The following is a 72,089-nucleotide window of genomic DNA, read 5'->3' as shown; positions in this document are numbered from 1 at the left end:
AGCAGGCCATCCACCGCTAACACTTGGGCTTAGGCGGCTTTCAAGTTCAGATCTTCCCACTGGGCAGTCCCGAACTGTCCCCTCAGTTGGCCCATGGCGGGTGTCTCGGCTGGTCCCTCGAAATCGATGAGGGTGAGGATGGACTCCTCCTCCAGTTGTTCACCAGGAGGGTCGGGTTCCGGCGCACCCTCGGACTTGGACTCCGGACCCGTCGATACAGGTTTGTCAACCGCTTGCTTCTGGGCCGCGCAGGAAACGGGTCGTCCTTGCTCTCGTCTCCCGCTGGCTCGTACCTTTTTCCTCAGCTGATGCCTCCAAAGTGCTGCAAACAGCTGACAATCACGTCCCATGAGGAGGGGTACCGGCAACTCCGGCACGGCACCCACCATCATCTGGCAGCTCCCTTGTGGCGTCACAATGTAGGCCTGTACAGTCGGATACTGCTTGGTGTCACCGTGCACACAGGAAACTGACATCTCCCCACCACGTTCGGTCCCCTGGGCTAGCAGGCTCGTGGCTACGAGCGCAACCACACTCCGGGAGTCCAATAGAGCTTCGGTGTTGTGTCCGTCGATATTCACCGGGACCGGTGGTTCGCGGTGCGCCCAACAGGAGGTGATGTAGTTCACTGCGTGGCCCACCTCGCCTCCGGGGCTTGCTGATGGCATCGACTCCTCTCGAGCCGAGCAATTCCATGTAAGGTGGCCCCGGGCGCCACAAAACACTTCCTTTGGTCTTCATCTACCTGGGGTCGGCGGCGGCGAGTCGGCTCTCCCCCGGCCGTCTCTCCGTGGATCTGCGGCCCTTTGGCCCCGTGGACTGTCAGTTCGGGGTATACAGCGGTGGGGGTGTCCTTCCGTCCTCTCGGACGGGTCCCCGACTCAGCCAGCTCCCTTTCAGCAGGGCCTCACTGTTCTGATGCATCTCCGCTGCTCCCAGGTGGTCCTCCAAGGTCTGGGGTGTGCGTAGACTCGCTGCCCTCTTCATGTTGTGGGGTAGCGCCCGTAAGAAGTGATCCATGGCCACTGACTATGATGGAGAGGGTGGATAGGTCGGTTAGGAGCCATGCCCTGGTGATGTGCAGTAGGTCGCTCATCTGGGCTCGGGGGGAGGCGTCGGCCACGAAACTCCAGTCGTGGACCAGTTGGGCCCGACGAGCCACACTGTACCCGTAGTGGCTGAGTATCTCCCGTTTGAGACCGTCGTAGTTAGCCGCCTGTTCGTTCTTGAACCGCCTGTTCCTGAACCGTGCTTGTTGGGTCTGGACGAACTGCGCTATCAACTCATCCATGCTGATGCTGTGTAAACGTCAACCCTGATCTGACTACGTTATCAGATTGCCTGCATTCTCCACCACTTGTGGCAGTCAGGGGGTTTGGTCAAGACATTTACACTGATCAGACATGGACACAAGTGTTTAGGTAGTGGTGACTATTCAGCAGCCTGATGGCCTGGGGGGAGAAATTATTGGCCATTCTTCCAGTTTTCGCCATAATGTTCCTGTGACACCCGCGTCTGAGTAATGGAAACGGGGAGAACAGGCCATGGCTGAAGTCCCTGATGATCTTCTTGGCCTTCCTGCGACACCTGGTGTTGTAGGTGTCCTGGAGGGCAGGCAGTGTGCACCCAATGGTGTGTTCGGCTGCGCGTATCACCCTCTGAAAGCGTCTTACGGTCCACTGCGGTGGAGTTGCCATACCAGGCTGTGATGCAGCCCGATCTATGATCAGAGGCAACTCTGTTTGGGGTAAGGGGGTCCAGAGGCGGTGAAACACACAACAGGACAGTTTGGGCATCCAGGAGAGAGAAGTCAGCGCAGCATCAGGTGTTCCTCATGGGGCTCTGTATTTAATTCTGATTTGTCAGCTCTTCTCACCCCTAGGACAACCTTAGAAAAAGAAAGAATGAGAGACAGAGAGCACCAGGGCTGTTACTCTGTGGGTAAAAGACAGGGGACAAAGGACATATCAAGGTGGTGTCATGTGTGTGTGTGTATGTGTACTTACCTCACTAGAGGTCTTCATTCAAACTCAGTGAGCTCTTGGAAGAATGGGGCAAGGTAGGGATTGAGAACAAACAGCTGGCTTCCTCTGGGCCACTTTGTCATGCACTTTGTCCAATCTTCAGAATTTATCATCTTGGGTTGATTCGAACCTACATCATATATCCAATATAATTTATGAAATCAATTGAGGCATTGAACAAATACAAATAAGACAGCTAGATACACCTACTTCAAACCCTAGCAAACTAATACAACATTGCCATAGCCTACACAATTTCACAGATTATTTTACCAGACTCACAACATTTTACTTTCTAGCTGTGCCAACAAATGTTTGCATACTGCTTGTAAAGTGAACAGGTTTAGCTAATACTGTAACATTATGGAACAATGTTTTTTAAATTAAACAAATGGTTAGCGGGAGAGGCTATATGGACACTCCTGGCCTACAAAACGATGATTTATGACGCGCAGATGAGAGCCAAGTGAACCGAGTCACACAGGATTGTGACAGCTAAGGAAGACACTCTGTCCCGGTGTTTTTGCCATTTATGCTCTCTCCATTGAGTAGAATATATCATGGTGACATCTAGATGGCTACCAATATTAGTTACTTTTTGCGTAGGCTGCTATCCTACTTCAAATACTGTATAATCCTGGGAAGGGAAAACATTTTGTCACGTTACTAGTTTCCGCCGCCGACACTGTGTTAGGCTACAAGGTGACCAGTGGCACTGCACCTTAGGTTGGCAGGCACCTCGATACAACATGGTGCACTGGTCATTCGCATCAGCTCTAGCGGTTCACGAGTACAGCCCACAACGTGGTTTATGTGTAAAATGCGGCCCGGCAAGCCGAAAAAATATGGGTCATCTTTTGAACTGCTAGAAACAAGCCATTTTCTCTGGAGTAATGGTGGAAACGAATCTGCGCTCAGTGTATACTTTATGGTACTCAGTGGCTGCGATACAGCCTATACTCACAATATTCTCTGGGTGATGTTTTTCTAGGTCGCACAACGAGATGTTTACGAGCAATTTAGAGATGTTTCCGAGCAATTTAGAGCACACCAAAATGGTTTTTGTCAACTTGACCTAGCTGGCTAGCTAGCGAACATTAGCCAGCTATCTAGATAGGTTAGCTAAGGAAACATGCAGTAATTCAACATTGGCTAGCAATAAATATACACTGCTCAAAAAAATATAGGGAACACTAAAATAACACATCCTAGATCTGAATGAATGAAATAATCTTATTAAATACTTTTTTCTTTACATAGTTGAATGTGCTGACAACAAAATCACACAAAAATTATCAATGGAAATCAAATTTATCAACCCATGGAGGTCTGGATTTGGAGTCACCCTCAAAATTAAAGTGGAACACCACACTACAGGCTGATCCAACTTTGATGTAATGTCCTTAAAACAAGTCAAAATGAGGCTCAGTAGTGTGTGTGGCCTCCACGTGCCTGTATGACCTCCCTACAACGCCTGGGCATGCTTCTGATGAGGTGGCGGATGGTCTCCTGAGGGATCTCCGCCCAGACCTGGACTAAAGCATCCGCCAACTCCTGGACAGTCTGTGGTGCATCGTGGCATTGGTGGATGGAGCGAGACATGATGTCCCAGATGTGCTCAATTGGATTCAGGTCTGGGGAACGGGCGGGCCAGTCCATAGCATTAATGCCTTCCTCTTGCAGGAACTGCTGACACACTCCAGCCACATGAGGTCTAGCATTGTCTTACATTAGGAGGAACCCAGGGCCAACCGCACCAGCATATGGTCTCACAAGGGGTCTGAGGATCTCATCTCGGTACCTAATGGCAGTCAGGCTACCTCTGGCGAGCACATGGAGGGCTGTGCGGCCCCCCAAAGAAATGCCACCCCACACCATGACTGACCCACCGCCAAACCGGTCATGCTGGAGGATGTTGTAGGCAATAGAACGTTCTCCACGGCGTCTCCAGACTCTGTCTTGTCTGTCACATGTGCTCAGTGTGAACCTGCTTTCATCTGTGAAGAGCACAGGGCGCCAGTGGCGAATTTGCCAATCTTGGTGTTCTCTGGCAAATGCCAAACGTCCTGCACGGTGTTGGGCTGTAAGCACAACCCCCATCTGTGGACGTTGGGCCCTCATACCACCCTCATGGAGTCTGTTTCTGACCGTTTGAGCAGACACATGTACATTTGTGGCCTGCTGGAGGTCATTTTGCAGGGCTCTGGCAGTGCTCCTCCTGCTCCTCCTTGCACAAAGGCGGAGGTAGCAGTCCTGCTGCTGGGTTGTTGCCCTCCTACGGCCTCCTCCACGTCTCCTGATGTACTGGCCTGTCTCCTGGTAGCGCCTCCATGCTCTGGACACTACGCTGACAGACACAGCAAACCTTCTTGCCACAGCTCACATTGATGTGCCGTCCTGGATGAGCTGCACTACCTGAGCCACTTGTGTGGGTTGTAGACTCCGTCTCATGAGTGAAAGCACCGCCAGCATTCAAAAGTGACCAAAACATCAGCCAGGAAGCATAGGAACTGAGAAGTGGTCTGTGGTCACCACCTGCAAAACCAGTCCTTTATTGGGGGTGTTTTGCTAATTGCCTATAATTTCCACCTGTTGTCTATTCCATTTGCACAACAGCATGTGAAATGTATTGTCAATCAGTGTTGCTTCCTAAGTGGACAGTTTGATTTCACAGAAGTGTGATTGACTTGGAGTTACATTGTGTTGTTTAAGTGTTCCCTTAATTTTTTTGAGCAGTGTACTTATAAACAAGGCAAGGTACCTACCCAGCAGCTGCTGAAAATATTATTCCACTTCACAGCTGCTTCAAGAAGATATTTACTAAAATAGTCTGAGCTTCATGTGTCTCACCCCACAGCATGAGGTTGGCGTATGAAACGGGTCATTTGAATCTACAGTAGCCATAAGCTATTACTGTAAAGAAATACATTATGTTAGAGTAATTTTTACAGGAGGCTTCCGAATTACAGTTAATAACAGTATTTTTCAGCATTTTACCAATAATGCAGTGCAATCTACAGCATGAATGCAGTGTTTTACTGTTGAAATTACAGAAAAGTCTTACAGTGTAGTTGTACTTTATCAAAAGCCTTTTCAAAATCTGGTATGAAGACCAGGCCTAGTATCTTTGATGTTTCATAATGTTCTATTGTTTCAACTAATTGTCGTATATATTATCTCCAATATATTGTCTATGTAAAAAACCTGTCTGATCAGGATGAACGATATCTGGTAAAACCTTCTTAATTCTATGTGCTATGCATTTCGCCAGGATTTTTGCATCATAACATTGAAGTGTTGTTTTTTAAATGGACTGGATCTTTATACTTACCACCTGGGTCCTGTTTCATATAGGAGTAGTTAAAACATGTTAATAATGGATCTTTGAGTACATAAAAAAAGGCCTGATATACCTCTACTGGTATACCATCAAGCCCTGGTGTCTTTCCAGACTGAAAATATTTAATTGGCTCAAGAAGTTCCTCCTCTGTATGTTGGTCTTCACATAGGTCTTTCTGTACATTTGTTAATTTTCCATTAATATTATTAGGAAAGAAATCCTTACAGGTAACATCATTCAGTGGGAGGAGACTGAGGTGAAAACATATGCTTAAAATATTTTGCTTCCTCTTTCAAAATATAATTTGGTCAATCATGGACGACTCCGTTATTTGTAATGTTTCTGTAAATTATTTTTGGTAGCATTTCTATGTTGAAGATTCAAGAAAAATGTAGTGCACCATTTTTCATCCAGTTCATTTAATTTTTGTAATATATTACACTTGATTTTTCTTGAATAAGTTCCTCCAGTTCTTTATGTTTTTCCTTTAACTTACTGTATTCTGTGCCTCTATGGTTTTTATTGCTGGCAGTTTTTATTGCTATAAATTTTAAATACATTTAAATAAAATAAATTTGTTTAAGAAATTGCTATCTACCTGTACTGTTAGTTCCTTATTTCCTTTATTAGTCTAATCTCTTTTGACTGAAACTGCTTTTAATGATGAGTATTTTATTGAATGGCCTCTAAAAGCACATTTGAAAATGTCACATACAATAAGGGGAACTGCTGTACCTATGTTGTGCAGAAACAAGTCAATTATGAATGATTTTGTCTTAGTTGGGAACACATTGTCATCCAGTAGGTTTTGATAACATTTCCAATATCCCCGTCCACTTGGAAATTCTGTAAGAGTTATGTGGAGGCCAATTAGATGGTGGTCCGATCGCATTCGGTCTCCTATCGATACTTTTAAAACGTTTGATACCAGCAAGAATGACACAACGAAGTAGTCAAGACAACTAGCTTGATTAAGCCTCCTCCATGTACAGCACCAGCCAAAAGTTTGGACACGCCTACTCATTCAAGGGTTTTTCTTTATTTTTACTATTTTCTACATAGTAGAATAATAGTGAAGACTTCAAAACCATGAAATAACACATATGGAATCATGTAGTAACCAAAAAAGTGTTAAACTAATCAAAATATATTTTATATTTGAGATTCTTCAAAATAGCCACCCTTTGCCTTGATGACAGGTTTGCACACTCTTGGCATTCTCTCAACCAGCTTCATGAGGTAGTCACCTGGAATGCATTTCAATTAACAGATCTGCCTTATCAAAAGTTAATTTGTGGAATTTCTTTCCTTCTTAATGTGTTTGAGCCAATCAGTTGTGTTGTGACAAGGTAGGGGTGGTATACAGAAGATAGCCCTATTTGGTAAAAGACCAAGTCCAATTTTTCATGCCAGTTATCTAGGTATGGTCTAAAGTTTAGAGGCATTATTTTGTTCCTATCTTGACTAATTGATTACCCCAGATAAATTCAGTTTAATAACATATCCTTGACCATTAATGCCCTATGTGCAATGATTGATTTGTATTTTCAATTAAGGGATAGTTAACTTTCTTATTTTTTTTTTTACAGTTTATAGCCTGTCAGACGGTTCCTTAACCTGAAAGTAGTCTATGGGCCTGGAGAAATTGTAATCCATGGTTTAGTGTTGTTTAAATAGCCACTATTAACCTGAGGGGATTTGGCCACAAACATTGAACTTTGTCTAATTGCCCCCATCACCCACACAGTTTTTTTTGTTAGTCATCTGACTATAAGGTGTAAAAAAAAAACTAGTCAACTATCCCTTTAACATCTTCAATTTATTACATTGAAATAGACCCCAACCCTGTTATGGGGTATTCATTTTTGAAGTGATACTGAAAGATTGAGATTATTGGTCGTTTTTCTACTTACTCAGAGCCAGATGAACTCATGAATACAATTTTTCTGTCTCTGTGTGCAGTTTGGAGATGATTGAAGTTAGCATGCCATGAGTCATAAGTCATTTTCTTTTTAAAATATTATGACAATACCCGCACACTGTCAAATGGTCATTTGCAATTAATGAAAGAAAACCTACTCACCAGTTATTGCAGTCTTTTTTCTCCCCATCTTCTCTCCTTTTAGCTTTGCTACCTAGAATTGTTCAAATTAAATAAGTTCAATGTGTCATAAATAATTATCCAAAGTCATGACACAGATATAAAAAAAAATGTTAGGTCTGAAGATAATGACTGTCTTATACAACGATACAAATAATACATACATACTGTACGTAAACAGTACATACTGTACCACAGCCATTGTTGCATAGAATTAGAATGAGTAGAACGGACATTCCCATCCGAAACAGTGTTGGTTTGGGTGAACAGCAAGTAGCCTCTTTTCACAGGCAATGTATTACTGACACAACGGCTGTTATTCTTACAGTTGAAGTCGGAAGTTTACATACACTTAGGTTGGAGTCATTAAAACACGTTTTTCAACCACTCCACATATTTCTTGTTAACAAACTATAGTTTTGGCAAGTTGGTTAGGACATCTACTTTGTGCATGACACAAGTAATTTTTCCAACAATTGTTTACAGACAGATTATTTCACTTATAATTCACTGTATCACAATTCCAGTGGGTCAGAAGTTTACATACACTAAGTTGATAGTGCCTTTAAACAGCTTGGAAAATTCCAGAAAATGATGTCATGGCTTTAGAAGCTTCTGATAGGCTAATTGACATAATTTGAGTCAATTGGAGGTGTACCTGTGGATGTATTTCAAGGCCTACCTTCAAACTCAGTGCCTCTTTACATTTTTCATGATGTAAATACATATCCATATTATTATTTTTTGTATGGGGGGTGTGAGATTTATATATGTTATTAAAATACATGATCATATATTTTAAAATGTATTTCACGTTTATAAATGGGTTTTTAATATATGGTCATATAATTTAAAATATAGGTCACACTTTTTGATATACAGTGGGGGAAAAAAGTATTTAGTCAGCCACCAATTGTGCAAGTTCTCCCACTTAAAAAGATGAGAGAGGCCTGTAATTTTCATCATAGGTACACGTCAACTTTGACTGACAAAATGAGATTTTTTTCTCCAGAAAATCACATTGTAGGATTTTTAATGAATTTATTTGCAAATTATGGTGGAAAATAAGTATTTGGTCAATAACAAAAGTTTCTCAATACTTTGTTATATACCCTTTGTTGGCATGACACAGGTCAAATGTTTTCTGTAAGTCTTCACAAGGTTTTCACACACTGTTGCTGGTATTTTGGCCCATTCCTCCATGCAGATCTCCTCTAGAGCAGTGATGTTTTGGGGCTGTCGCTGGGCAACACGGACTTTCAACTCCCTCCAAAGATTTTCTATGGGGTTGAGATCTGGAGACTGGCTAGGCCACTCCAGGACCTTGAAATGCTTCTTACGAAGCCACTCCTTCGTTGCCCGGGCGGTGTGTTTGGGATCATTGTCATGCTGAAAGACCCAGCCACGTTTCATCTTCAATGCCCTTGCTGATGGAAGGAGGTTTTCACTCAAAATCTCACGATACATGGCCCCATTCATTCTTTCCTTTACACGGATCAGTCGTCCTGGTCCCTTTACAGAAAAACAGCCCCAAAGCATGATGTTTCCACTCCCATGCTTCACAGTAGGTATGGTGTTCTTTGGATGCAACTCAGCATTCTTTGTCCTCCAAACACGACGAGTTGAGTTTTTACCAAAAAGTTCTATTTTGGTTTCATCTGACCATATGACATTCTCCCAATCCTCTTCTGGATCATCCAAATGCACTCTAGCAAACTTCAGACGGGCCTGGACATGTACTGGCTTAAGCAGGGGGACACGTCTGGCACTGCAGGATTTGAGTCCCTGGCGGCGTAGTGTGTTACTGATGGTAGGCTTTGTTACTTTGGTCCCAGCTCTCTGCAGGTCATTCACTAGGTCCCCCCATGTGGTTCTGGGATTTTTGCTCACCGTTCTTGTGATCATTTTGACCCCACGGGGTGAGATCTTGCGTGGAGCCCCAGATCGAGGGAGATTATCAGTGGTCTTGTATGTCTTCCATTTCCTATTAATTGCTCCCACAGTTGATTTCTTCAAACCAAGCTGCTTAACTATTGCAGATTCAGTCTTCCCAGCCTGGTGTAGGTCTACAATTTTGTTTCTGGTGTCCTTTGACAGCTCTTTGGTCTTGGCCATAGTGGAGTTTGGAGTGTGACTGTTTGAGGTTGTGGACAGGTGTCTTTTATACTGATAACAAGTTCAAACAGGTGCCATTAATACAGGAAACGAGTGGAGGACAGAGGAGCCTCTTAAAGAATAAGTTACAGGTCTGTGAGAGCCAGAAATCTTGCTTGTTTGTAAATGACCAAATACTTATTTTCCACCATAATTTGCAAATAAATTCAATAAAAATCCTACAATGTGATTTGTTTTTCTCAATTTGTCTGTCATAGTTGACGTGTACCTATGATGAAAATTACAGGCCTCTCTCATCTTTTTAAGTGGGAGAACTTGCACAATTGGTGGCTGACTAAATACGTTTTTCCCCCACTGTACATATAGGTAGGGTTAAAGTGACTAGGCAACAGGATAGATAATAGACAGTAGCAGCAGCATATGTGATAAGTGTGGAAGTGTGTGTGTGGCGAATGTGTGTGTGTGTGTGTGTGTGTGTGTGTTGGAGTGTCAGTGTAAGTACAGTGCATTCGGAAAGTATTCAGACCCCTTGACTTTTCCCAAATTTTGTTACGTTACGGCCTTGTTTTTCCCCCCTTATCAATGAACACACAATACCCCACAATGACAATGCAAAAACTGGTTTTTAGACATTTTTGCAAATTTATAACAATTGAAATATCAAATTTACATAAGTATTCAGACCCTTTACTCAGTACTTTGTTGAAGCACCTTTGGCAGTGATTACAGCCACGGACAAGCTTAGCACACCTGTATTTGGGAAGTTTCTCCCATTCTTCTCTGCAGATCCTCTCAAGCTCTGTCAGGTTGGATGGGGAGCGTTGCTGCACAGCTATTTTCAGGTCTCTCCAGAGATGTTCGATCAGGTTCAAGTCCAGGCTCTGGCTGGGCCACTCAAGGACATTCAGAGACTTGTCCCAAAGCCACCCCTACGCTGTCTTGGCTGTGTGCTTAGGTTCGTTGTCCTGTTGGAAGGTGAACCTTCTCCCCAGTCTGAAGTCCTGAGCGCTCTGGAGCAGGTTTTCATCAAGGATCTCTCTGTATCTCATGATCTGAGAGTCTTTTAGGTGCCTTTTGGCAAACTCCAAGTGGGCTGTCATGTGCCTTTTACTGAGGAGGGGCTTCCGTCTGGCCACTCTACCATAAAGGCCTGATTGGTGGAGTGCTGCAGAGATGGTTGTCCTTCTGGAAGGTCTCCCATCTCCACAGAGGGACTCTGGAGCTCTATCAGAGTGACCATCGGGTTCTTGGTCACCTCCCTGACCAAGGCCCTTCTCCCCCGATTGCTCAGTTTGGTCAGCTGGACAGCCCTAGGAAGAGTCTTGGTGGTTCCAAACTTCTTTCATTTAAGAATGATAGAGGCCACGGTGTTCTTGCGGACCTTTAATGCAGCAGACATTATTTGGTACCCTTCCCCAGATCTGTGCCTTGCCTACTGACAATTCCTTCGACCTCATTGCTTGGTTTTTGCTCTGACATTCAATGTCAACTGTGGGATCTTATATAGACAGGTGTGTGCCTTTCCAAATCATGTCCAATCAATTGAATTTACCACAGGTGGACTCCAATCAAGTTGTAGAAACATCTCAAGGATGGTTAATGGAAACAGGATGCACCTGAGCTCAATTTCGAGTCTCGTAGCAAAGGGTCTGAATACTTATGTAAATAAGGTATTTCTGTATTTTATTTTAAATAAATGAACCAAAAAATATTTAATACATTTTAGAATAAGGCTGTAACGTCACAAAATATGGAAAAAGGGGAGGGGTCTGAATACTTTCCGAATGCACTGTATGTGTGTGTGTGTGGGTAGAGTCCAGTGTGTGTGCATGTGTGAGTCAAAAATAGTTGGTGCAAAAAGGGTAAATGCGGATAGTTCGGGTAGCTATTTGGTTAGCTATTTAGCAGTCTTATGGTTTGGGGGTATAGCTAGAGGACTCCTGATATCTCAAGGATATCACCAGGAGTGATGAGTATATATTTTTTTATTAATCTGTTGTAGTCTAGTACTGTCTTTTTGCTAGCCAGGGCTATCTACTTTAAGTGCTGTCTGTCTTCCGAGTAGACTACTTGGTGTGTAAACTGCTGACTGCTCATAACTTGCAGCTGATTGTTGACACATCAACCAGGATTAAGGGGCAGTGCAATTTGTGACTGTTGTTGTTTTGGTAATCAGTGACTGTATTGGACGGGTAGTGGTTTCTCCTCTCCTAGGCAAGGAGGTGCGTTCTTTACCTCTGCTAGGCAATTAATAATTAGTGTTAGTACTTCAGTCTCCCCTGTTTTCTCAGGGCGGCCGTGTCAGCGGCAGTCGAGTCAGAGGCGGTATCATCGCTGAAACAAAGACGGTTGTGCCGAGTTGTTCTGCAGAGTTGTTTGAGGAAGGAAAGAGAGAGAATCCACACCACTCTCTCACTAGAGCATCTTATCTAGTTATTTTCAGATGATCTAATTTTGCTCTTTTGTAGCTTTGTCAACAATGTGTGTGTGTTTTCGATACCTGTTTGCTCCTCTCCCTGTAGGCTTTACAGATGCTCCCCACCCCTTTGCTGCAACTCTTTTAATTTAGTGTACCCTGCGCACACAACCCATGTGGAATTCCTGGTCTCCGGCAGCGTTTGGAATTGACTATCTGCGTCAAGAACGCCGAGTTCATCTCAGCCTATGCTGCCCTTCAGTCCTTTGACTTTTTGGCCCTGACGGAGACATGGATCACCACAGATCACCACTTCTACTCCAGCTGCTCTCTCATCTGATGAGAGCATCTAGTTGCCGTGGTGGCGGCACTGGGCTACTCATTTCTCCTAAGTGGAAATCTCCTCATTTGAATCCCATACTGTAACTGTGACTTGTCCACTTAAGCTTACCATTGTTGTCATCTATCGCCGACCAGGTGCCCTTAGAGAGTTCCTCAATGAGCTGGACACCTTGACGATGGCTCACCGCTCATCGTACTGGGCCACTTCAACCTCCCGATGTCTGCCTTCGATTAATTTCTTTCCACTTCTTTCTTTCCCCTCCTTGTCTCTTTTGACCTCACAATTTCCCAGTCCCCTCCCACTCACAAGGCAGGCAATATGCTTTAACTCATATTTACTAGAGGCTGTTTGCCTACTAATCTCACTGCAACCCCCCTCCAGGTCTCTGATCACAACTTTATTTCCTTTTCTGTCTCCCTCTCCTCCAACCCTACCCACTCAGCCCTTACCCAGATGGTTGTGCGCTCTCTCTCTCCCACTACTATCTCTCTTTCTATCCTATCATCTCTCCCTTCTGCAAATCCTTCTCCCTCCTGTCTCTTGATTCTACCTCTGACCCTACTCTCCTTACCTTCCGGAACCTATGACTCACACTGTCCCCTTTACTCCTGGCTGGCTAGGCCCTCCCCTCCTGCTCCATGGCTGAGTGACTCATTGCGAGCTTACAGAACTTCTCTTCCTCTGTATTCGCTACTAAAGCCACTTTCTATCACTCTAAATGTCAAGCTTCTGTCTCTAACCCTAGGAAACTATTTTCCACCTTCTCCTCCCTCCTTAATTCTCCACCCTCTCCTGCGATTAGTGAGGTCCAGAGACCTTCACCCATTCCTCATATCCCTGACCACTGGTTGTGTCCCCTCTGATTTCAAAATTGCCAGAGTCGCTCCCCTCCTCAAGAAACCAACACTTGACCTCTCTGACGTCAAACTACAGACCAGTATCCCTTCTTTATTTTCTTTCCAAGACACTTGAGCGTGCTGTCTCTGACCAACTCTCTCACTATATCTCTCGGAACGATCAATCAGTCAAGACTGCTCTCCTCTGTGTCTCGGAGGCTCTCCGCACTGCCAAAGCTGACTCTCTCTCCTATGTTCTCAACCTCCTAGATCTATCCGCTGCCTTCGACACTGTGAACCATCAGATCCTCCTCTCCACCCTGTCAGGCCTGGGCGTCTCAGGCTCTGCACACTCTTGGATTGCACCCTACCTGGCAGGCCGCTCCTACCAGGTGACGTGGAGAGGATCTGTGTCTGCACCATGTACTCTCACTACTGGTGTCCCCAAGGGGTCGGTTCTAGGCCCTCTTCTCTTCTCTCTATACACCAAGTCACTCAGCTCTGTCATATCCTCACATGGTCATTCCTATCATTGCTACGTGGATGACACTCAACTACTTTTCTCCTTCCCCCCTTCTGACACCCAGGTGGCGACACGCATCTCTGCATGCCTGGCAGATAGCTCAGCTTGGATGTCAGGCCACCCCCTCAAGCTCAACCACGACAAGACGGAGCTGCTCTTCCTCCCAAGGAAGGCCTGCCAGCTCCAAGACCTCTCCATCACGGTTGACAATTTAGAACAGCATCGAAATAATGTACATAGAACATATCTTCTGCTTCTTTGACTTGCTTTTAATGAAAATGACAGATCTATAACTCACATTTCTATGTGAATTTGGTCAGGTCACCCAAAAAGTGACATATTGCAGCTTTAAAAAAGATGCTGCTTTGCAGTGACTAGGGTAGCTGTCCCTACAGAGCCTCTCACTACCACATTGCTAACTTCCCAGGTCTCGCCTTGAAAGGCTCCTTTGAAATGGGCTCCTGTTATTGAAGCTCATGAAACTGTAGACTTTTCAACTGAAATTTAAATGGGAAAGGAAACTATTTCTCAACCTTCTTACACTATTTATGGACCTAACTTGCCCCTAATTGGACTACTTTAAGGGAGGTTACACTACTTTAAGGGTTTACAAGTAGGCTAGTTAGACAGTAACTAATTTGTAGTTTGTGAATTATTAGTAAACAGTTATAATTCATTGATTCAAATTGTATGAAATTGTATGTTGTTTCCCAAATAGTGATCTTATACGGTGTTGGCTGTACCGTGACTATAGGCTTATACCGGTAATAATCCATTACAGTGCAGCTACAGTGAGGGAAAAAAGTATTTGATCCCCTGCTGATTTTGTACGTTTTCCCACTGACAAAGACATGATCAGTCTATAATTTTAATGGTAGGTTTATTTGAACAGTGAGAGACAGAATAACAACAAAAAAATCCAGAAAAACGCATGTAAAAATGTTATAAATTGATTTGCATGTTAATGAGGGAAATAAGTATTTGACCCCTCTGCAAAACATGACTTAGTACTTGGTGGCAAAACCCTTGTTGGCAATCACAGAGGTCAGACATTTCTTGTAGTTGGCCACCAGGTTTGCACACATCTCAGGAGGGATTTTGTCCCACTCCTCTTTGCAGATCTTCTCCAAGTCATTAAGGTTTCGAGCCTGACGTTTGGCAACTCGAACCTTCAGCTCCCTCCACAGATGTTCTATGGGATTAAGGTCTGGAGACTGGCTAGGCCACTCCAGGACCTTAATGTGCTTCTTCTTTTGCCACTCCTTTGTTGCCTTGGCCGTGTGTTTTGGGTCATTGTCATGCTGGAATACCCATCCACGACCCATTTTCAATGCCCTGGCTGAGGGAAGGAGGTTCTCACCCAAGATTTGACGGTACATGGCCCCGTCCATCGTCCCTTTGATGCGGTGAAGTTGTCCTGTCCCCTTAGCAGAAAAACACCCCCAAAGCATAATGTTTCCACCTCCGTGTTTGACGGTGGGGATGGTGTTCTTGGGGTCATAGGCAGCATTCCTCCTCCTCCAAACACGGCGAGTTGAGTTGATGCCAAAGAGCTCGATTTTGGTCTCATCTGACCACAACACTTTCACCCAGTTCTCCTCTGAATCATTCAGATGTTCATTGGCAAACTTCAGACGACCCTGTATATGTGCTTTCTTGAGCAGGGATACCTTGCGGGCGCTGCAGGATTTCAGTCCTTCACGGCGTAGTGTGTTACCTATTATTTTCTTGGTGACTATGGTCCCAGCTGCCTTGAGATCATTGACAAGATCCTCCCGTGTAGTTCTGGGCTGATTCCTTACCGTTCTCATGATCATTGCAACTCCACGAGGTGAGATCTTGCATGGAGCCCCAGGCAGAGGGAGATTGACAGTTATTTTGTGTTTCTTCCATTTGCGAATAATCGCACCAACTGTTGTCACCTTCTCACCAAGCTGCTTGGCGATGGTCTTGTAGCCCATTCCAGCCTTGTGTAGGTCTACAATCTTGTCCCTGACATCTTTGGAGAGCTCTTTGGTCTTGGCCATGGTGGAGAGTTTGAAATCTGATTGATTGATTGCTTCTGTGGACAGGTGTCTTTTATACAGGTAACAAGCTGAGATTAGGAGCACTTCCTTTAAGAGTGTGCTCCTAATCTCAGCTCGTTACCTGTATAAAAGACACCTGGGAGCCAGAAATCTTTCTGATTGAGAGGGGGTCAAATACTTATTTCCCTCATTAAAATGCAAATCAATTTATAACATTTTTTACATGCGTTTTTCTGGATTTTTTTGTTGTTATTCTGTCTCTCACTGTTCAAATAAACCTACCATTAAAATTATAGACTGATAATTTCTTTGTCAGTGGGCAAACGTACAAAATCAGCAGGGGATCAAATACTTTTTCCCCCTCACTGTATATAAACCCATCATTTAGCATACACAAAACTGACTCATACATTTTTACACAATGAGTTGTAAAAAAAAAACCACAAACTAAGAATTCAATCACCTTTTATAACCTCACTTAGACTACTCTACAACATTTAGGTAGGTCATGACTGTGCACTTCTACCCCTAATAGTGTACACTGCTAGGCCTACTACTAAATCTTTCCCCCTCACGATCCCTTTCTGGGGAATGCAATGTTACCACAATATCACCTGCCCTAACCTCTTTTGGTTCATGAAGGAAAGGAGATAAGGAAAGGAAACTTTTAAAGATGTTTGGAACCTAGACAATGTCATGCAGTGAAGCAAGGCAAGGGCACCCCTCCGCACTGTTGCTATCAATAGCTAACCATATCAATCTATCTTCACTTTCTGAGAACCTAACATTCAGGCTTGAGAACAAACCTTGTGCAAGACATGGAGCATGTGCACAGATGGACTTATGAATAGTTTTGTGCAGTTTCCTTATTAGTTATATGCAGTTGGTTGGACTCTGACCCTCACCGATGTTGGTGGGGAGTGGATAGTTGGTATGAATAGAGCTTATTCTTCTTCCTCCTCCTAGTTTGGCGCTCTCAGAGAAGGGCCTGAGAACAGTGAAGTATGATGATGATATAGCCTACTATGATGTAAACATGATGCACTCATAAACTATAGGGTAATACAATAGCTGTTTGATTTTGGTTGTGGGTTTCTCAAATAGCTGCAAGTGTCATAGGCCTATAGAAAATCCCCCCCTTCCCCCCCATCAAACTCAAACCGTTTTGAGTGACTTTCTGACTGAGGCGGGACGTGGGCGACTCTATTTGGCTGTTGGAGTCAATCGGCCCTATCTGCCACTCCCCATTCAGGCCTTCACGGGAGCGCGCCGGCTGGCTGTGTCACGCAAGCCTACCACGGACAGGCGAGCCACAGGCACGGAATTCCGAGGAGGAAGTTACTGGGATTGGAAAAACAACCTCAAAACTAACTGCATGAATAAAGGTGTAGGGGCGCTCCTCTCTAGAAATACAGAAGTGTTGGGTACTATGGACTAGTGGTGGTCGCAATCGATGGAGTCGGCGAGAAGTTTTCTGTTTCTCCGGTTACTGCTGGTCGGACTATCGGGCGCATTGGGCAGAGAAGGTGGGTCTCACGTTGGATCCTCTTCTCTTTTACACAGTGTCTGAATAATTAAGTTAGTCAAATGTGATAGGCCTATGTAAAACCTTGGAATAATTGAAAATAATTAATTCCCGAAACTGTGGGGAGTTCAACTCGACCCCGAGAGCATGACTTTGTGCTCCGACAATAGACCGCATTCCTATGTGAATCCAACCACCCCCTCGCACTGACTTCAATGTTGTGGCTCGAGATTTATTAGCTACTATTGATAAAGACACAAACGGTTAAAATAGAAGCGGGGTAAAGAGCTGGAGTTCGCGCTTCATTTGGCAACGCTCTTACAATGTAACATTTGTTGTGTTAAAGTGTGTCAGTGATAGTGACACAGAGTAGCATTCAGTAGCCTATAGTAACCTAATAAATTGGAGTGAAACAAGTAGGCCTTAAGTAGCCTACGCCGCCAAGAAATATGAGAACCTGCTTAGCAACTTTGTGTGACAATGGCACTTGTACGAATAGTTGAGAAGAGTTCACTTTAGTGGTAAACAAAATCAAAACAACAACAGTGATTGCATTGTGTGCTCCAAGGGCTCATGACGAGGTCAATTATTCACTGCTTGCGCTAAAGAGGACATTGTCTCATAGAACAGACCACTTGTCTGCAGCACATCAAATATTAACCAGTGAAAACTGAAAATGGAAGAGCAAAACTTTCTGCAAACACACAGGCCTACACACAGGCCTACATGTAGGCTACCTCTTTCCAAAGGGCACCTTGCATTCATCCACAACAACCAAGCTATTACTGTACAATTTTATTGATGAAATTGATGTTGCATCTCCAACTTTCTCATATCAAATTCAGTCTTTGTCAGAAGACTAAAAATAATCACAGACAAACATTCTCAATGTAGGCCTATATCTAGCCTACATTACCTGTTGTAGCCTATTCTTTGACATGGATGCATAACTGACTTAAAGTATTTTGTGATCTAAAGTTCAGTCGATTTAACAGCTACCACCACTTTCACTTAGTCACCAGCTGCAGAGAGAGCATATTGAGATTCAAAACTGCCAGGGGACATGATACACAATAACATTGGTCCACGACTGAATGCAATCACAAGTCTGGTCAGCATTTGTTGACAATATGCAACCAAAAAAAATGGTTTATGGAAGAGTCAAAGTAGTGCCAAGCTCTGTGCAAAAACTGAGATTGGAATTGAACCAGAAATCAATTCTGTGTGTGTTTCATTATTTGTTTTGGTTCAAAAACATGTACACACACACGTAACTACTAGTCACAGGTGACGTGCTTGCCAAATACAATTGCATTGTTGTCTGTAACAGGTCTGTACAGTTTTTGTACCAATCACAGCCTCTTTCTTCTTTGTAAGCAAATCATTACCACATTGGTTTGCATTGTAATGTTTTCATTGCACTCAAAGCACCATATTCGAGTCACGTAAATATATGCACATTTTCACTGAAACACTTCAAAACACTTATAGAAACTGATTCATACTGATCTAAAGCTGGAAGACTTATGGATACACACACACACACACCCTTGTTTTTGAAAGGCAGATATTCCAAAGGTCAGCTGCAGTTGACTCGCTAGTCTGGACACCATGCAACTGAACTGATTAATGATTAGTTTATCCTCTTATCTGTAGCGTAGCGTCATCCCCAGCTTTCCCAGCCTCAGAATGAATTGTAAAAAAACATCGCTAACACTGCAGCCTAATAATACAGTGAGCTCCAGAAGTATTGGGACACATTTTTTGTTGTTTTGGCTCTGTACTCCAGCACTTTGGATTTGAAATGATACAATGACTACGAGGCAAAAGTGCACACTGTCAGCTTTAATTTGAGGGTATTTTCATCCATATCGGCTGAACAGTTTAGAAATTAGAACACTTTCTGGTACATAGTCCCCCCATTTTAGGGGACCAAAAGTATTGGGTCAAATTTACTTACTTATATGTGTATTAAAGTAGTCAAAAGTTAAGTATTTGGTCCCATATTCATAGCACGCAATGGCTACATCAAGCTTGTGATTCTACACATTTATTGGGTAAATTTGCTGTTTGTTTTGGATGTGTTTCAGATAATTTTGTGCCCAATAGAGATGAATTCTAAATAATGTATTGTCATTTTGGAGTCACTTTTATTGTAAATAAGAATAGAATATGTTTCTAAACACTTCTACATTAATATGGATGCTACCATGATTGTGAATGAATCGTGAATAATTATGAGTGAGAAAGTTAGAGGCATAAATATCATACCCCCCCCCCCCCTCAAAAAATGCTAACCTCCCCTGTAATTGTAATGGTGAGAGGTTAGCATGTCTTGGGGGGGGGTGATATTTGTGTATCTGTAACTGCTTTATAACTTGTTATAAGTATGTATTGGCCTTCAGAATGCCTTATTATAAGTAGAGCCATGCTTTTTAGGCACTTTTTGAGGCAGTTTGCTTTTACCGATATTTACAACATTATCCGCTAGTGTTACAGCAGGTAGAAAATCCTAGGAAATACACTATATATACAAAAGTATGTGGACACCCCTTCAAATTAGTGGATTCTGCTTTTTTTAGCCACACCCATTGCTGACAGGTGTATAAAATCGAACATTGGCAGTAGAATGGCGTTACTGAAGAGCTCAGTGACTTTCAACGTGGAAAGGATGCCACCTTTCCAACAAGTCAGTTCGTCAAATTTCTGCCCTGCTAGAGCTGCCCGGTCAACTGTAAGTGCTGTTATTGTGAAGTGGAAACGTCTAGGAGCAACGACAGCTCAGCCGCGAAGTGGTAGGCCACACAAGCTCACAGAACGGGACTGCCAAGTGCTGAAGCGCGTAAAAATCGTCTGTCCTTGGTTGCAGAACTTACTACCGAGTTCCAAACTGCCTCTGGAGGCAACATCAGCACAAGAACTGTTCGTCGGGAGCTTCATGAAATGGGTCTCCATGGCCGAGCAGCTGCACACAAGCCTAAAATCACCATGCACAATGCCAAGCATCAGCTAGAGTGGTTTAAATCTCGCCGCTATTGGACTCTAGAGCAGTGGAAACGTGTTCTCTGGTGTGATGAATCACACTTCACCATCTGGCAGTCCGACAGACGAATCTGGGTTTGGCGGATGCCAGGAGAACACTACCTGCCCGAATGCATAGTGCCAACTGTAAAGTTTGGTGGAGGAGGAATAATGGTATGGGGCTGTTTTTAATGGTTCAGGCTAGGCCCCTTAGTTCCAGTGAAGGGAAATCTTAACGCTACAGCGATTCTGTGCTTTCAACTTTGTGGCAACAGTTTGGGGAAGGCCCTTTCCTGTTTCAGCATGACAATGCCCCCATGCACAAAGCGAGGTCCATACAGAAATGGTTTGTCGAAATTGGTGTGGAAGAACTTGACTGGCCTGCACCCCTAACCTCAACCCCATCGAACACCTTTGGGATGAATTGGAACGCCGACTGCGAGCCAGGCCTAATCGCCCAACATCAGTGCCCGACCTCACTAATGCTCTTGTAGCTGAATGGAAGTAGGTCCACGCAGCAATGTTCCAACAGCTAGTGGAAAGCCTTCCCAGAAGAATGGAGGCTGTTATAGCAGCAAAGGGAGGACCAACTCCATATTAATGCCCATGATTTTGGAATGAGATGTTCGACGAGCAGGTGTCCACATACTTTTGGTTTTGTAGTGTATGTCTCCAATCAATCAATCAATCAATGTCTGGTTGTGCATGTGCGCTTGGTGGGGGGATGGCCTGAGCCAGGGGAAGCGTAGCTCTGGGAATCTTAATTGCACAAAACCTATTCTTTGGGAGGGAAAACTATTTGTAGATCAGTGATTCTACACCTCACTTTGCTGAAGCTGATCCTCTCCAACGGACTCGGAAGTTGTAGCTAAAAATAGATACATTAGGGGCAGTTAAAGGGGAGAGTCAAACCAACACCTTAATCGTTATGCTAAGAGGTCCGAACCTCTTGGCTTAATGGTTAAGGTGTTGGCTTGACACTCGCTGGATCAGGATTCAAGTCCCAGTCGGGGCTAACCCCTCCCCAAATTCGCTACATTGGTGTCAGAAGTGGGATGGCGCCCATGAGGCCATCTGATAGGCGTGTACATGTGAGGGACTTGGTATAGAGAAGCGAAGGAAGGGGGTAGTGTAGCGACCTTAACCCAACACCTAGCGAGCTTAACAAGAGGTTAGGACCTCTTGTTATAATGGTTAAGGTGTTGGCTTGACAGTCGCTGGAGCCAGGTTCGAGTCCCGTTCGGGGCTATAACCGAATTCACTGCAAAACACTTCCATCGTTGGTTTCATCGACTCTCCCCTTTAACTGCCCCTAGTTGACCCATTTTTAGCTACAACTTCTGAGTCCGTTGGAGAGGAAAGTCAGCTTGAGCAAAGTGAATGTAGAATAATTTACCTACAAATAGTATTCCCTACCAAATAATAGGTTTTATGTGCAGAGCTACGCCTCCCCTGGCTCAGGCCATCACCCCGCCAAACACACATGCACAACCAGACATTGATTGACTGATTGGAGACAGTTTGTGCCAATTAAATAACATTTCCTAGGATTTTCTACCAACAGCAACTCTAGTGGTTATTGCTGGAAATACCGGTAAAAGCAAAGTGCCTCAAAAAGTGCCTAAAAAGCATGGCCTTAATTATAAGCTTAATATATGTTATTTCATAACACAGCAAAAAAGGACACATTATTTATTATTTATTGAGTATTTCTTTCTATGCCTATGAGCATTGAAATGATAAAACATATTGGAAACACATTACTTAAAGCCTTCAGGTATAATGCTTTACAACTTGTTATAAGCATATATGAGCCTTTATAATGTCTTATTTAAAAGTTTCATAAGACATTATAAGGCAGTCAGTCATACATGCTTATATGACAAGTTTTACAATGCATTATAACTGCTGGCTTAATGTTTGATTGGACTACAGTAAAATACATCCACGTTTTACCTGTGGATAAAGCTTGATACCTGTTGATAGAGACAGAGTGAAAAAAGGATATGACTGGACTGTTGGATGGATACTACTACTGCATTCAATTTCACTTTTGTTTTTGAAGCAGATGCGTTTGCTGCAATGTTTCCATCCTAGGACCTTCCACAGGCTGCTACTGCGTGCAAAAATAAAATGAACAATCAAATGCAATAGAGCTAACTTTTGCGTATTGAGATTCTCAGAGCAAGGGATGTCTACAGTGAAAAGTTGTATGTGCAAGAGACTCTTTTTCTTATACCGGTTCTCAGATTGGTTTGGAGGAGTAATCATGCATGTATTGTGTGTGTTGCACTCTGCCTGCCATTGTATTGACGTGTGTGTGCGCTTGTGTGTGTGTGTGATAGAGTGAATGTTCATGCGCATAGAGTATGCTCTGCACTGCAGCAACAGGTACAGATCCTGTTCTTCCTGTCGGTTGAGCAATACCTGTTTGTACTTGGCAAGTGAAAGAAGGAGGAATGCTTTTGGGGGGAGTTAGAATAGAAATGTATGTTTATCCAAGGCAAGTTGCTAGGATTAGGGTTGTTGGGGAGGCAAAGCCCACCTGAAGGTGCAATCTGTAATTGAGTTTCTGTTATTGAGTGGACTATATACAGGACTGAGTGGGAGGGTCTTTGCGTGCGGGTGTACTGATTGGCTGAAATGGAACTATGTTTGTTTTTGTGCTTTTTTTACTAACTTTGATTGTGCATTTGTCCTGTGGCCATCAGAGTACAAAGTAATTCCAGATTTCCCCTTTAATGGATGTCTGTTTATCTGTCAGACAATACTAGGTTTGAAAGGAAGATGTTGAAGTAGTTGAGTATCTTGGGGTAGGAGAAGATTAGGGTTGAAGAGGAGGAAGTTGAAGTGGAAGGGGCGGTACAGCAAAGGGAATTGTCTCAGTGGTGGCAGCTTTTCCGGGTTGAACCAACCAACACCTGCGGCAGCATTGCTGGCAGCCGTGAACGTTGTTCTTGTTAGTCAGTGCACACAACACACACACACCCAGGCTGCCCATGTAGGTTTGGTTGTGTTAGCTTTCGAAGGCTCCTGCAGTACAGGTATAGGTCACATTCAATTTACATTTAGTAGGTACTCTACTCAAGCTGCCCCAATTAATCTATCAGTCATGGTTAATGCTTGAAAGACATTGGTATACTCCAACAATGACAAAACTGAAAGCAGTCGACTTTAGAGCTTATAGCAAGCAAAGTATTTCCAAGTTTTATGGGGGAAGAAAAATGTTTTGATTTGAAAATGTAATCCAATCAAAATATTTGTCTTGGATGACTAGCAATCACAGTTCATTAGAAGTTGATGGTTCCCAAAGATATAGCTGCCAATGTTTGAATCTTGAAGTATGCTTTACAAGAAGTAGAAGGACACATTAACTTGCAACATTTATTTTTCCATTCAAAACCTCAATGGCATTCCATCCTCACTTTCATAAAGACAAATGTAATACAGAAAGTATACCCAAACACTAATAATTACTCTCAAAACTAACGTGCTGTTTCATTTTCAAGCGAATATGTTTGACAATTGCATTCAACTGTCATGATAGACATGGAATGGAGAATAGACGTGGGCTATGTAGTTTTCATGAGGTTCTCAATGCTGACCGAACTGTTTGGTGTCATTTTTTAATCTTCTTTTTCCCAGAACCCTCCACCTCCTGGGTGGTTACCGCAGAAACCATTTGGCAAATGGACGTTTCCAAGTGAAGTTGCTAGGATATGGTGTAGAGAAGCGCTATCTAGCCAGCATTAGCCAGCATTAGCGATTAGCGAGCACCTCGGTGCATGTGTGAATGTGTATGTGGTGTGTGTGTTTATATAGGTGTCAGTGGCAGTCCTTTGTTGGGCACTGACACATGCATAACGCTGGCACTTGTGCCCGTCTGAGAAAGAGGCGAAGGGATGGATGGATGGATGAAGGGAAGGAGATCTGAAAAGAGAAGGAGAGCGGGATTAGATAAGAAGAAAGGGCTGGAGCAGGAGAGAGAGAAAGAGTGAGAGTATTTACAGTAATTGGTTGGATAGGGAAAGGAAGGGGTGGGTTTCTACTCAACGTCAAGGCCAAAGCCGGACAGTGAACAAAACACGTGTGTGTGTGGGTGCGTGTCCATGCGAGTGGGAGTGAGTTTCGGCTTGATTTAGTGGGTCATTAAAAAAATGAAAGCAGTTTGGAAATAAATATCAAACAAACTCCTCTTTTAGCTCCCTACGAAATATTTTACATGACTAAGTCAGTATAACGAAGTCATCTGATCAACACTGTAGAAAATTATTTGTTGTTTCAACTTATTATTTCCAGTCATGAAGTTGCATGGCCTTTTCAAGCTCTATCAACTTTAAATTTCAAGCTATCCTTACTTAAACAAAATGTACCTTGACTAATAAAAGATAGTTAAGTCAACTTCAACAGTTGTCAGTAAAACCTACTATTCCTAGTTGAATCAATTTCAACTTTAGTTATATCAACTTTTAAATGTAAAGTTATCCTAACTAACACCAAATTTACTTTGACTAATAAAGCGAAGTCAAGTCAATTTTACAGTTTGTCAGTATAATCTACTATTTATAGTTGAATCAATTGAGGTTTTAGTAGAGATTACTAACCTTAATATTTTCAATTAATCTAACTTACTATCCAGTTAAGTAGACTATATATACATTGACTAAACAACCATAACCCTAACAATTATATAATAGAGATTTCAGTAGGGAACATTATACCCCCATCTCTCTTACTCATCTGTGAGCTTTTTCACCAATTTCAAAACTGGCAGTGCACATAGTAATGTCAACCAACCAACAAACCACTTTAACTACAATGACATTATCAGTAACGTTGTACTTGTTACTTTTTACATGTGGTTGTTTATCTACCTTCATTGAATGCACTAACTGTAGTCTCTCTGGATAAAAGCATCTGCTAAATGAGCTCTGGTCAAAAGTAGTGCACTAAATATAGCTGAATGATGCGTCTTGCCATAGAGATCCGGCATTTACAATAGGGGCGCTATAGTAATCAACTGAAATTGCAAACTTTGAACAAGCATATCTCCTGTCCCGTTTTAGCTACAGTCATGACATTTTGTACATAAATGCATCTCCTCATGAGAATCAAGTTTACCATAAGGATCTAAAAGCTCTGCCCATTCACAAAACTGCAGATCGATTTGAATATTTCACAGTCAATTCATTGACATCGACCATTCTGTTACTATAAGTATAGTCTAGCGAGACTACTATCAGTATAACTGTCCGTTGTCTGCCCATAAAAATAGATCATGTTTTATATCAATGTATTTCCCCATCAAGCAGTGGAGTCTGTTCTCTGACATCCCATCCATTGTGAGCTATCATAGTTTTGATTTCCAGCTAGGGAAAAAATACTTAATTGTTTTTTTTCTCTCTCTCATCAATCCATGCAACATACTTTTGAATAACAGCATGTTTACTGTTGCCTTTTATAGCATCTAGCGTCTGCTACAGTCACACACACAGTCTTTAGACTAACAAACATGTCCCTTTTTACAACCCCCTTGTCTGCGCTAGCTTGTTAAGGTGCAGCTAGGGCTGTGGCGGTCATGACATTTTGTCAGCCGGTGATTGTCAAGCAAATAACTGCTGGTCTCACGGCAATTGACAGTTAATTAACATAAACACATTTAGCATCTCCTGTCTTCCATGCATAGCCTACAAGCCACTGATGCAGACCTTTGGAACATCTACATTTAAAAAAAGTCTAATAAAAACATGTAATATAGCCTACACCATTACAATAAATCCATTATTTATTTTAGACAGATCTAAAGAAACATGATATGAAGAAAATGTAGTCTATTTGAGAAGAACAGAATAGCATACTCTGCGTTGTCCTTATGTTTAGGCCCTGATCTGGCTATGCCAAATGGCTGTGGGCTACACTAGTTCATTTAGCAGACAAGATTTGCTTAGAATTCCGTAGCATTATTTTATATTATTTTATAGTATGAAGAATACAATTGAACATAGCTGAATTAAATAGAAAGGATATTTTCTCCAAACGATTTGAGGGAGTGCGCACATGCGGCTATTCTGTGTTGAGCGGTTAACAAAGAAACAGGTACTCCTATATGCTTAATTTTAATATATTCTAAGGCTGCATGATGCGACTAATGATGATTTGAAAAAAGTTGCATGAAAGGCATGAGCTCTGCTTAGTTTTTTTTGCGCAGGCTGTACACACTTCATCAGTCTCTCATTCACAATTTGACAAGCACTTGATAATGCGTCAAATTTCCCGGCTGCATCCCCTTTGTGTGGCCATAATCCCCTTTAAAAAATCCATGCCTTTTGCGGCCAGCAGCCGTTATGCCTTTGGGCTGAATATAATAATTATAATTCCCTTCTCCCCGCTGCGTGCCGAAGGCCCTCTCACTCACATGGCTCTCAGTCACGTGATCGGGTCTTTCTCACAACCTACAAGTGAAGACAGACACATCTTATCCAATTCCGAGGCGCATATTGAAGATATTGGAAGAACTGTCCACATTTATTTTTCGTCAGCCAACAAGATGAGTAGGCCTAACGAACAGCAAAAGCACTAGCATATGTCAATCTACTATCCCCCATAGTACAAAAGTTGACCTATTCTGTGCAATAAATAAATGTTCCAAACATAGTCCGGGACAGTTGTGGGATGCGATAGATCCCAAATTAATACAACCACTAGCATAATAAAAAACTGTTTTAAGCAATGAGCCTTACGCAACAGATGAGAGAACATTTAGGCCTATGGGCTAGGCTACATGAAGTGTGTGACTATGATTAGAAAAAGTAGCAAAATAAAAGCATGCACTGTTTGCCTTAAGCTGGGCATCATTCACAAGTGAAAATATATCATTCACAAGTGATAGGCTAATATTGTCACCCATCACACTATTCTTGATTTAATCTTGTCTTTACATATATTAAATAATATATGTGTGAAATTTGTTTTGATTTAGAATTGACCATTAACATGCACCTGTCTTGAAACAGGAGCAGTGGGAAAATAATACATTACACAATAATGTCATCTATGCACTTAAATAGTGAATGGAGGACGCTTTTCTCATGGTTCATTTTCATGCCAGCCAGGTAGGCTATACATCTGTTTTAAAGAGAAGCAATGTGCTTAATATTAGGAAGGTTGAGAAATATATATAGATATAGTAGGCCTAGCCTATAGAAAGCTGATGGGATCATGCTCTTTTTAATATAGGCCATCACTCTGTTTTCTCACGCATAGCCTATAGAAATGTTGCACAACATGAGCTCATGGGCTCTCATGAAGTGTTTGATTATATTTTTGATTATATTTGCATTGATGTCAGAGTGATTAGAGGGACAATAGAGTGCGGAGTACCAGGCAGTTAGCAAGTTTGGTAGGCTACTAATGACCATCAGCAGCATCAGAGCTTGGAGAAGCCTAATTACTGTGACTAAACGGTCACATGGAATTTGACTGCCATCATGACTCGTGACCGCCGGTGTGGCGGTAATACGGTCACCGTAACAGCCCTAAGTGCAGCTGATACTATATTGGTCAGTGTGAGAACACTGGGCTGCGTTTAGAACACACTACACGTCACATAGCATGTGATAAGAACTCGTACACGGTGCAGTAATACAGGCGCGATAACGACTCGTATGTCCTTGGCTGCGTCTCACTACATTCCCTATATAGTGCACTACTTTTGACCAGAGCCCTATCGGCGTCTTCTCAGACATCTTCAACCTGTCCCTGTCCCAGGCTGTAGACCCACCTGCTTTAAGGAGACCATCGTCCCAGTGCCCAAGAAAAACAAGGTGACATGCCAAAAGACTATTGCCCCATTGCGCTCACCTCAGTCATCATAAAGTGCTTTGAGAGCCTGGTCATGGCCCACATCAAGGCCAGCACACTGGACCCACTCCAATTGCTCCAACAGATCCAGGGAAGATACCATTTCCATCACTATTCACACGGCCGTAACACATCTGTACAAGAGGAACACCTATGTGAGAATGCTGTTCATTGACTTCAGTTTAGCATTCAACACTAGTGTTCTCTCCAAGCTCGACACCAAGCTCAGAGCCCTGGGTCTGGACACCACTCTCTGCAACTGGATCCTGGACTTCCTGAAGGGCAAACCACAGGCTGTGAGGATTGGCAACAACACCTCCTCCATTCTGACTCTTAACACAGGGGGCCCCCTGGGGTGTTTCCTCAGTCCTCTGCTGTACTCCCTGTTCACCCACGACTGCGTGGCTTTGCACAACACTAACTCTATCATCAATTTTGGTGACGGCACCACGGTTGTAGGCCTGATAACCAACAACGATGAGTCAGCCTATTGGGAGGTAGTAAGTGAACTGCCATTGTGGTGTCATGACAACAACTCCCTCAATGTCAGCAAAACAAAGGATTTGATTGTTGACCTCAGGAAGCAGAGGAGGGAACATGCCCCAATCCACATAAACCGGACTGCAGTAGAGAGAGTCACGGGTTTTAAGTTCCTCGGCATTCACATCAACAAGGACTTGTCATGGACCAACAATACCACCACTCTTGTCAAGAGGGCGCAACAGCGTCTCTACTTTCTAAGGCAGCTGAAGAAATGCGGCATGCTGCCCCGTATCCTCTCAAAATACTACCGCTGCACCATCGAGAGTGTCCTGACCGGTTGCATCACGGCCTGGTACGGGAATTGCTCCTTCCACAACCGCAAGGCCCTCCAGTGGGTGGTGAAGACGGCCCAGTATATCACTGGGACCATGCTCTCACCCTTCCAGGACATCTACTCGACACGGTGCCTGAGGAAGGCACGCAGCATCATCAAGGACACCACACACCCCAGCCATAAGCTGTTCTCTCCATTACTGTCGGGCATGAGGTCTGATACCAACAGGCTCAGAGACTGTTTCTATCCACAAGCCATCAGACTGCTGAACACTTGAACAGGACTGACCACCTGCTCTGATTCTCCGCACCTTAGCACACATGGACTCAATCATGCACACACCCACACACACACACATGTATATATATATATATATATATATATATATATATATATATATATACACACATTCAAGCTACACACACATCCCAACTGCTGCTACCAGACTCTTATTATACTGCTCAATTTATACACTTGCCCCCCATCCTCCCCTTCCCCAATACACAGGTAAATATTGGACTATAAATTGTGCCTTCCTGTATTAAACTTAAGCTAATATGTTTATTCTATTCTACTGCCATTTTACATTTACTTGTTCTTAAGTAATTTATTATTATTGTTTGCATTGTCGAAAAGGAACCTGCAAGTGAGCATTTCGTTGGACGATGTATACCATGCGTATCCCGTACGTACAACTAATGTGCACTATGTAAGGAAAAGGGTGCCATTTGAGACAAAGCCACACATTTTGGAGGCCGTTGGCAGAGGCTCAGCGATTGGCCAAATCCTCTTCCTCTCTCTCTGCATTTGCTGTGTCCCTGTATCCTGTGTCACCCTGTGTCCGGCTTGCTCTCTCCAAAAAGAGGGAAAGTGATAGCCCTGGAGGAGGGAGGGGGAGGATGGAGAATGAGAGGGAGGAGGGAGAGAGGGGGTGGAAGTGAACTTCCGGAAGGAGGGTTGAAAGAAATGTTATGGGAGTCTTCCAGGGATCTGGGGAGGAAGTAATTTAATTGTGTGTGTGTGTGTGTGTGGAAGACAAGCAATGGGAGGTTGTTCTTATGTCAAGGCTCTCTTCTTTCCTTCCTGTCTTTCTCTTTAGGAAAAAATTACGTCAGTGTGCACACTATACAGACAATATGCATATGACTGTATTCATCATGCCATGGCAGAGGGATGAAAAAACCTATAGTGAATCTTAAAGTGAAAAAAGACATGTACTACATGGTGTACAGTATATTGTCAATGAATAAAATTGTTGATGCACCTGCAGTGTGTAAAAAAAAAATATATTTTTTGCTGCACATGCAACACAAATGGCACACCTGATTACCAACTTACTCAAATGCGTCATCAAAGGCGTCAAGACGTGCGGAAACACTGGTTGACACAAAGCCCTGCTTCAACTCAGGATCCTGTTCTTTAAATTAAATGTAAACATGTATTAACGTATCTATTTGTGCGTGTGTGTTGTCAGTATGCCTGGGCACAGACATGAAGCTGGCCCTTCCCTCCAGTCTGGAGAACCACTATGAGACCCTGCGGCTGCTCTACACTGACTGCCAGGTGGTGCACGGCAACCTAGAGATCACACACCTTCGGGGCAAGCCGGACCTCTCCTTCCTACAAGTATGTGTGTGTGTTCTTTGCAGGACTTTTTTCCCCACCTGTTATCAATGCTAACATCCCTCCCTTTCCCTATTTTTTCCCCTCTCTCCCCTTCTTTCCTCCCTCACCCTCTCCTTCTCTCTCCAGGGTATCGTGGAGGTGCAGGGCTACGTCTTGATTGCCCGTGTGTCTGTGAGCGTGGTGCCACTGGACAATCTGCGCATCATCCGGGGCAGCCAGCTGTACAACTCCAGCTATGCTCTGGCTGTCCTGGACAACACCCTCCCTCAAGGGGGGGCGGGCCTAAGGGTGCTCCGCCTCCGCAGTCTCACAGGTGAAGGAGGGGCCAGAGAGTGAGAGGGAAGTCTTTTTGGGATACAGGAGGGATGTAATCGTAACGCAATGAAGGGATTGATTGGATACTCATAGGCCCTTTTTTAATTCTTTAAAAGTACATCCTTCCTTCCTTTGTCATAACCACTAATTAGACATGATTGAATAGGTGAATGCAAGGGCTTTACCACATGGCTTTTTCCTGTCCAGTCATTTCTCATCAGTGATTACTTCAATGAACGTAATCTCTTGTTAGGTTTTTTTTGTCAGTTCCTCTGTGAACATTTTTAACTGAGCCTTCCCTCCCTGTCCTGTTAACCCAATAGAGATCCTGCTGGGTGGGGTGCATATTTGGGGAAACCCCCAGCTCTGTTTCCCAGACCCCCAGCACATGGAGTGGAGGGACACACTAGATGAAAAGAACACACATGCCAAGCAGCTCCGCCTTCAGGCCCGGTCCCCCAACTGTGAGTGTTCCTGTTATGGGAGTGGACACGCGCGCGCACACACACACACACACACACACACACACACACACACACACACACAGTGCCTTCGGAAAGTATTCAGACCCCTTGACGTTTTGCAGATTCAATTGTTTTTTTACTCAGTACTTTCTTGAAGCACCTTTGGCAGCAATTACAGCCTCAAGTCTGCTTGGGTATGACGCTACAAGCTTGGCATGGCTGTATTTGGGGAATTTCTCCCATTCTTCTCTGCAGATCCTCTCAAGCTCTGTCAGGTTGCTGCACAGCTATTTTCAAGTCTCTCCAGACATGTTCGATCGGGTTCAAATCCGGGCTCTGGCTGGGCCACTCAAGGACATTCAGAGACTTGTCCCGAAGCCACTCCTGGGTTGTCTTGGCTGTGTGCTTAGGGTCGTTGTCCTGTTGGAAGGTGAACCTTCGCCCCAGTCTGAGGTCCTGAGCACTCTGGAGCAGGTTTTCATCAAGGAACTCTCTGTACTTTGTTCCATTCATTTTTGCCACGATCCTGACTAGTCTCCCAGTCCCTGCCGCTGAAAAACACCCCCACAGCATGATGCTGCCACCACCATGCTTCTCTGTAGGGATGGTTCCAGGTTTCCACCAGACGTGACACTTGGCATTCAGGCCGAAGAGTTGAATCTTGGTTTCATTAGACCAGAGAATCTTGTTTCTCATAGTAAAGGGTCTGAATACTTATGTAAATAATTTGCTAAAATGTCTAAAAACCTGTTTTCGCTTCGTCATTATGGTGTAGATTGCTGAGGATTTTATTTATTTACACCATTTTAGAACAAGGCTGTAACGTAACAAAATGTGGAAAAAGTCAAAGGGTCTGAATACTTTCCGAAGGCACTGTACATCCCAATGGTCAGTCAACTATCCCTATGATTGAAGTGTGGTCAGTCTGTCTCCAGAGGTCAATGTTCGGTCAGCATAGGTGACCGTCTGTCAAGGCGTTGTTGACCGTCTTATGTCTTTTGTCCCAGGTCCAAAGTGCTCCCCTGCCTGTGGAAAGAGAGGCTGCTGGGGAGAGACGGAGCAAGACTGCCAGACCCGTGAGTCTGTCTGTCTGTCCATCCCTTCTTCTCTCAATCTGTTTATTTATGTCTTTATGTATCCATTCTGTCTATGCCATTTCTCGCCCATCTCTTCTTTTCTGTGTATCTCTTTTTCATCACATTTCTGGATTATAGAGATTAAATGGCAGCACAATTTCTCATCACAATCCCATCCCCCCTCTCTTTCTCTCTCCCTCTATAGTGACCCATGTGCACTGTGCGTCGGGGTGTCTGCGCTGTAAGGGACCCAAGCCCAATGACTGCTGCCACATGCAGTGTGCTGCCGGCTGCACTGGGCCCAAAGACTCAGACTGCCTGGTGAGAATACTACCATACCACACACATACACACACACACACAGCAACTCCCTGTCTTAGTTCAAACAATGTGTCTTGACTCTTGCCTCGAATGTGTCAATTTTCCTCTGTATTGGTTCCTACAGTTGCGCCAGGAGAAAATAGGGTGGTGTGTTACACACGCATTGCAGCAATTGTTTTGCCAATACTGCAGCACAACCAAACTTTTTCATTTCCTACGGACAAACTTCTAAAGAACTGCCTCTGTTTTACAGTCGTGCCGTCACTTCAACGACAGCGGGACATGTAAAGACAACTGTCCGCCCCCCACCATCTACGACCCAGTCACCTTCGTGTCCAAACCCAACCCCAACAGGAAGTTCAGCTTCGGGGCCACCTGCGTCAAGACATGCCCCTGTAAGCTTGGCTTACTTTCCTGTATATATAAATGTCCCATTTACTCTGTCTGTCTCTCTGTTTCTCTCGCTCTCTTTTTCTCTCCGGTTTTCTCTCTCTCTCTCTCTGTCTGTCTGTCTCTCTAAGGAATTATATTGTCTCTCCATCTCTATCCCTCTCACCTATTTCTTCTTAACACACTCTCTCTCAATTAAATTTAGGTCAATTAAATTCAAAAGGCTTTATTGGCATGAAGAGTGTAGCGACACAAACTGTACATTGCCAAAGAAAACATATAGAAACATAGAAATATGTCAATGATATCTTAAAATCAACATCTCTCTGTAGATAACTACCTAGCCATGGAGGTGGCCTGTACCATGGTGTGTCCTAAAGCTAACCAGGAAGTGATTATCACCCAGCCTGACGGCAAGGAGACACAGACACAGAAGTGTGAGAAGTGTGAAGGGGAATGTCCAAAAGGTTTGTGTGTGTTTTATGTTTGAGTTCGTATGTGTTATGATGGTGGTGGTGTGTGTGTGTGTGTGTGTGTGTGTGTTAACATTTGCATGTGTGCGTATTCACCCTGACTGTATCTATGTGTGTTCCAGTGTGCTATGGGCTGGGCATGGGTGATCTCCAGGGCTCCTCCTGGGTGAGCTCCTCCAACGTGGCCCAGTTCACTGGCTGCAATAAGATCTATGGCAGTCTGGCTTTCCTACCTCAGAGCTTCACAGGGTAACTGCTTTACGTCTCTTTTTTACCTTATATATGGCCCACTAAGAGAGGGGGATTTGTCTGTTACCAGCAGCCACTAAAAACCTGGGTTCAACCTGGGCGAGGTTTTCAGTTTACAGGCAAGCTCAATCCAGAAATCAGGTCCGAGCCTCTTGCCCATTATTGTGCCATCTCCATGCAAGCCATTGCGTGCTAACACCAGAAAGACTCAACAAGGGACTTCTTCCTGTAAATAACTAGTATGGAAGAACTTGCCACATTCACGCTTCCTCACGGGAAGCAATCGCTTGCTGAATCTCTCGGTTTCAAACCTTTCTGGCACTAGCACGCACTGCCTAGCTCTTAGGAAACTTTGCGGTATTTTGTTTTTTTTATGTATTATTTTTTACATTATTAGTTCAGAAAGTGTTTTGTATCATTACATACAGCCGGGAAAAACTATTGGATATCAGAGCGGCGGTAACTCACCAGCATTACGACCAGGAATACGACATTCCCGAAGCAGATCCTTTGTTTGCTCTCCCCAGGGCAATTGAACTGATTCCAGCGGCTGACCCAAAACATCACCGGCGGAGGAGAGGCACTCGGAGCGGCCTGCTGGTTCGACTTAGGAGGCGCGCACACCACCCACCGCTTCCAAGTATATTACTCGCTAATGTTCAGTCTTTGGATAAGGTCGACGAGCTCAGGGCAAGGATTTCTTTCCAGAGAGACATCAGGGCCTGTAACATACTTTGTTTCACGGAAACTTGGCTCTCTCGGGATATTCTGTCGAAATCGGTCCAGCCAGATGGGTTCATAGTGCAGAAATAAATAAATATCTCTCTTGGAAGCAGAAGGACGGAGATGTGTGTTTCATGATTAACGACTCATGGTGTAATTGTAGTAACATACAGGAACTCAAGTCCTTTTGTTAACCCGACATAGAATACCTCACAATCAAATGCCGACCGTATTATCTCCCAAGAGAATTTTCTTCGGTTATAGTCACGCATATCCCCCCTCAAGCTGATACCACGACGGCCCTCAAATAACTTCACTGGACTTTATTCAAACTGGAAACCACATATCCTGAGGCTGCATTTATTGTAGCTGGGGATTTTAACAAAGCAAATTTGAGAACTAGGCTGCAGAAGTTCTATCAACATATCGACTGTTGTACACGGGCTGCAAAAATTCTCGACCATTGCTATTCGATCTTCCGGGATGGTTATAAGGCCCTCCCCCACCCTCCTTTTGGCAAATCTGACAATGTCTCCATTTTGCTCCTCCCTTCCTATAGGCAGAAACTCAAACAGGAAGTACCCGTGCGTGAATCCACGCTTAAAGATTGTTTTGATCACGCGGACTGGGAAATGTTCCGGGTAGCTTGCGAAAATAATTTAGACTAATACACTGAATCGGTGACTGAGTTTATCAGGAAGTGTATAGGAGATGTTGTGCCCAATGTAACTATTAAAACCTACCCTAACGAGAAACCGTGGATAGATGGCAGCATTTGCGCAAAACTGAAAGCGCGAACCACCGCATTTAACCATGGCAAGGTGACTGGGAATATGGCAGAATACAAACAGTGTAGCTACTCACTCCGCAAGGCAATTAAACAGGCAAAACATCAGTATAGAGACAAAGTGGAGTCGCAATTCAATGGCTCAGACACGAGACGTATGTGGCAGGGTCTACAGACAATCATGGAATACAAAAGGAAAACCAGCCACGTCGCCGACACAGACGTCTTGCTTCCGGACAAGCTAAACACCTTCTTTGCCCGCTTTGAGGATAACACAGTGCCACCGACCCGGCTCACTACCAAGGACTCTGGGCTCTCCTCCGTGGCCAACGTGAGTAAGACATTTAAGCATGTCAACCCCCACAAGGCTGCCGTCCCAGACGGCATCCCTAGCCGCATCCTCAGAGCATGCGCAGACCAGCTGGCTGGTGTGTTTACGGACATATTCAATCTCTCCCTATCCCAGTCTGCTGTCCCCACATGCTTCAAGATGGTCACCATTGTTCTTGTACCCAAGAAAGCAAAGGTAACTGAACTAAGTGACTATCGCCCCGAAGCACTCACGTCTGTCATCATGAAGTGCTTTGAGAGACTAGTCAAGGATCACCTCTACCTTACCTGTCACCCTAGACACACTTCAATTATCTTACCGCCCAAATAGATCCACAGACGATGCAATTGCCATCACTCTGCACACTGCCCTATCCCATCTGGACAAGAGGAATACCTATGTAAGAATGCTGTTCATTGACTATAGCTCAGCATTCAACACCATAGTACCCTCCAAGCTCATCATTAAGCTCGAGGTCCTGGGTCTGAACCCCGCCCTGTGCAACTGGGTCCTGGACTTCCTGACAGGCCGCCCCCCAGGTGGTGAATGTAGGAAACAACATCTCCACTTCGCTGATTCTCAACACTGGGGTCCCTCAAGGGTGCGTGCTCAGCCCCCTCCTGTACTCCCTGTTCACCCATGACTGCGTGGCCAGGCACGCCTCCAACTCAATCATCAAGTTTGCAGACGACACAACAGTAGTAGGCTTGATTACCAACAATGACGAGACAGCCTACAGGGAGGAGGTGAGGGCTCTGGGAGTGTGGTGCCAGGAAAATAACCTCTCACTCAACGTCAACAAAACAAAGGAGATGATCGTGGACTTCAGGAAATAGCAGAGGGTGCACCCCCCTATCTACATCGACGGGACCGCAGTGGAGAAGGTGGAAAGCTTCAAGTTCCTTGGCGTACACATCACTGACGAACTGAAATGATCCACCCACGCAGACAGTGTGGTGAAGAAGGCGCAACAGAGCCTCTTCAACCTCAGGAGGCTGAAGAAATGTGGCTTGGCACCTAAAACTTTTACAGATGCACAATTGAGAGCATCCTGTCGGGCTGTATCACCGCCTGGTACGGCAACTGCACCGCCCGCAACCGCGGGGCTCTCCAGAGGGTGGTGCGGTCTGCCGAACGCATTACCGGGGGCAAACTACCCGCCCTCCAGGACACCTACAGCACCCGATGTCACAGGAAGGCCAAAAAGATCATCAAGAACATCAACCACCCGAGCCCCTGCCTGTTCACCTCGCTATCATCCAGAAGGCGAGGTCAGTACAGGTGCATCAAAGCTGGGACTGAGAGACTGAAAAACAGCTTCTATCTCAAGGCCATCAGACTGTTAAAAGCCATCACTAGCACATTAGAGGCTGCTGCTGCCTATTGAAATCACTGGCCACTTTAAGAAATGGAACACTAGTCACTTTAATAATGTTTACATATCTTGCATTACTCATCTCATATTTATATACTGTATTCTATAATATTCTACTGTATCTTAGTCCATGCCGCTCTGTCATTGCTCGTCCATATATGTATATATTCTTCGTTTTTTTCAATTGCTTACACACTAAAATTAAAACTTTCCCACAATTAGCAAAACCTTACACTCAAAGAGCAAAACACTGGCCTAGATTTGCACAACTGTAAGCACATTGTCAGCTTCACACTTTTTGAAAAATATTAAACACACTTGTATGCATTTGACACAGAAATGTATCATGATGTCATTTCCGTGCAATTTCAAAGCAAAGGCTTTCAAATGAACACACCCATGAACCAATTGGTTAAACACAGCCACCAGGTGTGCACACACACTGGTGCTTAATTGTAGACACACCGATCAGGTTTAAGCACTATAAAAAGGCAACAGGTAAGTTCACCTGTCTTCAAAAAAAATTGACGGTGTCAGAGGAAGATGAAGGCGAGAGGAAGACCTGGAGGAGGGGTAGGACATACACAAAGAAGAAGACAACCAAATCTGTGTAACGAAATTTTTGCTACAATTGTGGACCATGTAATAAACCACGGACTAACACTGAGGGAGGCTGGACTGAGAGTACAGCCTAACCTAAGCAGGTACACGGTGGCATCAATAGTTCGGACATTTCGTCAAGAGCACAGGTGAGAAACGTATATTCTGTCAACAGAAAATCCATTGCTTACTGCATGTACTATATCAACAGTTTTGGTATCTATTCCTGTATCATTTTACAGTAAGCTACATGTATTTTGTTTGGCCAACATAGGATTGAATGTCGAGAACACCAAGGAGGGAAGGGCCCCATATTCACACAGGAGCGAGAGAGAGATCATAAACCTCATTTTGGCCAATAATGCAATCACACTTAGAGAAATTCAAGCCCATATTGTCAATGATCACCGAATTTTCAATAATGTCCAACTGGTCTCTCTGTCAACAATAGCCCGTATCCTTAAAAAACATCAAATTCTGATGAAACAACTGTACAAAGTGCCATTTGAAAGAAATTCAGACAGGGTGAAAGGCCTGCGGCGTGAATATGTGGTGGTACGTTTTGTTCATTGACTGTAGTATTGTGTACTGCACACACAACCTTTTTACTGTACACTGTACATAGCAGACCTACAGTAAATTGATCTACACAATGTGATCTTTTGCTGTATTTCAGAGAGTTTTGCAAATGGATGCGTAGGAAGTCCCGCATGAGTTTATATACATTGATGAGGCTGGATTTAACCTTACAACAGTGAGAAGAAGGGGAAGAAACATAATTGGCCACAGGGCTATTGTCAATGTACCAGGGTAACGTGGGGGTAACATTACCCTTTGTGCTGCCATTACACAGAATGGGGTCCTCCACCGCCATGCCAACTTGGGTCCTTACAACACTGACCTCATTCTTACATTTTTAGACAGATTACACAATATTATCACAGCAGCAAACCAAAAGGACCAGATGCAATACATTGTCGTCTGGGACAATGTAGCTTTCCATAGTTCTGCTCTGGTCCAAAACTGGTTTCATCAACACCCACAATTTACAGTTCAATACCTTCCACCAAACTCCCCCTTCCTAAACCCCATCAAGGAGTTATTCTCAGCATGGCGGTGGAAGGTTTATGATCTCCGGCCCATGTCCAGATGGCCCTCATTCAAGCTACGGTGGAAGCATGTGATCAAATTGAAGCAGCATCCATACAAGGGTGGATTTGTCAATCCAAAAGATTCTTCCCACGTTACCTTGCAAATGAAAATATAGCCTGTGACGTTGACGAGGCCCTGTGGCCAGATCGAGCTAGGCGGAGAGATGTTTAGATTATTTTTATTTTTTATTCGGTACTGAACTGGATATGTAATTTTATGTTACAGTATTACTGTAAGCTTACAGTACAATGGTACGTTCAGTAATACTGTATGAAAACTGGAAAAGGTTTTGTTATGAATGTTTTGTTGAAATGTTCAGTATTGACTGACTTAAGTACATGAAAATAAATACATATTTTCATTAGTCTGCACAATTGGTGTCATGTGGTGTTGGTGAATTTATTTTTACACTTTCTCTATGTAAATGCTAAAAGTGTTTTAGGTTGAGCACAGGAGTGTTTAACTGATTCAAACAGAATCAGACCATATGATGGTTGGGTTTATGTTATGACGACAAAATAAGGTTTTTATAAGACATTGTATAGTTTTGACAAAAGTGTTGAATTTTGCAAATGATCTGAGGTGTTGTGCTACTTTGGTGTAGTGTTGTGCTAATTGTGTGAAGGGGTTTGAAAAACCGGGCCCTGTTTTCAAAATTGTGCTTAAGCAATTGAAAAAAACTGTGATTCCATTCCTTACTTAGATTTGTGTGTATTAGGTATATGTTGTGAAATTGTTAGATATTACTTGTTAGATATTACTGCACTGTCGGAGCTAGAAGCACAAGCATTTCGCTACACCTGCAATAACATCTGCTAAACACGTGTATGTAACAAATACAATTTGATTTGATTTGATAATGGGCAAGTGGCTATTGTGTAGCAGTATCACCCTCCTGGGTGATGTCATGGCAGCTATTTTATGCCTGAAAGCTCACATCACATTAGCTGTCACATGTTGAGTTGTTATGATGGTGTTAATGTCCATATTGACCACACGCATGTGTGATCTCTGTGTTCCTTTGTCCAGGGACCCATTGGCTAACATGACAGGCCTGACCCTCAGTGAGCTGGATGCATTTAAGAATTTGGAGGAGATCACAGGTACTGAACACACGCATACACATGCATGTACATGTAAACACACATACACACACATGCGCGCACACGCATATATACGTACATGCATGCATGTGCATATAAACGGAATGCACACACACTCGCACAAATGCACACACGTACCCGCACACATGCACTCACACGCACAAACATGCACAGCCATTTACACACACAAACTTTACTTTTTTGGGGGACAGCATTGATTCTGTATGCGTGTGTGGTGTGTGTTTCTGTTCCCTACAGGATATCTGTACATTGATGCGTGGCCAGCCAACTGGACTAACCTGAGTGTGTTTGAGAACCTGAAAGTGATCCGAGGAAGGATGCTCTATAAGTAAGTCTGTAAAACCATCCATCTGTCTGTTTGTCTCCGCCATGTCATTACAGTATTATGTCTGTTTGTCAGTCCGCCGGCCAGTCCGTCTGTCCACTAGTTTCAGTCTACTAATGTTTCATGAAGTCTGTCTTATATAATACTTTTTGTCTGTCTGTTTGTCTTGCCAGTCAATGTCAATTATGTCTATCTACCTGTCTCGCTGTCTCTTTATCTGTCTGCCTGCCTGCCTGTCTAGGTTTGTCCTCATTATATGTGTCCATGTTATATGTATGTCTGTCTGGTCAAGGATCCCATGAACTTTGGGTTCAAAAAGCTAATGATTACCTAGCACAGCTGCCTGAGGCTGCAGGGTGATATTGTAAATATTGCAGGTTAGAGTGGATGGAAGTCTGTACAATTGCTACTGGAGCATGCTGTGTTGATCTGAGAATGTTCTTGTACTTTATGGCGTTTTTTGCTTTCAGTTTTCTGTCAAGCTATCTACTCTTTCACTCCTCCCCTTACCCTTCTTCTACCATCGTTCTCTCTCCTCTTAACCCCATTTTCTCCTCCAACATTTTTCACTCCCAAAAATAGCTCTAAATGTTCTAAATAACGGGAGCTCCGATACTAAACCTCCGATACTATACCGATTGCATTGTGTGTGGTGCGTGTATTGTGCTGTAACTAAATCTGCTGTTAAACTAAAGTCACTCATCACGGAAATTGTAAAACAAAAAAAATTACAACATAAGTCGCTCTGCAGATTATAACTTTACTTACAGTGTGTTAGCTCACAGCGCAGGTGTCTTTGCCCATACTACTAAATTAATAAATGTACTACCTCCTCTCCTCTCTTTCCTTTAGGGGTGTGTTCTCTCTGGGGGTCCAGTCAATACAGATCCGTTCTCTGGGTCTGCGTTCGCTCAGGAGCATCAGTGGGGGTCTGGTCCTGCTCCACAACAACCCCCAACTCTGCTACACCCAGGACCTGCCCTGGGGGACCCTGCTGCACCCCACCCAGGGGCCCCACCGAATCGTCAATGCCAACCAGGACCCCCAGGAGTGTGGTATGCATAACACACACACATTCATGAATGAAAACAAGCAGCACACGTGCATGCTAATATGCAAATTTTGTGGATGGTTATGCCTGTGTGTGTATGGTGGTTGTGTGTTGAGAGGGAAGAAACATCAGCATGTGTGTGTGTTCGTGTGTGTGTGTGCATTCATGTGTGTGAATATGTTAGTACTTTCCATGTGGCACCAAAAGCTGTGTCCTTGGTGATCAGTAAAGTTTATTTAATCTAATTTAATTATTTTGGTCTTCTCCTCCTAGTGGTGGAGGGCCGTGTGTGTCACCTGCTGTGTGCTAAGGGCTGCTGGGGGCCAGGGCCCAGTCAGTGTGTGGCCTGTGTGAAATTCCAGCGCGGGAAGGAGTGCGTGGAGGAGTGCGACATCTATCAGGGGTGAGAGACGGTCAAACAACCTGTCACACACACATAAGTGCATACACACACGTTCTCCCGGCTTCTATGGCTGGAGAATAAGTAGGAGTGTGTGGAGGAGTGCGATATCTTTCAGGGATGAGAGACAAATGGGGTGCCGTTTGTAACAGCTGTATGTTATGAAAAAGGTGCATTTTGTGCCATGAAATGCAAATATTGCCATCTTTTGCATCCACAAAATGGAGATGGTCAAAAATGAACGGGCAGTGTACTGTATGTCAGAGCAAATCAATTCAAATGCAGAAATGACAAGTGGACCAAATTATAAAGCATTTAGCCAATCAATCGAAAAGCTTTTATTGTTGAATCTGCCCTCTGGTTCCTTTGGTTGATCCAGACCAAAGCAGCTTGTACGCGCATGCGCCATCGCGCACATGCAGGTTAAAATATCTAAACCAACTGTGAACCAAGTATATTAATTTGGGGGCATGTCGGAAACACACATGAAACATTCATGGACTTTTAGCTAGCTTGCTATGGCTAGCCAATTTGATTTGTCCTGGGAGATGAACATTGGGGGGGGGGGACCACACTTGTGGTGGTCGTAGAGCAAAACAGAGAACATCATCTTCGTGAGAGTCTCATGGTCTGACAAACACCGCTCTAGCTCTGTCACCTTTCACCGCAGATGCGTAAGTGTTACATAGGCGGATGCGGTGGATTGAGACGGACATCAACCTTAGGGGGTTAAACAACTAATTAATTCCATTTCAAAAGAACAGAATATCATATTTTGGGTTTTATTAAAAAGGTCAAATAGGGGGTGCTTATATTTGGCCTGTTCCACACATGTACAATTGTGTGGTGTGAAATGGAAATGTGTTTTTTATGCATATCCCACTCCCCCTGAAACGCCTTCGGAGAGTCGGGTCACGGCTAAGGATCAGCCATTATTGACGGCGACCCTGGAGCAATTAGTGTTAAGTGCAGATTTTTCACCTAGTCGGCTCGGGGATTCGAACTAGTATCCTTTCGGTTACTGGCCAAAAGCTCTAACCGCTAGGCTACCCTATGGCTATGCTGCTGCAAGTGCTGATGTGTAGAATGCATGGAATAGCGGTTATTCTACAAAAAAAAGTTATATTTTGAAATAGAGCCCATGCCTTAATTTTAAAGAGTTGTTTGGCAAATGTATGTGTTTTAGGAACCTTAGAACCTTCTCTTTCCAATAGGTTATGAAATCAAAACGTCTTACCTGTATGAAGCATGATTTAAAACATTTGCTTTTTGGCAAGCTGAGTTCCCTTCTTTGTCAATTAGGCTACCCACGCTGCGCTGCAGTCTCTTCATTCACAAGGCAATTTATAATATTGTCATCCATCAGACTATTGTCATCTTGCCTTTAGCCTACATTTATTATTATAGGCCTGTGTGAAATTAGTTTTCGATATACTTTAGGTGTAGTTTTGATGGGCCATTGTCAGGTGGCAGCCTACTGTTAGGTGAAGGAAGGGGGGAAAATTACATGTCCTCCTAAAACTGCTTATAACACAAACTCTGTTTGTGATAGCGAAATTCAAATGAATAGACTTATTTAGGAAAAGTCAAGGATGGGGGGACATGACCATAAATGGCAGAGTAATTAAATTGTTAAATTCATGTGACCTTAAAATGATGCTCTCGGCCCTTCTAGTGTTAATCGACAGATAAAAGGGGAAACCTAGTTAGTTTTTAGTTAGTTATCTATGATTAACCTTTTGACGTGTACGATCACATATTCCTGATTGTTGAGTGGTCCCTGTAGCATACCATCGCAATTATGTGATTGGAATAGTAGCAACAGAACGTATGATGCAACAAACGTGTCTACACAGCAGTGTTGTCTGAAAAGCATCTAAACAATGTTTTGTACTGATGGAAAATAAAGGTCTTCAAAACGTAATTCCTCAATTTCACCTTTTATTGTAAAAGATAAATGCAAACTTCATCATCTAAGCATCACACGGAACACATCCTCAGCCAAACTCATTCCATAAACCAGTCTAAATAACAGGTTGCGCTGACAAAAAACTAAAACAAAAGTTAGTGACCTAACAGCTAGACTTGTTTACAATGTACCACATCTCTGGTGAGCACAAGGGAGAAATGTAATATTGTTTAGAAAAGAGATATGTGTCAGCTAAGCTAACAGTGGCTAAATTCTTTATGATGGCAGCCATGTTTGTTTATGTTTGACAAGCCATTCACTATAAGACGCAAATAAACAAAGTCAAAGATGGCTGCGCCCATTGCCCGAATAAGATCAATTTAGTTTGGCCACTTTTCAGCATATTTCAAATATTTGATGTGCTCGTTACAGTGTATACAAGAACCGGAACACATGACTAGACAAGTCGTTTACTGTTTTTGACAAATCACAAAGCAAATAAAATATTATCACCTCACAGATTATCACCTCAAATACAAGCCTACTGCCTAGCCTAGCCATAGTGCAAAAGCTAAACAGGGTTGCCTGATTTGGGTGAAACCATTTTAGGGAGGGTTGTAGTCAGTAATACTTGAAGTTTATACAAATGTAACCACGTTTTGGAAGGAGATCGATAACTGGTCCACCCATGTAACATTCAGACGGTAAATCACACCAAAGCATAAACCTAGATACTCCTGTCTAGCTCCATAGTTTACGATAACCCATTATATCTACAACCTCGCCTCACTCATGCCACGGTCTGTGCACACAATATAGCTGACTACTCGCACTGTAACGGTTTTGACTTGAGGTTATTGTTTGTTAGGGGTGCCAGGTAGGTTGTGCATACCAGAGAAAATATTGATTTCTCCTTTTTGTTTGTGAGGAAATTAGTCCCTTCCGTTCCGTCAAGTTTACACCAATACAAAGGACTCATGTAAAAGTCAGTATGGAAATACACTTTTCATAAACCCTTAAAACATTGTAAATAACTTCAAAACAACTGTGTACTTTTGTGTTGGTTGTATTACCAAAATAAATGATATCACACATAATAATGTCACAACACAATGATCTCTGATTCCTCAAGAAAAGTCTCGTACCTCAGGCCTTAAAAGAGTCCAGCCCGGTAAATGAGTTAAAGTGAACTCAAGTAACCTCAGTCACGCAATTGTCCTTCCTTAAAGTGATGCGTAAAACCAGTTTAATTCATACAATCAGATTGCAATAAACTCCCATTTCACACACAATAAAGAGTATCAGAAATCTCAGTAGTCTTCAACTACAACTGAACACATAAATCAACACGGTATACAGTGAGGGAAAAAAGGATTTGATCCCCTGCTGATTTTGTACGTTTGCCCACTGACAAAGAAATGATCAGTCTATAATTTTAATGGTAGGTTTATTTGAACAGTGAGAAACAGAATAACAACAAAAAAATCCAGAAAACGCATGTCAAAAATGTTATAAATTGATTTGCATTTTAATGAGGGAAATAAGTATTTGACCCCCTCTCAATCAGAAAGATTTCTGGCTCCCAGGTGTCTTTTATACAGGTAACGAGCTGAGATTAGGAGCACACTCTTAAAGGGAGTGCTCCTAATCTCAGTTTGTTACCTGTATAAAAGACACCTGTCCACAGAAACAATCAATCAATCAGATTTCAAACTCTCCACCATGGCCAAGACCAAAGAGCTCTCCAAGGATGTCAAGGACAAGATTGTAGACCTACACAAGGCTGGAATGGGCTACAAGACCATCGCCAAGCAGCCTGGTGAGAAGGTAACAACAGTTGGTGCGATTATTCGCAAATGGAAGAAACACAAAATAACTGTCAATTTCCCTCGGTCTGGGGCTCCATGCAAGATCTCACCTCGTGGAGTTGCAATGATCATGAGAACGGTGAGGAATCAGCCCAGAACTACACGGGAGGATCTTGTCAATGATCTCAAGGCAGTTGGGACCATAGTCACCAAGAAAACAATTGGTAACACACTACGCCGTGAAGGACTGAAATCCTGCAGCGCCCGCAAGGTCCCCCTGCTCAAGAAAGCACATATACAGGGCCGTCTGAAGTTTGCCAATGAACATCTGAATGATTCAGAGGAGAACTGGGTGAAAGTGTTGTGGTCAGATGAGACCAAAATCGAGCTCTTTGGCATCAACTCAACTCGCCGTGTTTGGAGGAGGAGGAATGCTGTCTATGACCCCAAGAACACCATCCCCACCATCAAACATGGAGGTGGAAACATTATGCTTTGGGGGTGTTTTTCTGCTAAGGGGACAGGACAACTTCACCGCATCAAAGGGACGATGGACGGGGCCATGTACCGTCAAATCTTGGGTGAGAACCTCCTTCCCTCAGCCAGGGCATTGAAAATGGGTCATGGATGGGTATTTCAGCATGACAATGACCCAAAACACACGGCCAAGGCAACAAAGGAGTGGCTCAAGAAGAAGCACATTAAGGTCCTGGAGTGGCCTAGCCAGTCTCCAGACCTTAATCCCATAGAACATCTGTGGAGGGAGCTGAATGTTCGAGTTGCCAAACGTCAGCCTCGAAACCTTAATGACTTGGATTTTTTTGTTGTTATTCTGTCTCTCACTGTTCAAATAAACCTACCATTAAAATTATAGACTGATCATGTCTTTGTCAGTGGGCAAACGTACAAAATCAGCAGGGGATCAAATACTTTTTTTCCCTCACTGTAAATCACCCCAAAACAAATGATATACCGTATGCAAAAAAGTTGTAGTCAGATCGGTAGTTCAACAATAGACATAAGTAGAGCTGATACTGATTGATCCTGCGACACAGCTACAGTACACACTTTTAAATACAGCAAAACAATCAGGGTATCAACGAGCTTCCAAGCTGGGGGTTGAACACTTCCTGACTTGATCCACCCTGTTCTCACTCTCTTCCGCCTCGACCAGGCTAAAACCTATCCAAGTCATAATGTTCACCGCATTTGATGATTGCAAAATATCTTCCTCGCTTGGTGATGAGGCAGGCATCTGTAGACTACATGTCCAGTGGTGATAATACGTTGACATGATGATAAAATATACGCACCGCTGTAGCCTAGTTTTTCCAGGGGAGAACAAATTAAATGAATTTAAAAAATGAATAACAAGTATTTAGGATGCCAGCATTTCCCTTAGCTATGGTCGACATATGTATTATATGCTCTCACTTTGTTTGTTCGCCACTATTGTATCAAACACACCGGACATAACACCTGAGCTACAGGGGGTTATGAAATAACATATGGAATCATGTAGTAACCAAAAAAGACAAATCAAAATATGTTCTATATTTGAGATTCTTCAAATAGCCACCCTTTGCCTTGATGACAGCTTTGCACATACTTGGCATTCTCTCAACCAGCTTCACCTGGAATGCTTTTCCAACAGTCTTGAAGGAGTTCCCACATATGCTGAGCATGATAGTCCCACTAAGCCCAAACCAGATGGGATGGCGTATCGCTGCAGAATGCTGTGGTAGCCATGCTGGTTAAGTGTGCCTTGTATTTTAAATAAATCACAGTGTCACCAGCAAAGCACCCCCACACCATAACACCTCCTCCTCCATGCTTTATGGTGGGAAATACACATGCGGAGATCATCCATTCACCCACTCCGCGTCTCAGAAAGACACAGCGGTTGGAACCAAAATCTCCAATTTGGACTCCAGACCAAAGGACACATTTCCAGCGGTCTAATGTCCATTGCTCGTGTTTCTTGGCCCAAGCAAGTCTCTTCTTCTTATTGGTGTCCTTTAGTAGTGGTTTCTTTGCAGCAATTCGACCATGAAGGCCTGATTCACATAGTCTCCTCTGAACAGTTGATGTTGAGATGTGTCTGTTACTTGAACTCTGTGAAGCATTTATTTGAGCTGCAATTTCTGAGGCTGGTAACTCTAATGAACTTATTCTCTGCAGCAGAGGTAACTCTGGGTCTTCCATTCCTGTGGCGGTCCTCGTGAGAGCCAGTTTCATCATAGCGCTTGATGGTTTTTGCAACTGCACTTGAAGAAACTTTCAAAGTTCTTGAGATTTTCCATATTGACCTTCATGTCTTAAAGCAATGATGGACTGTCGTTTCTCTTTGCCTATTTGAGCTGTTCTTGCCATAATATGGACTTGGTCTTTTACCAAATAGGGCTATCTTCTGTATACCACCCCTACGTTGTCACAACACTACTGATTGGCTCAAACGCATTAAGAAGGAAAGAAATTCCACAAATGAACTTTTAAGAAGGCACACCTGTTAATTGAAATGCAATCCAGGTGACTACCTCATGAAGCTAGTTGAGAGAATGCCAAGCGTGTGCAAAGCTGTCATCAAGGCAAAGGGTGGCTATTTGAAGAATCTCAAATATAAAATATATTTTGATTTGTTTAACACTTTTTTGGTTTTGATGTCTTCACTATTATTCTACAATGTAAAAATAAAGAAAAACCCTTGAATGAGTAGGTGTGTCCAAACTTTTGACTGGTAGTGTACATGTAGTTGGGGTAAAAGTGACAAGGCAATCAGGATAGATAATAAACAGAGTAGCAGCAGCGAGTGTGAAAGTGTGTGTGTGTGTGTGTGTGTGTTTGTTTTGTGTGTGTGTGTGAGCATATGTAGTGTGTGTGTTGTTCATTAGGACACACAATGGATAATGTTAAATGTTTTGCAACAGAAAACATAAATCCAGCCCTGGTAGTTCCTCCCTGTTTCAGTCTGTTTTATTCTGTTTGGTGTCTAATGAACACGACCCTGCATTATGTAGCTCTGGTCAAAAGTAGGGCACTGTATAGACGGGTGGGTTGTCTAGCAACAAAACTGATTCGTGCACAACTTTGAGGAAAAATAGACAGGGTTGGCTTACATTCAAAGGATTATTGACAACATGTAAACTACCTTTTGTCTCCAAATGTTTATTGAAAACACAAAACAATTTGCACAATAAGCACTTGTTGTTTCTCAAATACATCGCTACAGTTGTTGGTTAGCTAGCTAGTAAACTTTTGCCATATTAGCATAAACATTAATAAATAAGTCAAAACACCTCAAAACAAGATATGGTATCAAGAATAAGATACAACTAGTTTAAAAGACCTACGATTCCCCACACATAATTTTTATGACGTTGTCAGGCAACCCGTCTATAGGGATTTTATTTTAAATGGTAATCTTGAGATCATCTTGAGATGCAGGTAGAGTGTGTGGACTGTTTGGATGTGTAACTAAGGCGATGATGGTGATGATTGTGATGATGACGATTATGATAATGATGGCGGTGATAATGACTGTGACAATGGTGATGATAGTGATGGTGATGATGATGTATTTGGTGCAGGTCCCCGAGGGAGTTTTTTGACAGCTCCGAGAGAGTCTGTGGCGCCTGTCACTCAGAGTGTCGCCCCATCAATGGCTCTGCCTCCTGCCTAGGCCCGGTAAGACGTGTGTGTGTGTGTTTGTGCGTGTGTTTGATCTATTTTCATCTGTTTGTGTGTATTTTCATTCATGAGTTTTTGTGTGTGTGTGTGTGTTTTCATTTATAGTGCTGTGAAAAAGTATTAGCCCCCTTTCTAATTTTCTCTACCTTTGCATATTTTCGATCCTGAATGTTATCAGATCGTCAACCAAAACCTAATATTACATAAAGGGGACCTGAGTGAACAAATAACAAAACAATTACATACTTATTTAATATATTTCATAAACAAAGTTATGCAACAAGGCTTCCTGTAGTTGTTGATCAGTCTCTCACGTCGCTGTGGAGGAATTTTGTCTCACTCTTCCATCCAGAACTGCTTTAACTCAGCGAAATTTGCGGGTTTTCAAGCATGAACCGCTCATTTCAAGTCCTGTCACAACATCTCAATTGGGATTAGGTCTGGACTTTGACTAGGCCATTCTAAAACTTCAAATTTGTTGCTTTTAAGCCATATTCATGTTGACTTGATTGTGTGCGCTTCCGCTTCAGCTCACAGACGGATGGCCTTACATTCTTCTGTATAATTCTCTGATACAGGTAGAACCTTACTTCCACAGTAAGAACCTCATACCTATGGTCAAGCATGGTGGTGGTGGTAGTGTGATGGTTTGGGGATGCTTTGCTGCCTCAGGTCCTGGATGACTTGCCTTAATAGAAGGAACCATGAATTCTGCTCCGTATCAGAGAATTCTACAGGAGAATGTCAGACCATCCGTCTGTGAGCTGAAGCTGAACCGCAGCTGGGTTCATGAAAACACTCAAGTGTACATGAAAATTGTTAAAAAGCAACAGATTTGAAGTTTTGGAATGGCCTAGTCAAAGTCCAGACCAATTGAGATGTTGTGGTAGGACTTGAAACGAGCGGTTCATGCTTGAAAACCCACAAATGTCGCTGAGTTAAAGCAGTTCTGCATGCAAGAGTGGAACCAAATTTCTCCACAGCGATGTGAGAGACTGATTAACAACTTCAGGAAGCATTTGGTTGCAGTCATTGCAGCTAAAGGTGGCACAACCAGTTATTGAGTGTAAGGGTGCAATTACTTTTTCACACAGGGGAATTAGGTGTTGCGTAACTTTGTTAATTAAATAAATAAAATAATTATACCTTTTTTTTGTTATTTGTAAAGTCAGGTTCCCTTTATCTAATATTAGGTTTTGGTTGAAGAGCTGATAACATTCAGTATCAAAGATATGCAAAAATAGAGAAAATCAGAAAGGGGGCAAATACTTTTTACTATATGTGTGTGTGTAAATACTATATGTGTGTGTGTGTGTGTGTGTGAATCTATGCCCCTCTTTTGTCTTACCTATAGGGGGCCCACCAATGTACAGATTGCCTGCACTACCAGGATGGGGAGGTGTGTGTGGAGAAATGTCCCAGTGGGTTGAAGGAGGAGCAGCACACTGTGTGGAAATACAGCAATGCCACGGGCCACTGCCTCTCCTGCAACACCAACTGCACACTCTCGTGAGTGTACACATACACACACACACACACACACACACACACACAGGCATGTGATCGCATACACACACACAAACTTAAACAGACACACAGATATGACATGAGACATACACACACAAACAGGCGTGTGAACAAACACACAAACAGGCATGTGAACACACACATATACACACACACACAGTTCAGACACACACACACAGGCATGTGATCACATACACACACACAAACTTAAACACACACAGAGATATGACATGAGATATACACACACAAACAGGTACGTGAACACATAAACACACACACACACACCACCACCAAACTGCACAATGCTAATGCTGCTTTCTCTTTCTTAGGTGCACTCAGAAGGATGAAAGAGGCTGCCCCATCCATACTAAAACAGGGTAACGTTTTCCATCACAAATATCTGTTATGTTCTGATATCCCATTGTCTTTCAAATTATAAATTTTTTCAAACCACACTCACCACTTTGCTGCTGTTTCTCCCCTCTATCCAACTCTCTCCCATTCTCTCTTTTCCAACTGTCGTAAAAAATAAAATCTTTCATCTCTCCTGCTCTATAACTTAAGTTCTCCAGCGTCATCTTTGAGCCTTCTGTTCTGTTCGTCGAGGATTACTTCATCTGCTTCAATGCATTCACAAAAAAAGCACAAGGAAGCCAAGAGTTTTATGAATGTGTAGTAGCAGTAATAAAAGTAGTAGGTCCTTGATGAATGTGAATGTTGCTCTCTATCTTTCCAGGCCGGGCACGTCGATAGCGGCGGCGGTGGGCGGGGCGGTGCTCTTCCTCATCCTATTGGGTCTGCTGGTGTTCTACCTACGCCGACAGAAACAGCTCAAAAGGAAGGAGACATTGAGGAGGATCCTCCAGGAGCATGAGGTGGGTGTGGGCACTGCCATGACACATGGGGCTGGCGTGAAGCATCATGGAGGTTGTAGTTCAAAAGACAGATTTTGGAAAATGATTCATGTGAAGCTTGTAAATTATCTATTTGTAATATCAATAGGTAGATCATACAACGTGTTAATAAGCTGTCTGTTTTATAGTTACAGGGGTTAAAGTTCTCTGTCACTGCGACGGATTTCCTTCATATGGATTCATATATTTATTTTAATATATTGAATAGGACTAGAATTGGTCAAGTTTAATACAGGTACAAAATGATCCTCTTTCCCTAAGAACATGATGGTCATGCCTTTTTTACATGAAACGGGAGGTTAATTTGGCCCCAGACAATCAATCTGACATCAACTTACGTTTCAGTCATGGGATCTTTTTCTTCTTTAACCCCTGTAGTTAATCTGTTATTAGTGTTTCCCAGGGCATTATCAATGTTGTAGGTCTTGTAGTAACACAAAGCGTGATAAAAGTTTCAGTTCTAAGTGAAAGAGTCAGTGATTACAGTTCTAGTTTTAACTGCAAGCATGATGGGAGTCTTCTCTCTGTCTGTAGCTGGTGGAGCCTCTGACTCCCAGCGGAGCCATGCCCAATCAGGCCCAGATGCGCATCCTCAAGGAGACAGAGCTAAAGAAGCTAAGAGTTCTGGGCTCAGGAGCCTTCGGCACTGTCTACAAGGTGTGTGTGCGTGCGTGCATCTGTCTGTCTGTCTTTTGCATTGTCTAGAAGATACCCTCATCGAATAGTTTAAAATTGAATCTAACATTGATGTCAACATCATTTACTGAAACTATAACTTTTTCTAAAGTTATTATGTTATTATAGTGTAATTATAATGGGAATATACTCATTCCAGGGGGCATGGGCTCCTGATGGGGAGAATGTGAAGATCCCGGTGGCCATCAAGGTTTTGCGGGAGAACACCTCGCCCAAGGCCAACAAGGAGATCCTGGATGTGAGTTTCAGTATAAACCCATCCTTCTTTTAATTAATTATCTCTTTCTCTTACGCACAGACTATCACTCTCTTTCTCGCTCTTTCTCTCTCACACACACACACACACACACACATAGGAGGCGTACGTAATGGCCGGTGTGGCCAGTCCCTATGTGTGTCGTCTGCTGGGTATCTGCCTGACCTCCACGGTTCAGCTGGTCACCCAGCTCATGCCCTACGGCTGCCTGCTGGACTACGTCCGAGAGAACAAGGACCACATCGGCTCCCAGTACCTCCTCAACTGGTGTGTGCAGATAGCGAAGGTGAGGCTACGAGAGATATGATCAATCCATCTGTCCATCATTCATTAGTTCGTCCGTCTGCAAGGGATCATAATGTCTATGGGTCAAATTTCTTATTTTGTGCCTTTGTGTGTGTGTGTGTGTGTGTAGGGGATGAGCTACCTGGAGGATGTACGTCTTGTGCACAGGGACCTGGCAGCCCGTAACGTCCTGGTAAAGAACCCCAACCACGTCAAGATAACTGACTTCGGCCTGGCTCGCCTGTTGGACATAGACGAAACAGAGTACCATGCAGACGGAGGCAAGGTAGGGCACTGTATGTGTGTGTGTTATATGAGTGTACAAAACATTAGGAACACCTGCTATTTCCATGACATGGACAGACCAGGTGAAAGCAATGATCCCTTATTGATGTCACCTGTTAAGTCCACTTCAATCCACTTAAAATCCACTTCAATCAGTGTAAGTCTATCTGGTAATATTGGTCTATCTGTTAAAACTTGTAATATTAATCTGTATGCAGACGACACTGTTATGTATGCCATTGCCCCAACTGTTGACCAGGCTAAGTTAGAACTGCAATCTGACCTTGTTACCTTACAGAAAGCCCTGATTGGTTTAAAACGTGTACTTAATGCGGGAAAGACTAAATACATCTTGCAGGGCTGCCAACTTTTGAAGAAAGCTTGGAGTGAGATTTGCTATGTGAATTTCATTGCCCAATGGCACAACCCCTAGTTGTGGCAATTTCCTGCAATTCTACATATTCTGACATGGCTTAGGCCTATGACCACAGGTCAGGTGTATTTAGGACTACTGTTGCATACGTTGCTAATAGTTTTGGGTTGGTTGACACTTTATTCAGACAGTAATTAAATGAGATGGGGAGACAGGAAAATGGGAGAAACATTGGGAAGGTTGGGTGCTGGGATTGATCCCTGTTCTCAGGTGGAAAGCTGTATGTGACACATACCGGGGAGTGTTACCACTACACCAGAGCTCTGCACAGGAAATACTAATATTAATAGCTGATGGCAGTGTGTAACCAAATCATAGACTGTATTCTCCTTGTCCATAGACTGCTTTCAAGGTAAGGACACAAACACTTTGTATTTTGGGTAAACTATCTCTTTAAAATAGGGCTGAAAGAAAATCCTGCTTGCTCCCCAGGAGGGTAGGCCACCCCTGATGTTGCCCAAGTGCTGGGTGTTTACAAATGTTCTTGTTATAACAATTAATTTCTCAAAATCACCCAACCTTCAAGAAAAGTCTAATGAACATCAATATTCAGGTGGATTATGCCTACTAGTTGAAGATCCTTGCCATCATCTTACTCTTCATAGACAAAATATGGTGTGTTTATGAGTTGAGTCCCCCTAAAATGTCGAAAATTATATTTGATTCCTGGAGCATTTAATATCCAATGCTTATTTGTATGACTTATTCAAAACTGTCCATGAATGGCTGAAAAAAAATCATAGCCTCATATAATAAATTTTCAAAGACACAAGTATGCATATCAGATTTCAAATATGTGATTATACTGGCAAAATTGGGAAGACGTGGAATCATAAAATAAGTGTGGGGAATAACAGTAGTGTTCTTGCTGACAAGCAGAGTAATTACCCTATATTGTTGCCCATTGTTAAAAATGAGAATTGTTCCACTGATCAGACTAAATAAAGCAAATAGATAATAAAATCTCCTGAAAACAATATTGCATCAATCTGCCCCTACACCCTAACCAAATTATGTTTCTATTTATTGTCCCCCCTCTAGAATAAAACATACACTTTTGCGTTCACAATCTGTTTGACAGGATGATTTTCATAGTTACAAAGCAGGTCACCCTACCAAACTTCCCTGCTAAAACATACTCTAGGTCTGTCTGCTGCCTTTACTTTGTCACAGCCTAAATGCCAATCACCAAACTAGGGGACTACTGCACATTTGTATAAGACATGCTGTCAAAAGGCTGCATTCTGCAATAGGGGCTGGAGTAACAGCAATTACATTTAGTTGACATTGTACATAAAACAGCGCTACCGTGCTGCTATTTTTACAGTTTTATAAACTCAGCGGATAACGTTCTCTCTCTCCATTCAGTTCCACTCGAATCTTGATGGGCGTTTCTTTAAAACATGCATCCAATCCCCTTGATCCCTAACATAACATAACTAGACCAATCATATGCTTCAATAATCCGAGGTTCATAGTGCTGTGGCAAAACAGGACAATGATAGAGATTCTGCTCGTGATGTTAAATTGCAGGCGGATATGCTCCGATTTCAAAACTATTTGGAGAACAGTTTAAAAGTTAATGCGCTGACTATAATGGACTAATTAGAAAAAGAAAAGCAGTACTTTTCAATTCGTGAGATATAGGAGGTGTGCGGTGAGAGCGTGCGAAGAGGGTGAAATGCGTAAAAGTTGGCAGCTCTGATGTTGTTCTTTAGTTCTCGCAATAATGTTTCAGATGGATTACATATTTATTCATTGGATGGTTCTAGTGCTGGAACCTGTTTGGGTTTTTACTTTATCTTCTATAATGGTATTTAAATGTTTGTTTTGTTAAATGTCATATGCAACTCTGTCGCGTTTATGGGTTACTCCATTTGCTACATGAATCGTCTTTCTCCCTCTCCTCCTGTTCCTTCCCACACCAAGCTCTGCCCCCTGTCACTCAAGGAGCGAGCAGTTGCTCGACCAAGGAGTCACGAGCACTTTCATACCGTTCATTCTGCAGTCTGCATAGTCATATGCAGAAAGATGTTGGTGATAAGGAGGCTGCTTTCTACAAGCGTTCTATAATTACAACATTACTTTGTGTATCTTACTGTCTGCTAGTTTGTCTTTTCTTAGCAAGTTCTAGCTAAAATAAATAGTGTTAGCCGCTAATCGTTAGTTAGCTTGCTAGCTAGCTTGCTAAATGTACTGAGTCAGCGCAAACGTAGCTAGCTAACACAGCCAGGTACCAGTAATGGTGTAGGCTTAGATAACCATGTTTGTGCAACGGTATCTTCCAAATCAGAGAAGAATAGACGAAGCATGAGGTGATAAACCATGTAATGTAACCTATAATTAGAGTCCCCTGGAAACACTGACCAACACTTAGGTTCCTACCCTGTCAATAATTCCTCCCTGGCTTATTCATTCATTGTCATGTCAAACAATAATGTAGGGTGCTGCCCACTAGATTCCAACTATATAATTAGATTAATCATTCTATTTCCATGATTCCAACAGTTTAATTAACTAGGCCTAGATTTTTGGCCCATATTATGCAGCTGTGCGGGGCACAGTGTGGAAATAATAACAAAAGTGCAGGAAATGCAGAAAATTATTTTTGTTTTGAAGTTGGATTGAACAGTATACAACATTCAGAATAGAGAAAGCCCCCATTGAAATCACGTATAATGTATGTGTTTCCACCCTAGGGTCATGAACTTCTCATAAAGCATATTTAGAACCATTATTATTCCAAAACATAAAATAACGGCAAATACCATCAAAAATGTGAAAAAGATTGTGATATGAAATTTGGGCCATATCGCCCAGCCCTAGATGGTGCTCCCATTGATCAGGTTCCCGCCTACAAATATCTGGCCATTTGGATTGACAAAGACTTAATGTTTAAAAAACAAATACGGATGAGTTAGTTAAAAAGCTAAGATTTAAAGTGGGCTTATTTTTTAGAAATAGTTCTTGCCTCTCCGTAATTTGCAAATTGTACAGTCAACTTTCCTGCCAGTTCATGATTATGGTGACACCATTTACCAGATTGCAGCAGCCACTACTCTTAAACTTTGGATGCCGTTTACCATAGCGCCATTCATTTTATCACTGGTGACAGTTTTAATACTCACCACTGCATCCTGTATCAAAATGTTGGCTGGTCCTCATTAAAGTCCTGTAGATCAATTTATCACTCCCTTTTTGTTTACAAAGCCCTACTACACAGGCTTCCAACTTAACTAACTTTGTTGTTACAGTATAAAAAAAACAACATGAGATGCCAAACCCGCTCACAGGGTTGGTTAACTCTTGAGGTTTCTCGGGTCTCCACCAAATTAGGTAAATTCACTTTTAGTTTTAATGCACATCATTGCTGGAACCAACTGCAAAATACACTGCAATTGGGCGCTCTGATGCCGCTTGGGCAACTTAAAATATTCATTGGGGAACTATTTGCGGGGGGATTTTGCTGTTTTTCTTTATTGTTTGTTGTGCTGTATTTTAGTTTGTTTTTGTACTGATCTGATTTTTATTGGATTTTTGTCTATGAATTGTATGTGCAGGGCTCCCTTGCGAAAGAGACCCTGGTCTCAATGGCGAATCCCTGTTTAAATAAAGGTTAAAACATTATTTTTTTTAAGATGAAGGGGAGGAGACAGGTTAAAGAAAGATTTTTAAGCCCTGAGACAATTGAGTCATGGATTGTGTATTTGTGCCATCAGAGGGTGAATGGGCAAGACAAAAGATTTGTGCCTTTGAATGGGGTATGGTAGTAGTTGCCATGCGCACTGTTTTGAGTGTGTCAAGAGCTGCAACGCTGCTGTTTTTTTTTAACGCTCAACAGTTTCCTGTGTGTATCAAGAATGGTCCTCCTCCCAAAGGACATCCAGCCAACTTGACACAACTGAGGGATCCCGGTGGAATGCTTTCTAGACCTTGTAGAGTCCAGGCCCCGACGAATTGAGACTGTTCTGAGGGCAAAAGGGGTGCAACTCAATATTAGGAAGGTGTTCCTAATGTTTTCAACACTCAATGTAATGTCTACGTGTGTTTGATGTCTCTGTGCTCTTCAGGTGCCTATTAAGTGGATGGCGTTGGAGTCTATCCTCCACAGGAAGTTCACCCACCAGAGTGATGTGTGGAGCTACGGTCAGTCTAGCCACTCTAACCCATACTTAATATATAAATAATGCCACCAAGCATTTCAAAATTCACTAAGACAGCAACGTCGAATGTATTATTTCAGACTCAACAGTACCTCTGTACATTTGTGGGCAATAAAAAGTTAAGTCGTATAGGCAGTACAATTGCCATAATGCGTGTGCAATTTGTGTGGTACAGTTTGTTTAAAAAAAACCTGTACCACACTTTTTAGTGCCCACAACTGTTTATCTATGGCTCTATATAAAGTCAACTGAGTGTGAGATATAACATTTAAACAGGCGCCATGTTGGCACCAAACATTCAAAGACTACCTTCTAGTTTGAATAGAGTGTTATTGTCATAATATCCCACATGAAAAAAAAAAACAGTTTAGTATAGAATACTAAGGTACTTACTATAGAATTCTATAGTATACTGTAGTATACTGTAGAATACTATACTACACACTGTAGTATCCCTCGATCATGTGTAGTACTTATTATAGAATGTTGTAGTATACTGTAGAATATTACAGTAACTACTACAGTATATCAGCAAATAAACACTTTAGTAAATATTACAGTAATGTCCGCAAAAACATTGCACTTTTTTAAACTATAGTAAATGCAAAATTGTAGCATTTGCATATACCCTGCCAATTCCCCTCCCCCATATCACAATTTGTGCCACCCATAAGTGAGAAACCTACATGCCAAATATAGACCATGTTGTGTTCCCTACAGGTAATAGAAAATAGCTATTTTAGTATTTCTTCAATACGTTTCCTGAAGGAGAAAACCTCCACTTCTATGTAAAAGATAACAAAACAAAAACACTATACTAAATACTACATTTATGTCCGCAAAAACACTACAGTGTATAGAACAGTCAGCAAAACACTACAGTAAATACTACAGTATACTACAATCTGTAAATACTATAGTATACTACGTTGAATATTACAGTAAAGTCTGCAAAAACACTACAGTGAAAACTATAGCATTTATACCATAGTATACTATAGTGTTTTTTATGTTGGATGGAGCATTTGGAACCATCTCTATCTGCAACTGTATCTCTCTATCTCATTAGGGGTGACTGTTTGGGAGCTGATGACCTTTGGGGCCAAGCCCTATGACCTGATCCCGGCACGAGACATCCCAGAGCTGCTGGAGGGGGGCGAGAGGCTCCCCCAGCCCCTTATCTGCACCATTGACGTCTACATGATCATGGTCAAGTGTGAGTGGCACTGGAACTGTATAGTTTCTTCCATACAAACAGAATGGGGAGTTCCCTTTAAGAGTTTACCTCTTAGATGGGCGGATCACCCCAAAATCTGAGTTTGTAGACACAGCTCATATGCCTAAACTCCAAATAAATGGAAAAGACTCATCCATTCATGTCTTTTTAAAAAGCGCAACACAAATTAAATGTATTTCATTGATTAGTATAGTTCAGACCTACGTATGTTTTTATGGGTTATATTACCATGGTGATGACCTGTGGTGACCTGTGTGTGCGTTTGATACACAGGCTGGATGATTGAACCAGACAGCAGGCCTAAGTTCAAGGAGCTGGTGACAGAGTTCAGCGCCATGGCACGAGACCCGCCTCGCTACGTAGTCATCCAGGTGTGTGTGTGTGTGTATGTTGGTGTGTATGTTGGTGTGTCTCTGTGTATGTTGGTGTCTGTCTGTCTGTCTGTGACTGTGGGTGGCTGTGTGTGTACATGCTTGTAGACATGTTTGATGTGTGGGTATTGTTTGCCAGTCTGTGAGATGAGTATGAGTGGAATCTGTGTGCATGTGAGTTTGTTTGTTCAAATACACTACCAGTCAAAAGTTTGGACATACCTACTCATTCAAGGGTTTTTCTTTGTTCGTAAACATATATTTTTTTTAAATGACATTGTAGAATAATAGTGAAGACATCAAAACTATGAAATAACACATGGAATCATGTAGTAAACAAAAAACTGTTAAACAAATCAAAATATATTTTATATTTGAGATTCTTCAATAGCCACCCTTTGCCATGATGACAGCTTTGCACACTCTTGGCATTCTCTCAACCAGCTTCATGAGGTAGTCACCTGGAATGCATTTCAATTAACAGGTGTGCCTTCTTAAAAGTTAATTTATGGAATTTATTTCCTTCTTAATGCGTTTGAGCCAATCAGTTGTGTTGTGACAATGTAGGCGGGGTATACAGAAGATAGCCCTATTTGGTAAAAGACCAAGTCCATATTATGGCAAGAACAGCTCAAATAAGCAAAGAGAAACGACAGTCCATCATTACATTAAGACATGGTCAGTCAATCTGGAAAATTTCAAGAACTTTTAAAGTTTCTTCAAGTGCAGTCGCAAAAACCATCAAGCGCTATGATGAAACTGGCTCTCATGAGGACCGCCACATTAATGGAAGAAACGGAGTTACCTCTGCTGCAGAGGATAAGTTAATTAGGGTTACCAGCCTCAGAAATTGCAGCCCAAATAAATGCTTCACAGAGTTCAAGTAACAGACCCATCTCAACATCAACTGTTCAGAGGGGACTGTGTGAATCAGGCATTCATGGTCGAATTGCTGCAAAGAAACCACTACTAAAGGACACCAATAAGAAGGGACCTGCTTGGGCCAAGAAACACGAGCAATGGACATTAGACCGGTGGAAATCTGTCCTTTGGTCTGACGAGTCCAAATTTGAGATTTTTGTTTCCAACCGCCATGTCTTTGTGAGACGCAGAGTAGGTGAACGGATGATCTCCGCATGTGTGGTTCCCACTGTGAAGCATGGAGGAGGAGGTGTTATGGTGTGGGGGTGCTTTGCTGGTGACACTGTCTGTGATTTATTTAGAATTCAAGGTACACTTAACCAGCATGGCTACCACAGCATTCTGCAGCGATACGCCATCCCATCTGGTTTGGGTTTAGTGGGACTATCATTTGTTTTTCAACAGGACAATGACCCAACACACCTCCAGGCTGTGTAAGGGCTATTTTACCAAGAAGGAGAGTGATGGAGTGCTGCATCTGATGACCTGGCCTCCACAATTCCCCGACCTCAAACCAATTGAGATGGTTTGGGATGAGTCGGACGGCAGCGTGAAGGAAATGCAGCCAACAAGTACTCAGCATATGTGGGAACTTCTTTAAGACTGTTGGAAAAGCATTCCAGGTGAAGCTGGTTGAGAGAATGCCAAGAGTGTGCAAAGCTGTCATCAAGGCAAAGGGTGGCTATTTGAAGAATTTCAAATATTTTTAATACTTTTTTGGTTACTACATGATTCCATATGTGTTATTTCATAGTTTTGAGGTCTTCACTATTATTCTACAATGTAAAAAATTATAAAAATAAAGAAAAACTCTTGAATGTGTAGGTGTGTCCAAACTTTTGACTGGTACTGTACATGTAGCCAAACCCTCACCATACTTTCCTAAGTCATTCATTTCTTCCTCTCCCTCCACCCCCCCTCCCTTCTCTCTCTCCAGAATGATGACAAGATGAGTTTGTCCAGTCCAGTTGACAGTCAGTTCTTCAGGATTCTACTGGAGGAGGAGGGAGCAGAAATCAGAGACCTGCTAGATGCTGAGGAGTACCTGGTGCCCCAGCCCAACTTCTTCAGACCCCAAGCAGAGACCTCGGGCCCCAACGGCCCCTCACGACACCACTCACACAGGGTCAGTTTCCTCCCATTACCCCTCTTCTTCTGTCCTCTCTGTCTTTGGAACGATCACTTACCCTCTACTTTCTACCTCTCTCCACCATAACTTGCTCCCTCTCCTGTTCTTCCCTTCTCCATCTTTCCCCCTCCTCCTGCCCCTTCCCTCTCCCCTTTTGCCTCTCCTTCCCCTAATAGTAAGTTTCCTTGAGATCTACTCTCTCTCACACACACACACACATTCTTTCTCTCTCTGTCTCACACACACTCTTTTTCCACCCCCTCAGAGTACGGACCAGGGATTGGACAGCGAGCCCTCCATGGCAGGCGGCCCGCGAAGCATGTACTCCTCAGTGAGCACCCTGGGGCGCAGCCAGTACCCCACTCTGCCCATGGGGGTCAGCGCCACCTCCAACGGGCACTGGACCCCCCAGTACCCCTCCCTCCTGGCCCGCACCCCCTCACACCTCTCTGCGGGGGGACACTCGGACTCTGTGTTCCTGGACGGCGGTCCCGATGACGCCCCAGCGAGCCCTGGGCGCTATTGCAAAGACCCCACCTTCCTCAATGGAGGAGAGAGCGACCTGGAGACGGACGGACCGTCACCGATGCATCATTATAATCATCACTCGCTGCCCCGTAGGGGTCATGCGTATAATCATAATCACACGTTACCAGGTGAGTTAGGTGATAGACAGTACACAACAGACCTGTGCTGTTTTGTTTCAAATACTTTACATTTATTTTACCTGGTACATTGTAACCAACGGATAAGTGCAATGGATAAGTGTAAACCTACCCCTTGCATCTGGCACTCTAGGCAAGCTCAAGCAAATGCTCAAGTATTTAAAGGAAAACAAATTGTATTTAAGCTCAGGTCTGTATACACACATTCATCTACTTACACGTGGTGCTGAAAAACATCTGTGCAAGTCATAATAAGTCTGAGTGTTGATTTGTCATTGATGCCTAACCTGTACTTCTTTATGTTCAAAGACTACCTTAGTTTAAATATAATATAATTGTATATTTACATCGAATTTGGTGCCAAGATAGAGGACAGTTTCCTTAAATCTGTATATCTCTATGTGAAACTGTATATCTGAACTATTCTCCTCTCCTCATTCTCCTCCCCCAGAGTACATCAACCAGGAGGTGCAGGACCTCCGGTCGGGGGCCGTCGAGCGGCCCAGCACCCTGCCCCGCAAGGGGGCAGCTGAGAGGCATCGGCACCTCCCCAATGGCCTGAGCTCGGGACACAGCGTGGAGAACCCTGAGTACCTGGTCCCCATGATGACCTCCGGCTCCACCTCGCCTGCCTTCGACAATCCCTACTACCTGGACCTGGTGGCCAAGGCTAAGGCTGTGGCCGGAGGGGGTGGTGGTGGGGGAGGGGAAAGGGATGGCCCTAACCCTCCTCCCAGGCAGGTGAATGACTTTGTGACGCCCACGGCAGAGAACCCAGAGTACCTGGGCCTAGCAGACACCTGGAGTGGCCAGAGAGAGCACACCTGATGAGACTGACAGGAAGTGATGCGGAGGAAGGAAGAAGTGAGGAGGCACGATCCTGGGTTACGGACAGGGGATAGGGGCACTACTGCTGTAGAAAAGGAGGAGAAGGAGATAGCGAGGGGGAGGGATGTAAGATAGGAACGAGTGTGTGTGTGTGGGAAGCGGGTATGTGAGGACTGTGCGTGAGTGTGTGCCTGTGTGCATGCATGTGAGAGAAAATACGTTAGAGTGAATGCATGATGAGTGTCTGAGATTAAGTTAGCATGAGTGGGAATGAGTTTGTGGATGAGTGAATGGAGGTGTACTGTCTGGAGTAGCACTCACAGGATTGCCAGCCAGAGGATGTCCAGCTTGTATCTCCTGAAAACCGTCTGGTCCGGGGTGTTACACAACACCACCCAATACAATGTAGCATTATCGGAGGGACGTTATTATTAGCGTGTGTGCTGAACTTGTTTCAACGCGCACCAAGGTTTATGTCCTTCTTGTCTCCCTACGGTAGCGCCTCTGTCAAATTTTTTAACACAGCCTCGGAAACGACACAGTACTTTGAAAGCCAAGGAAATTCACTCACCGGAAATAAACAGTTCTCAAATCCTGACTATATGGTACTACTTGCAGGCAAAAGACGGACAGCACCACAGTATCTGAATATTTTAAGTAATCTCATGATAAATGGGAGAATAATCCAAGTAACACTGGACTAGGCATATAACATTTGAAATATTTTAGTTTTTAGATTTATTTTATTGAAAGTTATCGTTCATGTTTGTGGTTTATTGTCATATTTGTGCGTGAATCGTTAAGTGAGTGTCTGATTCCCTTATCCTGTCCTTCTTGTAGTCATATATACAGTGGGGGGGAAAAGTATTTAGTCAGCCACCAATTGTGCAAGTTCTCCCACTTAAAAAGATGAGAGAGGCCTGTAATTTTCATCATAGGTACACGTCAACTATGACAGACAAATTGAGAGAAAAAACAAACAGAAAATCACATTGTAGGATTTTTAATGAATTTATTTGCAAATTATGGTGGAAAATAAGTATTTGGTCACCTACAAACAAGCAAGATTTCTGGCTCTCACAGACCTGTAACTTCTTCTTTAAGAGGCTCCTCTGTCCTCCACTCGTTACCTGTATTAATGGCACCTGTTTGAACTTGTTATCAGTATAAAAGACACCTGTCCACAACCTCAAACAGTCACACTCCAAACTCCACTATGGCCAAGACCAAAGAGCTGTCAAAGGACACCAGAAACAAAATTGTAGACCTGCACCAGGCTGGGAAGACTGAATCTGCAATAGGTAAGCAGCTTGGTTTGAAGAAATCAACTGTGGGAGCAATTATTAGGAAATGGAAGACATACAAGACCACTGATAATCTCCCTCGATCTGGGGCTCCACGCAAGATCTCACCCCGTGGGGTCAAAATGATCACAAGAACGGTGAGCAAAAATCCCAGAACCACACGGGACCTAGTGAATGACCTGCAGAGAGCTGGGACCAAAGTAACAAAGCCTACCATCAGTAACACACTACGCCGCCAGGGACTCAAATCCTGCAGTGCAAGATGTGTCCCCCTGCTTAAGCCAGTATATGTCCAGGCCCATCTGAAGTTTGCTAGAGTGCATTTGGATGATCCAGAAGAGGATTGGGAGAATGTCACATGGTCAGATGAAACCAAAATATAACTTTTTGGTAAAAACTCAACTCATCGTGTTTGGAGGACAAAGAATGCTGAGTTGCATCCAAAGAACACCATACCTACTGTGAAGCATGGGGGGTTTTTCTGCAAAGGGACCAGGACGACTGATCCGTGTAAAGGAAAGAATGAATGGGGCCATGTATCGTGAGATTTTGAGTGAAAACCTCCTTCCATCAGCAAGGGCATTGAAGATGAAACGTGGCTGGGTCTTTCAGCATGACAATGATCCCAAACACACCGCCCGGGCAACGAAAGAGTGGCTTCCTAAGAAGCATTTCAAGGTCCTGGAGTGGCCTAGCCAGTCTCCAGATCTCAACCCCATAGAAAATCTTTGGAGGGAGTTGAAAGTCCGTGTTGCCCAGCGACAGCCCCAAAACATCACTGCTCTAGAGGAGATCTGCATGGAGGAATGGGCCAAAATACCAGCAACAGTGTGTGAAAAACTTGTGAAGACTTACAGAAAACGTTTGACCTGTGTCATTGCCAACAAAGGGTATATAACAAAGTATTGAGAAACTTTTGTTATTGACCAAATACTTATTTTCCACCATAATTTGCAAATAAATTCATTAAAAATCCTACAATGTGATTTTCTGGATTTTTTTTTCTCATTTTGTCTGTCATAGTTGACGTGTACCTATGATGAAAATTACAGGCCTCTCTCATCTTTTTAAGTGGGAGAACTTGCACAATTGGTGGCTGACTAAATACTTTTTTCCCCCACTGTATAAGACATTGCTCGTCTTCCCGGTTGTATGGGGGAAAATGGAGAGAAAATGTACAACACACTAATGTGTGTGGGGTTTCAGACAAAAACCCAGTCGACAAAACTGGTTTAAATGTATTTAACCTATTTTAGCAGGGAGTCCCATTCAGACCATGGTCTCTTTTGCAAGGAAGCCCTGTATATGATGTCTTTTCAACCAGTTTTGCCCACTGGGAAGCCATGATATGCTTATGAGGAAGAAGTTTAATATTCTGGTGAGCAGCTCGAAGACCTGATGGGGCTCTGTACAATCAAAGCCATTTTGTTTGGCCAAGAGAAGGGCTATGCTGACCATCTGGCCAACACCTGTACTCCATGAAAGAAATACATGATGCATTTAGAAGACACAGCCATTGTGGCCAGGGAATACATGTGTTCATGAATGTGGCTTTAAAATGGTAGATCAACATGTATAGAAGACCAAGGAGGTTTGTGTAAGCTTGGACTTTGTGCAGTGTGCAACGTTCTAGATACGTTCTTACAACATTCCAGTGACATTTCTGGAAAAGGTACTACTGTACGAAGGAATTCCATGTTTTCAGCTGAATAGTGGAAAACCAAATTGGCAAAATTTGAAAAGTTTCAAATTTGTTTTAATTTCAGTTGCTTACTATGCAGTATGTACAATACATGCACTGCATAACCCCCAACGTTTCCAAGATGGGGTCCAGTGTTGTTATTCTTCCACTGTGTCCCAATTTTGTGTGATCATGGACACCCAAGAAAAGGGAAGATTGAGTTATAATACTGCGGTTGAATATTTTGAGAATTCGTTTGGCCCTGAAATTGGATGAAACCAAGGTGTTTTTATTCTTGTGAGACATGTTTTTATTCTTGCTGAGTGTGATTCTGAAGAGGGAAATGTGTACCTCGTTGTTTTTGATAATCAATGCATAGTTCAGATTCCTCTGGGCAACAAGCCCACACTTCTAGTTAATAATCAACCACATTTTATGAGACGGCAATTTCCATGTTAAAGGCCCAATGCAGTCAAAAACGTGATTTTCCTCTGTTTTATACATATTTCCACACTATGAGGTTGGAATAATACTGTGAAATTGTGAAAATTATGATAATGCCCTTTTAGTGTAAGAGCTGATTGAAAAGACAGTCTGAAGTTTCAGCCTGTTGGAATGTTGGCAGGCAGTAAGTTAGTTAATAGACCAATAAGAACGAGTTCCAAACCTCTGCTAATGACAGCTAGTTTTCATTTTTCCCATCCCCACTCAGACCACTCCCAGACAGCCCTAGAAAAATTCCTGTTTGAGAAATTGCTCTTTGCTAAGAAGCTATTTCTGTTTATTTTTGACCATTTTAATTGAAAACAATCACAGGAAGGTTCTTAATTGTTACCCAGAAATGATTTAATATTGATATAAAAACTGTTTTATTGGACCTTTAACTTCTCTGGCTGTGAGGGGGATACTGACAAGTCAATGGAGCCATTGTTTCTTTATGGACGTGTGGGAAGATCAATAACTCCCCTACCAACTGTCCCCACCACCACCAGTGAACATGTTTCTGCTTTGAAAAGAGGGAGAAATCCTGGGTTTTCTGGTGTGAAAGTTTTAGAGTTGGCATGGAGGAGGGACTGGGAACTATCCAGCATTTGTGAATGGGGGGCGGAGGGGTTGTATGGATTCACAGAGACTTCCTGCTTTTTTTTTACACATGACCTGAAAGGAATGAATAGCTGCATTGCTTTCGACAGGAAATCACAATTGTGCCCCTATTCAGCCAAATGTTTGTTCACAAGATCTATATTGGTTCATCATGGATTGAGGTGCTTGCAATTTCTTTAAATGAGAAAACACTCTTGGAATCCAATGGACGTTGCAATTACCAATTTTTCTTTGCTGGTTAGTTTCCTGATGGTGACCAAAACAATGAGTTATGTATGTCAGTGTCGGGTGGGGAGGGTTAAAGTATTCATAGATTTTTTTAATGAAATGTTTTACTATTTTCTTTCCCAAGGTATGTGCAACAGCACTAGCCACATTCACTTTGAAATCTTGTTGTCCTCATATGGGTAAGCTTAGAATTTTAGCCACTCATAAATGTGTTGCTTTCGTTTCTGAAGCATTTGGGATGTCTTAACCAATTTGATAGATATTGATTATATGACTCCAAAGTCACGGCCAATAGCTTTTCATACAATCAGCAGTTTTGTACTCGTAGAATTTAGACAACAAGCTTTGTCAGCAGTTTCTGATGAGCCATTGACAGATCTGATATCGTTGGAGTCCTGAAAAAAAAGTTGTAGCTCAATTTTATATATATATATATATATATATTACATACAGTACATTGACAGTCAATACCCTCCACGTGCTGTGAAAGTTTCATGACTCTAGGACCAATCAAAGTAATTCAAAATACCTTGTGAGGTTCCAAAACTATAATAAACATTTCTTTTTTGTTCAATTCCTGAAAATATCACTTTTTGGAGATACAAGGTTTTCCCCTGATGATATGAAAAATCTGGGACCTATTAAAGAGTTCAGTGCTATTTTACACCGCCAGAGATTTCAGACAAGGGCAAAAAATTAAAAAACTTGGAGGAGCAAGCACACAACTCCAGTCCTCAAGAGATACTCACTCCCATCCCCATCGGTTCATTTAGGCTTGGGAAGCCTTAATCAGTGGGCTCATCAGCCAATCAGCAACTAAGTTAATCACATAGGTACAGAGGCGCAAGCAATCCAAGATGACCCTTCAGGAATGGGTTTTCCCTCCCCCTACATTAAGCTCTGCAGTCTGACACTGTATCTGTGTGCGTGTTTGAGATCGACTACATTGCAGTCGGAGACTGCAGACTGACTGATCTACAAATCAACTTGCATCCTAAATGACTACTCATTATGATTTGTGGATTAGTCAGTCTGCAGTTGCTAACTGCAATGTAGTTGATCTAAAATAACACACAATTTCAACAGCCTCTAGCCTCCCCAAGTCTTCCCTCTTAACAAATTAATGTGAGGATGGGACTGCAGGTGGCATTTTGTACTTTTTCATGTGAATATTTTTATAAACATTGACGGTTTGTCCGATTGGGATGTTTCCTACCTATCAGTGAGCCAAAAAAACATGATGTAAACGTACACTATACTAGCAAGGTAGAAAACAAAAGCTTTTTGTAAGATATATGGTTGTATGTGTAGTGACCATGCAGCTCTGCTGGCTACAGTGCAGAGAGGAGTCCATATGTAAGAAAATATTTTATGAAGAAAATAAGTGTGCATTTTATATGTAATGATTGGTTATATATACACTACGTGTGCCTTAATACATGGAAAACATCCAATATTTTGTGTCTGTGTGAAATGCATTCCTAAAACAGAAGAAATAAATATTGTGGGAAAACATGGAATAACAGAAAATCTATGAGTTACACTTTACTAACCAAGCTTTTAGATTTAAGTCAGAAGTTCGTATCAATTGATCTTTATCAATGCCTTGAATAATTACTTAAAGGATAAGTTCGGTATTTTAGACATTGCAGTTACAGTGGGGAGAACAAGTATTTGATACACTGCCGATTTTGCAGGTTTTCCCACTTACAAAGCATGTAGAGGTCTGTAATGTTTATCATAGGTACACTTCAACTGTGAGAGACGGAATCTAAAACAAAAATCCAGAAAATCACATTGTATGATTTTTAAGTAATTAATTTGCATTTTATTGCATGACATAAGTATTTGATACATCAGAAAAGCAGAACTTAATATTTGGTAAAGAAACCTTTATTTGCAATTACAGAGATCATACGTTTCCTGTAGGTCTTGACCAGGTTTACACACTGCAGCAGGGATTTTGGCCCACTCCTCCATACAGACCTTCTCCAGATCCTTCAGGTTTCGGGGCTGTCGCTGGGCAATACGGACTTTCAACTCCCTCCAAAGATTTTCTATTGGGTTCAGGTCTGGAGACTGGCTAGGCCACTCCAGGACCTTGAGATGCTTCTTACGGAGCCACTCCTTAGTTGCCCTGGCTGTGTATTTCGAGTCGTTGGAAGACCCAGCCACGACCCATCTTCAATGCTCTTACTGAGGGAAGGAGGTTGTTGGCCAAGATCTCGCGATACATGGCCCCATCCATCCTCCCCTCAATACAGTGCAGTCATCCTGTCCCCTTTGCAGAAAAGCATCCCCAAAGAATTATGTTTCCACCTCCATGCTTCACGGTTGGGATGGTGTTACATTTACGTCATTTAGCAGACGCTCTTATCCAGAGCGACTTACAATTTGTATTAATTTTTTATTTTTTGGGGGGGTGGGGTAAGGGGGGGTAGAATGATTACTTTATCCTATCCCAGGTATTCCTTAAAGAGGTCGGGTTTCAAGTGTCTCCGGAAGGTGGTGAGTGACTCCGCTGTCCTGGCGTCGTGAAGGAGCTTGTTCCACCATTAGGGTGCCAGAGCAGCGAACAGTTTTGACTGGGCTGAGCGGGAACTGTGCTTCCGCAGAGGTAGGGGGACCAGCAGGCCAGAGGTGGATGAACGCAATGCCCTCGTTTGGGTGTGACTGATCAGAGCCTGAAGGTACGGAGGTGCCGTTCCCCTCACAGCTCCGTAGGCAAGCACCATGGTCTTGTAGTAGATGCGAGCTTCAACTGGAAGCCAGTGGAGTGTGCGGAGGAGCGGGGTGACGTGAGAGAACTTGGGAAGGTTGAACACCAGACGGGCTGTGGCATTCTGGATGAGTTGTAGGGGTTTAATGGCACAGGCAGGGAGCCCAGCCAACAGCGAGTTGCAGTAATCCAGACGGGACATGACAAGTGCCTGGATTAGGACCTGTGCCGCTTCCTGTGTAAGGCAGGGTCGTACTCTCCGAATGTTGTAGAGCATGAACCTACAGGATCGGGTCACCGCCTTGATGTTAGCGGAGAACGACAGGGTGTTGTCCAGGGTCACGCCAAGGCTCTTCGCACTCTGGGAGGAGGACACAACGGAGTTGTCAACCGTGATGGCGAGATCATGGAACGGGCAGTCCTTCCCCGGGAGGAAGCGCAGCTCCGTCTTGCCGAGGTTCAGCTTGAGGTGGTGATCCGTCATCCACACTGATATGTGTGCCAGACATGCAGAGATGCGATTCGCCACCTGATTATCAGAAGGGGGAAAGGAGAAGATTAGTTGTGTGTCGTCTGCATAGCAATGATAGGAGAGGCCATGTGAGGATATGACAGAGCCAAGTGACTTGGTGTATAGCGAGAATAGGAGAGGGCCTAGAACTGAGCCCTGGGGGACACCAGTGGTGAGAGCACGTGGTGCGGAGACAGATTCTCGCCACGCCACTTGGTAGGAGCGACCGGTCAGGTAGGACGCAATCCAAGAGTGAGCCGCGCCGGAGATGCCCAGCTCGGAGAGGGTGGAGAGGAGGATCTGATGGTTCACAGTATCAAAGGCAGCAGACAGGTCTAGAAGGACAAGAGCAGAGGAGAGAGAGTTAGCTTTAGCAGTGCGGAGAGCCTCCGTGACACAGAGAAGAGCAGTCTCAGTTGAATGACCAGTCTTGAAACCTGACTGGTTTGGATCAAGAAGGTCATTCTGAGAGAGATAGCAAGAGAGTTGGCTAAAGACGGCACGCTCAAGAGTTTTGGAGAGAAAAGAAAGAAGGAATACTGGTCTGTAGTTGTTGACATCGGAGTGATCGATTGTTGGTTTTTTGTGAAGTGGTGCAACACTCGCTCTCTTGAAGACGGAAGGGACATAGCCAGCGGTCAAGGATGAGTTGATGAGCGAGGTGAGGTAAGGGAGAAGGTCACCGGAGATGGTCTGGAGAAGAGAGGAGGGGATAGGGTCAAGCGGGCAGGTTGTTGGGCGGCCTGCCGTCACAAGTCGCAAGATTTTATCTGGAGAGAGAGGGGAGAAAGAAGTCAAAGCATAGGGTAGGGCAGTGTGAGCAGGACCAGCAGTGTCATTTGACTTAACAAACGAGGATCGGATGTCGTCAACCTTCTTTTCAAAATGGTTGACGAAGTCATCCACAGAGAGGGAGGATGGGGGGGAGGGGGAGGAGGATTCAGCAGGGAGGAGAAGGTGGCAAAGAGCTTCCTAGGGTTAGAGGCAGATGCTTGGAATTTAGAGTGGTAGAAAGTGGCATTAGCAGCAGAAACAGATGAAGAAAATGTAGAGAGGAGGGAGTGAAAAGATGCCAAGTCTAGTTTTCCTCCATTTCCGCTCGGCTGCCCGGGGCCCTGTTCTGTGAGCTCACAATGAGTCATCAAGCCACGGAGCAGGAGGGGAGGACCGAGCCGACCGGGAGGATAAGGGACATAGAGAGTCAAAGGATGCAGAAAGGGAGGAGAGGAAGGTTGAGGAGGCAGAATCAGGAGATTGGAGGGAGAAGGATTGAGCAGAGGGAAGAGATGATAGGATGGAAGAGGAGAGAGTAGCGGGAGAGAGAGAGCGAAGGTTGCGACGGTGCATTACCATCTGAGTAGGGGCAGAGTGAGTAGTGTTGGAGGAGAGCGAGAGAGAAAAGGATGCAAAGTAGTGGTCGGAGACATGGAGGGGAGTTGCAGTGAGATTAGTAGAAGAACAGCATCTAGTAAAGATGAGGTCAAGCGTATTGCCTGCCTTGTGAGTAGGGGGGACGGTGAGAGGGTGAGGTCAAAGAGGAGAGGAGTGGAAAGAAGGAGGCAGAGAGAAATTAGTCAAAGGTAGACGTAGGGAGGTTGAAGTCACCCAGAACTGTGAGGGGTGAGCCATCCTCAGGAAAGGAACTTATCAAGGCGTCAAGCTCATTGATGAACTCTCCAAGGGAACCTGGAGGGCGAT

General features: G+C 43.3%; 1 protein-coding gene across 1 annotated transcript; it reads left to right on the top strand.

Moving 5' to 3' along the window:
• Positions 1-16,985: 16,985 nt before the first annotated feature.
• erbb2 (erb-b2 receptor tyrosine kinase 2) lies at positions 16,986-63,611 on the top strand. Its single transcript, XM_041883972.1, has 27 exons — positions 16,986-17,251; positions 30,423-30,574; positions 30,701-30,887; positions 31,213-31,353; positions 32,361-32,429; positions 32,635-32,750; positions 33,004-33,145; positions 33,473-33,607; positions 33,736-33,862; positions 39,860-39,933; positions 40,192-40,282; positions 41,132-41,334; positions 41,604-41,733; positions 49,035-49,131; positions 50,489-50,643; positions 50,991-51,038; positions 51,398-51,536; positions 52,110-52,232; positions 52,411-52,509; positions 52,628-52,813; positions 52,943-53,098; positions 57,601-57,676; positions 58,763-58,909; positions 59,204-59,301; positions 61,160-61,348; positions 61,617-62,007; positions 62,468-63,611. Exons 1-27 carry the CDS (start codon positions 17,179-17,181, stop codon positions 62,842-62,844), a joined length of 3,921 nt encoding a protein of 1,306 aa, XP_041739906.1. The 5' UTR covers positions 16,986-17,178; the 3' UTR covers positions 62,845-63,611.
• Positions 63,612-72,089: the final 8,478 nt, after the last annotated feature.

Source organism: Coregonus clupeaformis, chromosome 1, assembly GCF_020615455.1.
Source record: "Coregonus clupeaformis isolate EN_2021a chromosome 1, ASM2061545v1, whole genome shotgun sequence".
Taxonomy (NCBI): Eukaryota; Metazoa; Chordata; class Actinopteri; order Salmoniformes; family Salmonidae; genus Coregonus; species Coregonus clupeaformis.
This window is presented reverse-complemented; position numbering and strand designations above follow the sequence as displayed.

What these genes read in the sequence shown, in the direction of transcription:
- erbb2 (XM_041883972.1), top strand. Translation starts at nt 17,179, where the DNA reads ATGGAGTCGGCGAGAAGTTTTCTGTTTCTCCGGTTACTGCTGGTCGGA. An exon ending in GGAGCAAGACTGCCAGACCC is followed by an intron (nt 32,430 to 32,634) that starts GTGAGTCTGTCT and finishes CTCCCTCTATAG; the next exon opens with TGACCCATGTGCACTGTGCG. An exon ending in TGAAGGGGAATGTCCAAAAG is followed by an intron (nt 33,608 to 33,735) that starts GTTTGTGTGTGT and finishes TGTGTGTTCCAG; the next exon opens with TGTGCTATGGGCTGGGCATG.